This window comes from Acomys russatus, chromosome 27 (assembly GCF_903995435.1).
Source record: "Acomys russatus chromosome 27, mAcoRus1.1, whole genome shotgun sequence".
Classification (NCBI taxonomy): Eukaryota; Metazoa; Chordata; class Mammalia; order Rodentia; family Muridae; genus Acomys; species Acomys russatus.
This window is the reverse complement of record NC_067163.1, coordinates 33,381,970-33,454,058: the sequence shown is the minus strand read 5'-3', so window position 1 is coordinate 33,454,058 and position 72,089 is coordinate 33,381,970. Positions and strand designations below refer to the sequence as shown.

The 72,089-nt window shown below is 40.2% G+C and overlaps 1 pseudogene; it reads right to left on the bottom strand.

Moving 5' to 3' along the window:
* Positions 1-40,280: 40,280 nt before the first annotated feature.
* Positions 40,281-40,717, bottom strand: LOC127210269 (NADH dehydrogenase [ubiquinone] 1 alpha subcomplex subunit 12-like; annotated as a pseudogene).
* Between the last annotated feature and the right edge of the window lie 31,372 nt (positions 40,718-72,089).

Here is a 72,089-nt window from a genome sequence, read left to right as displayed (position 1 = left end):
CTAATTGGTCTGAAAAGCTTCTATTGTGTTTTAGTCTCTTTCCTGCTACTATAATAAACTAGTCCAAGGAACACAGCCTAAAATGTGAAAGGTTGATTTTAGGTCATGATTCCTGGCTAAGTCGTGGGGGGGGGAAGTCAAGATACCAGGAGCTACAAGCAGCTGGTGATATAATGTCCTTAGGAAGAAGAGAGTCATGACTCCAAGCATGCTAGAACTCAGTTCACTTCCTCCACTCTTATATAATGTAAGACACCCCCCCCCCAACTGAGGAATAGTACCACCCACCGTTAGCAGGTCTCTCCACTTCTATTAATGTACAAGACAAGCTCCCCTAGACAAGCCAGAGCTCCATCTCCCAGGTGATTCTAAATTCTGCCAAGTTGACAGTTAACACTACCATCATTTGGGGATTCTCCTGTCACCACCTTCCATCTTCCAGCAGAAGCTCTAGGATTACAGACACACTAAACCTCTATATCCAGCCTCCTGTGAGTCCTGTGGATCTTTAAGTCCTCAAACTTCTGTGGAAAGTATTTTATCCACCGAGCCATCTCTTCAGTCCGGCTTCATCTTTTTTAGTGTGATACAAGTACATTAAAAAATTGAAAAGCCATACATGTAACAGACACTGAAAAGTTTAATCCTATTTCCCAAAACTGACCCAGTTCTATTGTCAAGGGGGCATTCTTGGAATGTCATCTTACAGCTTATATACCTTTGATTGAGGAGGGCTCCTCTTGAGATTCCTAGAGGGAACTACATATTCCTAGAAAAGCACATTTAGTTTCTTATATAATGATGGGGATGAAATTTCCATGGGAGAGAAAAGGATTTTAAGAAGCAAGCTAGAAAAATCAATTACAGAGAAACAAAGCAGTATAGAAAGTAGAAATAACGTTATGTCTCAGAATACAGACAGAGGTTCAGGTTACGTGCAAACAGCAGGCTGCATAGAAAACAAGTGGTGAGTAACCACGTGACCCCCATACCTGGATATGTTATTGGTGGAAGAAGCCTGTTATATTGAAAGACTGCTAGCTCAGGGGTAGAAACCATAAACCTATAATACAGATTGAGATTGAGGGTGCATTTGTTGCGTGGGGGACTCTAATTAGAATTATTTATAAAACTCAGTGGACCTCCGGTGCTTTCGGTTGACACTGTCACCAGTGCTCTCTCTTGTCATCTGTTCATTGATGTACTTCTCTCTCTTGAAAACATTTCAGCTTGTAACCCTTGACTAATCAAATAATTTTACTTATAGGTGAGGTCCTGTGTTCAGAAACCAACATGGCCTGCTTAATGAAACACGTCCATTTCATCATTAGTCTCTCAGAGTACCTCCTCAAGTTAATTCATGACCTATTAATAATTAGCTTGCCTACTAGCCATTTCACTGCACAACATGCTCTTTTTCGTACCTTTCCCCCACTAGGATGCCTCTTCTTTCCTCTTCCCATAAAAGAACAGACATTTTAGTCTCAGCTGATTGATCTAAAGCCAGTGGGATGACTGCACAGAGCAGATTTTTCACGTTAGGTACAATGACTAAGTTCCTATAAATTTTAGTTGCTCAAGAAAGAACAACTTATTTCGAGATCGCGTGAGCCTTGATTAGAAGTATTCCAGCCAAAGTCAGGGGACTACAAATTGGAAATTCCTACATTTGAAGAGAGGTTGCTCACAATGGCTGTGCTGTTCCTTCTAATTTGGGACATATACGTCCTGCATCGTGGCCATGGAGTCTTACTGGTAGAGGCAGCTGTATTCATACCTGTATTGGAATCCATGCCTTGTTCCAGACTTATACATGTGTCTATTCAAAGTGTCACAAAATATAGACCCTTGTGTAAACGCACATCTCTAATGTTAATGCAACTGATGTGTTTTGTATAATGAGATGTGTTTTGGGTGCCACAGATAGGGTAGCCATAGTCTATAGCCATAAGGATCCATGACCAGTGTGACAGTCAAAGCTAAATGATGAAGTTGTTTTGATAACTAAAAGTAAAAGATGTGGAAGATTCGGGTTGGTATCTGTGCCTTAGTCTGTTAGTCAGTGGGGTGTCTCTCTGGAATGTTCTAGAGTTTAGAACTCTGTTCAGAATTTAGAGAAGACTTGTATTCCAGGTATTTGTCTTGATGCCAGTAAACAATGGCAGATTCCAGAAAGAGCCTGACACCTTCAACCTGAATGTAAAAGAATTTTTTCAAGAGAAATTAGATATATTTAAGTAAAGACCATAAAGAGTGAAAAAGTAAGCATTTTGTGTCTATTCTTGACCCTTTTCTTATTAAATAAAGAAACAAATCATCTTTGTTTCATTGCAAAGTTGTCAGTTAATGAAATCCTTGGTAATTCATAATCAAACACTGTCGTGATACTGATAGAGTCTTTGGAAGATCTCATTTATTTAAATAAAATAATGCACTGACACATAGTATAATTTGCAAACTTTCTGTGATTTGGAAGAAATAACTCATTTGACACTGAATTTCAGTTTGTTTCTCTGTAACTGATGTGACAGGTTGAATGGAAAAATAAGAGACAGCAGGAACCTTATAGTTTGAAGCCTCCTGTAAGTCAAAGGTTACACCATATTGTACACAATTCTGAGTGGCTCACCTGTGTCTTCTTAAGTAAGATTGTCTTTTAAAGGTAACAACAATGTCCTTTAAAGTAAAGAGCATGTTGTCTCATACGACAGCCATTGCTTTTGCTAAGTAGCTATAAGTATGAACTGTAAACGTATCTTTTGTTTTCCATCTTAGAGGCTTACTGCTGAATAAGCTCATCCTTTCTAGGTCTTTCTGAATTCCGGTTGTCTGATGCAACTCAGCTCTTGTGGCTCAAACTTCTCTCCAAGCTGACTGATTCAAACTGGCTTCTCTCAGCTTCTGACTGAATTGTTCTGCTTGGCCTCAAACTAGCATTCTTGTTTTTTTGTTTTTGTTTTTGTTTTTTTTTTCATGCTCTGGGTTGCTCTGTCTTCATCTTATGTCTAATTTGCTTTCTCTGCAATCTATCTCTGTGAAACTGTCCTAGAAACAAACAAACAAAAAAACCACCACCACCACCACCAACAACAACAAAAAACCACAACTGTCTCTGTCTGCACTCCATGAACTGTACTACCACCAACTGAACTGCCACAAAATTCAGTTCCACTGCACTGCCTTTCAGCTATCTGACTCTACTCAACTGAATTGACTTTTAACTGACTTGAACTCAACTGACTATCTCTCTCTTCCTGTTCTGCTCTTAAATCTCTTTCTTGTCTTTTCTGACTCATTCTATCAAATCTTCCTCTGATTTGTTACTTTGTCTCCTCCGCGATTACATGTCACTTTCAAACATGGGTGCTTCCTTCTTTAAACCCATCTTACCTAAATTGTTTGGCACTAAAGGTGTATACTAAGGTCCTGGCTATATTCCAGCCAGATGGATTAAAGATATGTGGCATGTCTGCATTTCAGCCAGATCACATAGACCTAGGTCTTTGGATGTGAACCCTTGCCAGAGCAACTGTGTTACTGGATTAAAATTTTACTACAATCAACAAATTCCATCCTAGCACTTTCCTATACACACACACACACACACACACACACACACACACACACACAAAACCAAAACCAAACCAAAACACAACAAAACCAAAACAAACAAAACAAAACAACCAACCAACCAACCAACCAACCAACCAAACAAACAAACAAACAAAAAACCAGGCTGTGAGAAACAGTTCTATAAAGTAGGTTTAAGTTGCTGTCACAGCCTGGACTTTGTTGCCAAATTTAAAGTCAGGAAGATCAACTCCTGTGGTTTCTAAGGGATTTATACTTTTAGTTCTTTTGTTTAGGTTTGGCCCACTTTGAGTTAATTTATTATATATATGGCATAGGGCAGGGCTCCAACTTCACTCTCTTGTACATAAATATCCGGTTGTGTTTTACTATTTACTGTGGGACACGAAAACTAAAGCTATTTGCTTCCTAAAACACTATAGGTAGGACTTTTATGTGACGATAAATCTTTGTATGCAGCAGGTTTGATTTATAAATGTTAGTGATTAAGTATACATTAGGAGGTTTGAGAGGTTAGTACAATTCAGTATGGGTACTAAGTTAATGTGTTACTTGATCATTGTTTCTTAAAATGAGATCATTGGTGAGGCAGCACTTGTTGGAGAGTGGGTTGGGGCTTGGGAATTCAAAAGCAAGTTGCTACATGTGGCTGGCTGTGTGACGATCAGGGAATACTGAGCACTCTCAACTTGGTTTTCTTATCTCTTATGTGAAGTCCGTGCCTGTCTCATATGATATGTTATGATGGTTAAATGTAGTAAGATATACAAAATTGCCTGGAGGGTCAATAAATATTGATATATATTGTAATCAACTTGGCTCCAAATGAAATTGATTTTTGTAATATACATCTCCAAATATTCTCCGTAAGAGCTGCCTCATTAAGGTGTAGTATATACTGTACACACACTACTATTAAAATGCACATCTGTATCCAGCTTGATTCATGGTGGCATACATAAAGCACCACACAAGTGTGAAGATATTCACTGCCTACAGGATGCCCTCTTGTCTTTCTCGAGTCCCTCCCTGGCAGCCCCACTTTTATTCTGTGACTCATCCTCTTCTGAGGAAGCACTGACTGCTGAACTTGAATTTGTCTTAGTTAGCATTTTAGAGAGTCTTATGTTATTAGACTGAGCAAGACTGTACTCTGTTTTGTTTAATTCCATTCACTTCATGCGGTGATTTCGGAGTTAAGACTTGCTCAGTTTAGTAGGTACATTTTGACTCTATGATTAAAATGTGATGACCAAAAGTGGCTGATGGGAGGAAGAGTTTATTTGGGTTTACAGTTCCAGAGAGTAAGTCTCTAAGGACAAGGAAGACGTGGCAACAGGAAACTGGAGCCAAGAGAGCTTCTACAGCAGAGAGAGCTAACTGGAAATGGGGTGTGGCTACACACACTCAAAGCCAGCCCCTAGGGACCTACCTCTAGCAAGCTTCCCTACTGTAAATATTCCAAAACCTCCCCAAATAACATCACCAGCTGGGGACCAAGTATTCAAATATGTGAGCCTATGGAGGACATTTCTTATTCAAACCAATGCTGAGCATATCAGTAATTTACTGTTTTATTTCTATGTTATTCTCCATTAAATGGGAATGCCACAGATTATCTATCAAACCCTGGGTGAACATATACTTACTCTCTGTTTGGAGATCTTATTGAAAACAAGAGTGTTATGAATATTTGTGTGTAAGCCTTTCTATAAACCTGTGGTTTTATTTCTTATTGAGAAATTTCTAAGGCTGAAAGATTAGATGGTTGAATGTTTTAAGAAACTGAAAAAAAAAAGTTTTTCAAAGTCATAGAAGCATTTCCATGCTCAGTGGTCACACATGAATTCCAGATCCTCTCCACCCTCACCACCAATTGCAATGGCCAATCTTTTTAGTTTTATCCATACTGATTGCCATAAAATAATCTCTCATTGTGGTTTTAATGTATAACTGCACTTTTCTAATGCTAATGGTGTTTTTATTCACATGCTTATTTGTCATGTGTGCGTCTTGATGAAGTATCTGTGGAAAGTTTTCATAACTTTTTTCCAACTGTTTATTTTCTCATTGAGCTTTTAGAATTCTTTACATAGCCTAGATATGAGCTCCCTTTGTGACATAGGCCTTGCAAACATTTATTTCATCCCCTCTTTAGGCTTATTTTTATATTTAATAAGTGATATCCTTCAAAAAGCCTACGATTTTTATTTCAGTATGATCACATTTATCAATATGTATATGTCTGTGTTTTATGATGTTTAATGTAAGAAATTTTGTCTAAAGTAAGCCAGGTGATAGTGGCACGTGTCTTTAATGCCAGCGCTATGGAGGTAGAATCAGGTGGATCTCTGAGTTTGAGTTCAGCCTGGTTTGAGGATAACTTGGTCTACAGAATGAGTTCTAGATAGCCAGAGAAACCACGCCTCAAACAACAACACCACCAACACCACCACCACCACCACCACCAACAACAACAACCCCCAAAACCAAAACCACAAAAAACAAAAAATAAGAAAGAGGAGTTTTTGTCTAAAGTTACAAAGATTTTTCTCTGATGCTTCTTCTAGAAGTTTTATAGTTTTTGGTTTTCCATGTAGGTCCATATTATTTTAAGTTATATTTTAATATGGTACAGTGTATTGATTAAACTGTTTTTTGTTGCATATGCATTACCACTTGTTCCAACACTGCTTATTGTAAGGACCTTTTCTCCACTCAGATACCTTCACATCATCCTCCAAAATTAGTTGTCCTCGGGGGCTTATGTTTTGCTTTCTACTCTGCTCCATTGGTCTAATCATGTATCTTGATCCCAATGCACCCTGATTTCACAGTGTAATGTCTGAGAAGTCTGGAGATTTCTCTCAGCTGCAGTTTGCTGTTGCAGGTGTTTATCCCGGAGTGTTTCATATTTTTTTTAATATTTTATTTATTAGATTTCAGCTTCCAGTTGTCTGTCATCATGGTATAGGACTATAGTTGGTTTTTACATACTTATCATGCTTTTTCTTAAAGCCTCCCTAAAAGCATTTATTAGTTCCAATGTGTGTGTGTGTGTGTGTGTGTGTGTGTGTAAAATTTCTGTTTTTTTTTTTTCACATAGACAATTTTATCATTCATAAGTAGAGTTTTTTTTTCTGCATCTTAGTTCGTATGTACTTTCTTTTCTGATCTTTATTATTGCACGGGCTGGCACTTCTGGCACAATGGCGAGTGCAAATGCTGAGGGCTGTTAACCTTAGTCTTGTTTCTCCTGTCTCTTGGACTTGGTATGTATTGTTCTTTGCAACCTATGGCTCTATGCTTTGTTACACTTGGAATTATTTGGCCCATTATTTGCTCATTTTTCTGTTCTTTTGTTCTTCTTTTTGCTCCCAAGAACTAAGTGAAATGTATATAATTGTCTCACAATTATTCAATACTTTCCCACTTAGTTGAAAAAATATAATTTTGAACATTTATTACAGGGTTTTGTGCTTCTTTTCAAAATTATAAGTATTGTCTTCCAAAAATCTGTATGTTATTATTTACTAGGCTTTTCACACATCACTCCTCCTCTACAACGCTCTTCTGATATTCCACCCAGTACCTTGAATTCATGATATTTTCTGGCGTGATTCATATTAACACATTTGCACTCTAGGTGAGAGTATAAAACTGCTCCTTATGATCTTCCCATAGCTTTTAGCCACCATTGTCAGCGGTCTTGGCTCTAGACTCTAGTCAGGTGAGAGCTCTCTGCAGGTCTCAACAGCTAGTTTCCTGTGTAGTGCTTACCATTTGTATCAGTAGTCACCCGGGCAGGATGACACATACTTTCCAACCTGGGTTTTCTAAGCAAACTTTCCCCACTCTTAATTTTTCCATGTAAGGGATAAATGTTTTAGGCTTTGTAGAATATGCAGTCCCTGCTGCAGCTCTTCGATTCTATCATGATATCCAGAGCTCACTGACACTATATAAGTGAATGAGCGTGGCAGTGTGTCAGCACAGCTTCTGTGTGAAACGAGGTGGTGGTCCAGATTCGTCTTACGGGCCTTCATCTAGGGATGGCAGTGGGCTGTGCTGTGTATATGAGTGTGTGCATGTGCCCACTGTTTCATGCATGTGAGCACACACACACACACGCACACACATGCACACATGCACACACACACACGCACACACACACACGCACACACACACGCACACACACGCACGCACACACACACACACGCACACACACACACGCACACACACACGCACACACACACGCACACACACACGCACACACACACACGCACACACACACACACGCACACACACACACACCTACCACTCATGGTTTGTTGCTGTGTCTCGTTTGAGATGTCTTCATTCCAAATTCAGAGCAGAAACTAGTGTCTACAGTTATGAAACTTTCATCTTTTCATACTGGTACACACTGACTCTTGCTTTCATCAATTTTTGCTTCTGCTTTTGAAATGCTAAGTAGTGAATCGTTTAATGCTGACATTTCAGCTAATTGCTCTTTAATGTACATTTGACATATGAGGCAACATATTGCAATCTAAAAATAATTAAGATAAATCATTTGCTTATGTTTTTGTGCAAGAGACAAATCATTTTTCATCTCTGTTCCTCCCTCCAAGAGTCTGAGACACGGGTGCCTTGAAGTCAAAACGGTGAGGCAGTCTCTGCTTCCCAATGGGTGGTTCACTGTCAGTGTGAGTAGTGTACCCAGTGGCAGCACCAGCTCCCCAAAATTGCTTCTCTGTCATGGACAAGCTCCGCAGATGGGCTTGCATTCCAGGATCTGTGTTTTCAAATTCCTGCAGCACACCTTGGCATGCTGCCAGCATGCTATGAAGGATTAAACTCTGCCTCTTCCTTTTACATAAAACCCCCAGAGGCCTTCCTTCTTCAACTTTTCAAAGACTGGGTCCGACCAGCAAATCCAGCAAATGGCCCCATTTGTGAGCTGGGTATCTTGGGAACTATGTTATACAAATAGGTCATAGCCGACTAAGTACTATGTGTAAATTGATTTTTTTTTCTTTTCAGGGAAAGAGCAACCCTGGGGGGTTTTTGCTAGAGGGATTATTCTGCCATCTAACAACTGTCACAAGGGCACAGTACATTTCTGAGTAGAAAGGATCATTTGTTTTTCTGGGCACTTCATTTTCAGTTATAAAGTTAGCTGATTGTATTTCAAAAAGCTGTGTAATGTATGTTCTTTAAAGGAAATATTTTCTCCACTTGTTCCAAATTAGTGGAGGTTTTAGCTTTATTCTGGATGAAGATATGCTTTGAAACTAAAGGCATCAGTTGTTCTATACAAAGATACTTTGTTAGTTCTGTGTAAATACAGATTTGGGACCAGTTTTAATAGAATGCACATACTGTTTTTCTACATTGCATACTTTCATGAAAAGAAGTGTATTTTTGGACATATGTAGTATGTTTAGTTAATTAGGTAACTATTTACTCAATATGTTATGTATATGTATATGTACACACACACACACGTATGTGTGTGTTTATTTTTACTACAAAGTAAACTGATAGTTGAAATTATGTTTCTTTCTATTTTAAAACCTTAATTACTTAATTATTCTACTGTATGATTAGTTTGCCTGATAATTTGTGTGTGTGTGTGTGTGTGTGTGTGTGTGTGTGTGTGTGTGTGTGTACACCGTGTGTATGCAGTGCCGATGGAGTTTAGAAGAGGGCATCAGACCCCTGAGACTGGACTTACAGGCGGCTGTGAGCCACCATGCTGGTGCTGGGAATCAAACCTTGATCCTCCAGAAGAGCAGCCAGGGCTCTAAAACGGCTCGGCCATCTCTCTAGTCCTCATCTTTCCTACTGTATCTTCAGTGGCAAGAGTTACTCAGTGTACAGTTCACAGCATTGAAATGTTTGTGAAGGGAACAATTGAAAGAAAATCATGGACCTTGAGGGGCGGGGCAACTGAATTACTTGAAACAAAAATGGTGACAAGTTTAGAGGAGCTGTGGTGTCAGTTTCTCTGTGAATAGGTGGGAGCCGTGAGCTTAACTGTACAGTTTAATATTTCATGTAAGTGTATTACAATAAAACAATTTGTAGAAAGCATCTGAGAAAATAGAGTTGCTTTTATTAATAACATGGGGAAAATTTTAATAGAAGGTAGAAATGAGGAAAATTGAGCAAGCTAAAAGCTCCTTTCTATTGTTTGAGAATTTCATAATTGTATACTATGTACCATGTTTTTTAATCCCCTCCTCTCTTTCTTCCAATTCTTCCCATACTCCCCCATCACTTCTTCCTCCTAGCTTCATGAGCTCTGTTTTTAACCCACTGAGTACATTTAGTACTATTAGTATGTGCTGGGGTGTAAGGCTATTTGCTGGAGCATGGGTGGTCTATCAGTGGCTACTTCCCTGAAGAAAATCAACTCATCTTCCCTGAATAGCTAACAACTGCCAACAGCTCATCAACGAAGGGTAGGACTACAGTGCCCTCTTAGCTCCCCATCCATGTTGGAAATGTGGCTGTCTTGAGACTGTGCATATCTTATGCACATATCTTATGCCATGTCTGATGTGAATTCTTTCCGGAAGTCGTGTCCAGAAAACATTGTTGAGGTTGGAGATTTAGCTCAGTTGTAGAGTGCTTGCCTAACAAGTGCAAGGCCCTGGGTTCAGTCCTCAGCTCTCGGGGGAAAAAAAAAAAAAAGCATTGTTTCATAGCAATGGTCCTCTACAACCTCCGGTTCTTACAGTCTGTCTACTCTCCTCTGGGTTGTCCCATGAGCCTCAGGAGGAGGGCATGTGATAGAGGTGTCCTATTTAAGGTTGAGCACGTCCATAGCCTCTTATTCTCTCTACTTAGACCAGATGGGAGTCATTGTATTACCTATCATCATAACATAAAGGAGCTTGTCTGATGACTGTTGAGAGCTGCACTAGCCTCCATGTGCGCAGATAACTATTCAGAGGGCAATCTGATGCTGTGTCCATGAGCAGAGTAAGGGTCTCTTCCAGGAAAACAGCCCCTTCTATCCAGTGCTGTGTGCTTTGTTCTTACTCGTTTCTAAAATCAACACCAAAGCCGTCAGCTCAAAATATTAATATACATTTTATTTTGAAAAAATATTTGTGTTAAATGTATGAATCATCAGATAAGGGGCCATCATATTATATAAAACATACAAGCATATCAGTAATTTGTTTATGCCCATAGTACATCAGTAAAATAGCCACCAATGGGTGTGTTGGAGAAGGGGGCTGGTGTAGCCAAATGGTGAGTGTCTAGCACTCATGAGGCCAGTTTGATCACCAGCATTCTCTACCAGAGAAGAAGAAATCACATGCCCAGCAGTGTGTTACATTTTTGGGGGTCTGATAGTTTATAAACTTTGTTCTCATAGAGCAGAAGCAGCCATTCAAGAAAATTTCTATCAGTTCACAATTTCCAAATTGCTGTGCATTTCGATCCTTTCTGTTGTTACTGGGTCCTATCTTTATTGAATTGTGATGAGAAAATGTAATTTGGGTCATGGCGGTTCATTGCACTTTGTCTTTATGGGCCATCTTTTGTAACTGCCTGATAGGACCAATGGCTATTCCTCAATTCCTAGGCAAAGGAATCTACAAGCCTCTATCAGATTTCTTCTATGTACTTACTGAGATTTTTGTTTTTGCTTCATTGAAATGTTAAAAATCTCTTATTTTACTGCTCAGAGGTTCTCTAGAGGAACCAAACAGAACACACACACACACACACACACACACACACACACACACACACACACACGAGCATACATGAACACACACAAGTGGGTTTGTTAGACTTGTTTGTAAAGCTGAAGATTGGATAGTGTAACAATGGCTGCTTATGGGTTTGGAGCTTCAGAGGCCCGTCCCATTCCTTCTCAGGTCAAGAAGCTAGAAGCCTCAGAACAAGGACAGGCCAGTGTGAGCTTCAGGCTTGACAGCTTCCTGGAGGGTATGCATTCATATTGGCTGAAGACCCCAGAGTCTCAGGCACTTCAGCAGTGGCTATAGTAATAGATTGACTTGCTCAGGAAGAATGGAGCGTGCTTTCTTTTTCACCTTCATTCTATCAGGCTCTAGCCTATTGGAAAGTGCCATGTGCATTCGTTTTGTGTTGCCCTTTTGGCTGTTTCTGGAAACAGCTTCGCAGACGTGCCCAGAGTGACGCCTTTCTAGTTCTTGAGTGTCTCTAATGTCAGTCAGTTGACAATGAAGAGTAACCATCGCACCCACATTGAGGTTGAGTTTGATGATTTCATGTAGCTTTTCTTGGGCTAAACTGTTAAGTGCATTGAACATTGGAACTGCTACATGTGATCTGGAGCCACTTCATGGGGCTCCTGAGAGCTCGTATCTCTTCTCACATCTGTGTTCTCACATCTGGTAGCTTAAAAACAATAGTATGTACACTATGAAAATAAGTAAATGCCACAATCAAGGTTGGTCTCTACCCCTCGAAGTTCTAATTTATCAGTGCATACACACACACACGATACAATTTTTTCTCTGATAGTACTTGGGCAGAAAAATAGATCCTTTAAGTTTCTTCTGGCTATTTACTTGAGTTGAGAGCATATTTTATTTGATTCTGCCAGATATATGGATGAAATATCAAGGAGGATTTTAGTTTGAATAAAAAATATCAGCTATTTATCAAAAGAGCTAACACAGAAGAGGTGAAAAGTACTGAGCTGTAGCCAGGATGCAGAATGATAAGAGCCCCCTTGCCTTGCTGACTGAGAGTGCATTGGCATGACCACTAACTTACAAAGCTATCTGCATTTCCCATGACTCAACAGTCCCATTCACAAGTGGAAAAGATAAGGATGAATACAGGCATCAAAGCAAGATCCATACCCAATATTAACTCAAACCAAGAGTACAATGGTAAAAAAAAAAAAAAAAAAAAATGATATTTTTACCCAGTGGACAACTACAACTCAGTAAGAGTAGGTGTGAACAACTTTGAATGAATGGAGTGAACATAATATAAAGGAAGAAGCCTGCTTCAACAGAGTAACTACTGTACACTTTCATTGATATCACATTTAAATAGTAGCTGTGTCTTGTGACCGCAACAGGACTATTGTGCTAATGAACTGATAGCATCTATCATATCATATCATATCAATAACATCTGCTATTTCAAACTAGTTAATACCCCACCATAGACTGTGGAGGGGATCCTCATGTCCCAAGCCTGAGGGGCCTTTGGATGGTAAGGGCTAAACAGGGAGGGGAGACTCAGTTATCCTTACTGGTGTGGTCTATGGCAGTTTGCCTATGCTCCAAAGCACAGCCATGCAAATATAGACCCATATACATGTGGATAGTACTAAATGATTTCTAGTGGGTTAAAAAAGAAGAAGGAAGAAAAAGGAAGATGAAGAGGAGGAGGGAAATGAGGAGGCAGAGAAGAGACGATGATGACTATGATGATGACGTGGTGGTATATGGGGGTCTGGGAGGAGATGGAAGGGGTAGATATGATATGCCAAAGAATATACAATGCAAATATTAAAACACAATATTTTTCTTTTACAGTTAGATACTGGCAACCACTTGGGGAGAATAGTGGTTTGGAGTTGCCTCCTAAAGGCTTCAGCTTACGCTATTGCTCTGTTTTCGTTTTGTTCAATATGTGAAAATCATCTACCAGTTCCCTAGTGTTTGGTGTTCTTTCATTCCTTGTGTGTATTATTTAATCAAAAATGAAATTGACTTGTGATCTTCAAGAATGCAAAATCAATGATACTTCAGCCTCCAAGTTCACATATGTTCTCTGAGTGGCTTGGTTTTTCTGGCCCTCAGCTCTCAGGATTGTGTTCACTCCTCCTCCATGGAAAACTAAAGTGGAGAATACATTTGTCTGCATCCATATAGTGTCTTTCCACCCATCTCATATTTAACCTGCTGCTGGTGTTAGAATAACCATGGTTGTTTGCAAGTACCTCAGGCCCTGTTTAGACCTAAAGCCAAAGTTTAAGGTCTCTTGCAACTAGTGGGCATGCCAGTTCAACGACTGCTTTCGTTACCTTCTTACCTCCCAGAGCTCTCAATTTTAAGTTTGTTTTTACCATGAAGAATCTTCTTTATTTTCTCTTCACAGCGCATGTGCTTATTCATAAGAGGGATGCTGATATTTACTCTAGCATAGGAGTGTTCCATAACGGCGTGCACCCACCCTTTGGCTGCAACTCTGACACACAGAAATGCCTCTCTCCTGTGTCTGTAGAGCACAGAGAGAAAATGGGTCCTAACTACCCAATTGGGGTTGTTACTACTTACTCAGCTGGAACACGTTTGGATGTTGGAAATTGTTAATGCAGGGAGCTAGAAGATAAGACTTCACAAGAAAGGATACAGTGCAATCCCGTTGCCTTTGTCTAATGGCAAGTGAGGCTCTCTTTGCAAAGATGAGAACGACGCTAGGTGGGCAGTTTTCTAGTTTATTCTTCAATTTTAAAAGTAGTGGTGCTCATTCAAAAATAAGTACACAATTCCCTTAAATTTTACCCTCTTTGCTCATTATTAAATTTAATTTAATTTGTGTTACAGTTGTTTCTGTCTCACGGATGTGACGTGACAGCATCTGTTATAACAATTTAGCATTATACTTAAAATGGTAACAAACAAACAAACAACCAGCCAGTAACTTTGCAGGGTCGTTAAAGAGGTTCCATTTTTACCTTCTGGAAGCAGTGGTGATGTATTGTTTTGAGTTGGAACTCAGCCATTATCACTGTAGCCCAGGCTGTGCTGGTAGTACACCTCGTGTGTATAACTATATTTATGCTCCTCATTTACAAATTTTATACACCTTCCTTGTGTATGTACCTACTTTCCAAGTTGATACCCGAATTACAATAAACAAAAACCACAGTAGTGCAATCAACAAGCAATGGTGTATCTCAGGCATTGAAATAAAGCTAACCTTTAGTTTACTGCTTTTTACTACGAAAGGCACAAATCGCACATACAAGAAGACCAACATAAAAAGAACTAATAAGCTCAATTTTCAAGCAACTCAGTCACTATCTTTCTCTCACACAATGCAAACGTTCTCTTCACAGTCCTAGGGGCCCAAATCCCATTATGAAGGTGCTATTTCTGTGAGAGTGCAAGTGGTAAAATTTGCTGCTTCCATCCTACTTGAACTCAGAATTTTGGCTGCTTTATGAAGCCTATATAATGCTATGATATTTTTGTTTTACATCCTTTGCTGTTACTGCTTACCTTCTGGGCACAGAAGGCCTAACTCACAGCTCTATAATCCAGTACAGTTTGAAGTTCATTTGAAGACACGCTTTCCAGCAATATTATTTTAAGTGCTTTATGGCACTCATCTAATTCTCATTTTTATTGTAGCATTAAAAAAAAAATCACATTTTCTAAGAATCCAAGCATAGAGATGTGAGAGGAAGAAACTTGGAACCGGGTTCTAGCTCTCACTTACTAACTGGGAAATTCCAGGTTAACGATTGTTGGCTCCCGTCAAGTACAGTTTTGTATGACACTGCCTATGCAAGGCTAGGTAGTTTTCTTAACTTCATTCATGTTGGTTTGTCTGCTATAAAACGTGAAGATTTGCCTACTCAGAGAATGACAGACAGCTCTAAGCATGATGCTAGACATGAGTGCAAGCCACACGGCATTGTAGAGATCTGTTGTAATCATGCACTTGTTAGAGTGTTGTGGATCTAATTTGTGTTTTCCTTTTAATTGCTAGGAATTAGGTTATATCAATTTGGAGACAACAGACATGGTAGACTGGACGAGCAGAATTTAGGGTCATGGAATACAAACACAACAACTAGGCCATGATAGCTACTTCTTAGGAAAGACATTAATAGCATGTGTAAGATTTTACAGTAAGTTTTAAATTAAGCCAGTCATTTTGACAATCGACCCATCACACAGTTCAGCTTCCCATTCTCCACAGTCAAAAAAAGACAGAGTAAACTCCTTTCTGCATCCTCCACTCGGTGGGTTAACCAAATTGCTAATGTGTACCCAAGGGTGACCAGGGTCATGAATCTTATAGAGAGAAATGGTACAGAGGCCCCACATTCCTCTGGATGCTGGGAGAGGCCTCTCTGCATCACATGTCTGTAGTTCATGATGAAACTGGTTTAACCATGGCCTTCTGGATGCTTTTAGATGAGGTGTAAACTATTTTTTTTAATTAAAATTTAATTTTAAAAATTTGTAGAGATAGCTCAGAGCCTGCTCTTCCAGAGTTTGTGAGCTCAACTTCCAAAAATTATATGGTAGCTCACAACCACCATATGTGTGATATAATGCCCTCTTCTGTCATGCAGGCATACATGCAGACAGAGCACTGTATACACAATAAGTAATTAAATCTTTAAAAAAGATTTAAAAAGATTTAAAGAAAATATTTAAAAAATTTTCAATCACTTTACATCCCAATCGTAACCTCATTTCCTTCCAGTCCCTTCCTCCTTCTCCCTTTCCCCCTCCCCCATTCCTCTCCCTTAGTCCTCAGAGAAGGGGAGCCCTTCTCCCCCTACCAACTGACCCCAGCCTATAAAGTCCCATTAGGACTGCCTGCATCCTCTTCCTTGGTGGCATTCTTAAGATTGTTGTAAAAAAAAAAAAAAAAAACTCAGGCCATCATGTAAGTTCATCAAAATGCAGGTATGTTAGTAGCTGAAAACACACACACACACACACACACACATACACACACACACACACACGCACACACGCACAATGAAGTAGTCAACATTCTGTCTGGCAAATGTATTGGGCTCCATATGTTTTCTATGCATTAACGAGACTTAAACAGTACCTCTGTGTTCAGCTGAATGGCATATGTCATGCAAACATCTGCCCCTGAGATGGGTAGGGCTAGAGCACACGAGTATAGAAGCAGGCTGGTGGGATTTAAAAAAAATCTTAGGCTGGCAGACATTGCCACAGAAGTAGAAAAAGACCAGAGAGTGTGGGGGGTGGCAGCCGACCATGAAGGAGGGTGCCGCCTTCATGATGAAAGCCAGCTGGTGCTCGCAGAGAGGAATCAGTTAGGGCTGCCCACACTCAGAAGGTTTGAAATTGTGATGTCACAGCTGGCATGGGCTTTGCAAACCCCCAGTTCCAATTTTGTGCTTTTTATGAATAATGACTCAGTAGTTAATGCCCATCCCTAGGAAATCAAGACAAACCATTTTTCTGCCCTTGACACTTTTTAGGACCACAGAAAGCAAAATTTTATGTATCTGGTGCCAAATTCATGGCCTGCTATTATGCCTGATGCAGGTTGCTGTGAGAACACGAAATGGCTGGTGTAGTGCAGGCCTGGAAGCCTTGACTGTGTCATTTCGACATTTCCCCTTGCTTGCCAAAATATACTCTATAATATCAGCGCACAACATACTTCTAGGGTAGAGGTGATAGTTGGGTATTTCAGCTTGTTCATCTGTGACATTAGTCCATTACTGGTTTCATACACAGAATTTCAGTGAGCCACTTTAGTATTTGTCAATAATATCTTGAACTGGTTTTGCCCTACAAACAGCGAGTTTGTTTTAAGAAGAGATGAACAGAAGGGTCACAGTGTGAATGAAATATTTTCTTTAAATTTATTTTTCTCTCATATATTATAACCCGATTGTAGTTTTCCCTCCCTTTTCTCCCCCTGGTTCTTCCCACCCACATACCCTCTCCTCCAGATCCACTCCTCTTCCTTCAGAAAGTGGCAGGGCTTACAGGGTTCTTTACCAGACATGGTATATCAATTTGCAATAAGACTAAGCACCTCCCTTCATATTAAGGCTGGAGGAGGCAATCCAGTGGGAGGAAAAGGGTCCAAAAAAGCTGTCAGAAGAGTTGGAGACTGCTGCCACTCCCACTGTTAGAAGTCCCACAAGAAGAACAAGCTATGCAACCATAACATGCATGCAGAAGGCCTAGGGCAGACCCATGCAGGCCCTCTGGGGGTCCGTTCAGTCTTGGTGGGGACCATGAGCCCTGATTAGTTGGGTCTGTGAGTTTTCTCGTGGCGTCCTTGACCCCTCTGGTTCCTCCAATCCTTCCTCCCTTTTTTCCCTGTAGGATTTGCCCCAGCTCGGCCTAATGTTTGGCTTTGGTTCTCTGCATCTGCTCTCATCAGTTGCTGGATGAAGTCTTTCTGATGACACTTATGCTAGGCTCTAAGAAAATATCAGTGTCTCTTTAGGGATCACCTCAGTGTCATTTTTTGGTTTTTTGTTTTTGTTTTTCCTGGTACTGTTTGGTTCTTCTCTAGGTTTCTAGACTATCTAGCCGCTGGTTTCTGGCCCTCCAGGCAGTGTCAGGGGTGGGCTCCCTCTCATGGCATGGGTCTTAAGCTGGGTCAGTCATTGGTTGACCACTCCCACAATTCTTTGCCACTTTTACCCCAACACATCTTACAGGCAGGATAAATTGTAGGTCAAAGGTTTTGTGGCTGGTTGAGGTTCTATCTGTTTTTATCCTTCAGCTAACTGTTGCATGGAAGAGAAGCCTGGCATTTGGAGTTCGCAAGGACTGGGTTTAAATTCTAGCACTGCTATTTTACTGCAAAAGTTGAGAGCAGCTGTTAACCTTTGCTGAGTGTTTACTGCAGGTAACGCACTGTTATCTATCCTTGTCATCTACTATCTGACGCTACAGTCTGTTTTCTTTCTTTTTTAAAAAATTTTTAAATTTTATTTTATTAATTTATCTATATTACATCTCAATGGTTATCCCATCCCTGTATCCTCCCGTTCCTCCCTCCCTCCCATTTTCCCCTTACTTCCCTCCCCTAAGACTGTGACTGAGGGGGACCTCCTCCCCCTTTATATGCTCATAGGATATCCAGTCTCTTCTTGGTAGCCTGCTGTCTTTCCTCTGAGTGCCACCAACAGTCTGTTTTCTAATGTCAGTTCTATCTAGTTCTAATGACAGTTCTATCCAGTATACAGTTAAAAAACGCATTCATTCTTCTTTCACAATTTCAGTTTCTAATGTCTCAGAACTGTCCCAGTTTGCATGTCTGAGTTACCTAGACTCTTTCAGTATCTCAGCTCACATCTCTGCTTTCCTGACAGATACCTCGTCATTCTACCAAATGCAGCATTAAATATAGACATGACAGCCACACCCAATGCATTTTCCTCCTTCAGGACCCTCGTTTCTAAAAGTACCTTATTCTTCTGAAATATCATTAGTGTCCCAGCTTAGATTTCTTTCTTCCCCACACTAGCATTATTCCTTCTATCACTAAGTGCTCAACACTCCTCCGCACTGCTACCACCCCTCCTGCTCTGTTCTGGCTGCAAATAGACTTATAGCTTCCATGCTAACTGGTCTTTACTGAAATTCTTGCGATTGAACATCAAATAAGCTCTTCATCCTGCCTGGATATGATACTACATTTAACTTACTTACTTCCTGTTGTGACTTAGAAGATAAATATTCCCTACAGGCTTATGTATATGAGCCTTTGGTCCCCATGAGGATGTTCTGTGGAACCCTTTGGGACACCAGCCTAGACAGAGAATGCAGGCCAATAGTGGGCCCTGAGCGTATAGCTCACCACCACCTCCTGCTTAATTCTCTTTGCTTGTTGTTTGGCATTGGTGATGTAGTCAGAAGCAAATTCCCACTGTCCTAGTTGCCACACCTGCCCTGAGATGACCCAGACTACTCCAGCTGTGATCCAGAACATGCCCCTTCTCCCTTACATTGTCTTTGTTAGGCTTTGGCCAGGATGATAAGAAGGCTAATTAATACAAACCCACTTCTTCTACATCTTCTCCCCTCCCACACCTCCCCTAGCCCTTCTCCAGGCTTTACACACAACAAACGGCTTTGTTTCTCATTTGCTTTTGTGAGAGTTTGTGACATAAACACCCATCCATTAAAACCTGATAGCCAATGCAATAATATTATAAAGTGAAGTCTTTCAGCACTGTTAGGGTCCGAGAGAAGCACCTCAGGAACTGATAGATTAGTGCATTTATGAATGAGACCCAGGGAACTTTTTTTTATCCCTTCTAACATGTGGGGATGCAGAGGCAGGCGTCATCTATGAAGTTGTGTTAATTGCTTTTCTTGTTGCTATGATAAAATACCTGGAAAAGCAAATTAAGGGAAGAAAAGTTTATTTGATTCTGGTTTAGGGGTTGGTGCATATTTTGATGGGAGTCATGGTAGTCAGAGTGGCTTGCAGTTGTGATGGCAGAAACACGAGGAGGCTGGTCAATTGGGTAGACAAAAATCAGAGGGCTGGCAGCAGGCCTAGGCTATAATAAACTTAGTGCTTCATCCCTGGTGACCACTCCCTCTGTCCAGGTCCCACCTTCTAAAGGTTCCATATCCTTTCAAAAAAGAATCACCAGTTGGCAACCAGATGCCCAAGCACATAAGCCTGTGGGGGACGTTTCCGTCTCAAAGCTCTCACAAGGTAATGTGTTGGGGGCTCTGTCCTTTCAGACTTCTCAGATTCTAGTACTGTGAGACATAAACTTCCAGTGTATAAACCACTTATTATGGTGTTGTGTTTTGATGACCAGGATGGACTAAGACACCACCGAGAAAAATAGTAGCACCCCATGTTGTTCCATTTACCACATCAACAGGGCACCTTTTTATTCCATTATCAAAAACCCAACATTGTTGCTTCAGATAGTTCAATCCAAAATAGTTGTTTCTGTAGTAGGCAGAGAGACTCATCTTAAGACGCCATGCCCAGTACCATTGAATCTTTGCATATGCTACCTGACAAACGAGGTTTACATGTATAACTAAGGTTGCAGACATGAAAATAGACAGTGTCTTTGATTATGAAGGTGGGTTTAAACTCATAATTTTAATCCTTCAGTTAGAGAACTCTCTTCATTGGAAAGGAGAGATTACACAGCACAAGCAAGGTTCAGTGAAGAGAGCGAAGTGCTGCCCCTGGTTTAATGTGAAGGGAAGCATGCTGAGGAGCGGAGGAAGCCTCCTGGATGTCTATCAGCATAGACGTAAGGGCCCGTGAGAATTACAGCCACCAACAGCCTGAGTGAGAGTGGAAGTGGGTTATTCACTTGAGAGTCCAGAGTGAGCAATACCTTGATTTTGGCATTCTGACACCTTAAACAGGAATCAGCCAAACCTCTTGAAATATAGATTTACAGAAAACTTTAGATCATCAGCTTGTGGGTTTTGGGCTAGTGAGCATATAGTAATTGCATGGGGGAGGCTGTGAAGACCTGATGCTCATAGCATTGCCCTGCAATCACCGCCTGTCTCTGCATCATGAAGTTTTCTTCTCCACTCATTCTCGCTGGCATAGGAAAAAATACCATTTTTTTTTAATTTACATTTTTAAGCTGTTAGCTTCCCACTTCTGTAACAAGCAAGATAATTAACTTATAAAGTGAAAAGGCTTAATACCTATCACTTTGTTAGAGGGTCTGTAATCAGATGGTCTTTATGGTTCAGAAGTTTAGCAAGACAGTTGATCATGGTGGGAGCATATGTTAAAAGTGACACAAGGGATGGGCTAACAATTGAGATGTAATATGAATAAATTAATTAAAATAAAAAACAAGTGTCTTAACTTCCGAGCAGTTATTATGTTACTTGAAGATAGACTAGCTTCAAATGTAAAACCATTTTATTATGATCATATGCTCTGTAATAGTCTTGAATTTACTGAAATGTATTAAAACAAGCATGAGTCAGAAAAAAAAAGTGACTAGGTGTGGGGAAATGACTGTATTGTGAAAAACTAGGAAAGAACGGCAAAGACTAAGTTCTCACAGTCTTGTCAGGGGCATGCCCTCTCTGGTGCCAATAGATATCTCATTGGGCCCCACTTCTATAAAGCTACCCCCTCGCTGTGGTACCTGAGAACCAAGATTTGAACACAACGAGTTTGATTGGACATTCAGGATTCAAAGTGTAGCACAGACTAAGAAATCTCTGTAGACTTTGCCCTCCTTCTGTTATTATATTTTTCCCCTTGACTTCCTTGACTACTGCCTTGAAAAAAAACTGAGAGTGCGTATGTGTCAACTTCTTTTTAGCTCCTTCCCCAGTCTGACCTTTGTTCTCCACAAGAGCACAGGAACGAAGCCTGTGACTTCCATGCAGCTGAGTACCAGCGGTCAGTGTTTATCCCTCATCTTGCTTGACCACAGCCAGCATTTGACATAACTGATTCTCCTTCTTCCTTGACCATTTAATTTGAAATATTGAATGTGCTTAATTTGAAAAGCTTGAATTACCTCAATGAATTCATCAGCTTACCCAATGTTTCTTAGTATCATGCTTATGAAATCCTATTAGTTGATTGAGTTCTTGACTTCAAAGATGACATGGCGAAGGAAATAACCACATGACACACATGACAACTCTTATCTGCGAATCTTGCCATTTTAGGTCTTTAGTATCCAAGGCCAGAAGCATTTTGATCTTCAGATCTGTCTTATGCAGTTACTTTTAGACTGAGCCTAAGCATTGTGATGTCAAAGGAGAAAGCTTGTTATCTGCTGTTGGGACTCAGAAAACAATTCCCTAAACCATGTGGCTTTTGTGTTCTGATTACTTCAAACGAAAAGTATGAGAAAAACAGTGGAGTAAGGGAGAGAATTCTTTTCTCTGTACCTGGAGGCCAGGTCCTTCAGGAATGACTCAATCTCCAGCTGTCTTGTCCATGGGGAAAGAGTGCCTCATATCATTGGAATGAGCACTGGAAAGCGCAATGCTCCTAGAAAACACGTAGACCAGAGGATCTCCATCTTCCTAATGTTGTGACCATTAATACAGTTCCTAATGTTGGGGTGACCCCCCCAACAAAAATTTTGTTTTTTGTTGGTAGTTTGCAACTGTCATTTTGCTACAGTTATGAATCATAGTGTAAGCATCCATGCTTTCTGTGAAAGGGTCGTTCTTCCTCAGAGGAGTTGTGTGACTCATAGATTGAGAACTGCTGACTTAGACTCTGAAGCACATTAGCACCTCTTTTTTGGTCCAATACATGTCCCTGAAGCATCGCTTCCATTGTCTCAGAATTATATGTATCAGTCTAGTTCCTTGTCTTCTAGGAAGAGTGTACAAGCTTCCGACTCTCTTTGAATTATTAGATACTCATACTTTCATCATATTCTCCCTCCTTCAAGGATATCATAACTTTGTCTGCCTCTCCTGGTAATATATTTGTTATGGGACTACTTTAGCAGAATCCATTATAGAACCTTTGAAAAGGGTCACAGGGCATTCATTCTCTTTGCCTTTACACCTAGTGGTGGAAAGAGCGACAGCCAAAGCTTGCTTCAGCTCATAATGTAGTCATGTATTAAGTATTAGATCTCGGGGGTAATCATTCAGCTTTCAAATCTCACTTTGTTCTTCTGTAACCCAGATCGAATAAGAAGATTCATTGCATGAAACTATACTAGTAAATGAGCAAAGCAGGAGATGCGCTCAGTGGTGTGGCTGAGACACGGCCACTACCTGTTCTGACGAGTTAAAAATATTATTACATTTGCACATGCCAGATATAAGCTCTAGAAGAACAAGTCTCACAGAATTTCTAAATAAATGTTCACTGAAATATAACTTACTAAACTAAGTAAATACCAGACTTCGAACATATGCGAACAGAGACTAAATTAAAATATTTAGATTGTATCTCTATAAAGATAAACACTTACAGTCTTAACCATAATTGTTTCTGTACTTATGTGTTTTTTTTTTATTTAACGTGGTCATCTATTTAGCTTATATGCATATTTGAGAGCGCTTTAAAAATTAGGAAAAAGAAGATTTGCATAGCAACACTAGTATCCTTAGAAGAAGAAGCATTTGTATCTTAAAATCCAATGTGCAGAAAATTCCATGAAAATGCTTTTTTATGCCTTAAATATTCTTGTCTGAGTGTATAATTAATTTACTGTTATTTATAAGAAACTGTAGTTTTCCATTTTTTCATTGTTTTTTCATATGCATGATAAGAGATAGTTGTTGATAATTCTTTGAGGCACATGTTTGAAACTGGCAACTGAAAGAAAATGTAGAAATTTTTGCATGTAAATTATTTACCAAAATTATAGATCTTAGTGGACTGAATTTCTAAGCTTTACAAATGAACAAACAGGGCAAGGACAGTCCTAATGAAGGAAAATACACCAGAAAAGTATCATTGCTGAGCTGCAGATAATATATGAGGTAGTGTGTATTTGATTGTCTAATTCTAAGCATAAACCACATTAAATTATCCTAATCGTTTATCTTCCTTGAACTTTGTAGGCATTTTTTTTACATTGAATTATTTACATATACTCTCTAATGCATAAATAAATCAGTGGCTGGCCTTGGGAAGCTAATTTTGTTGTGAAGTGAAGATTCTTATAAATAATAGTTTGTAAGCGTATCAGTTGAATTATCAGTCTGTAATTTATTAAGGAGTACTTTTAATTTAAAGGAAGTCAAGAAAGTCATGCTTGTATATGGTAGAGTTTTCTGAAAGTCACTTAGAATCAATAATGAAAGTAGTTTCCAATTATATTATTAAAATATGACGTCCTTGAAGTGTGGATTGAGTCTTTATAATAGCATCACGATTTGCTTGCTACCTTTTGTTTACTTTTTCTTTCCTATCTTCCTTTTAACTCTAAGAAAATAATCTCAAGGAGATCACCTGTGTACTAAATGCTCTTGGGAAAAAAAATAAACCTTTGCTATCTTTTTTTATGAAGTTTTTCCTATTTATTACAAGGACTGGAAAGAGTTTGAATTTAGCAGACAGTGATCTCACTAGTGAGAAAAGCAGTCGAAATAGTCATTGAGATGGATCCATTGGAACTATTACTACGGTTGCTTTCAGTGAAATCACTCAGCTCCTTTCTGGAAGAACAAAGCAAAGAAAGAGCAATGTGCTTGGATGACACGAGCGTGGACAAAGAGTCCACTGGAGATACGGAAAGAGAAGCCCGAGCCGCAGAGCCCTTCTTAGCTGTAATGGTCTTTACCTCTGTGACCTTGGCCAAGTCGCCTACCCTCTCTGGGGTCCATCTTTCATCACGTGTTAAATATGGCTGTAGAAATTTGGGTTACCTAAGGATGTTTCTAGCTGTGAGGATACCAGATAAAGCAGTCTTTCATTTCAATAAATGAAGCTTTGTGTACCCACTGAGCTACCTGCTTTTTATGAGTTAAGTTCCAATAGGACTGTTAATACAGAGTCCAAGAGAGTCTCTGAGTTCTATCTCTACTGCTGTTCTTTGAGTCTCATATCTCCATGTGTTAATGAGCAGGTACAAGGCTAAAGGAAGAGGTGCAGGGAAGCATAAAATGAGAAAGTGGTAGAACAAGGAATATTGCTAATCCATAAAATGAATAACTTGCCGTTAGACGATTGAAAACAGCCATGCACCGCAGCTAATTGCATTCTAATTGGTTGTAGTTACAAGTACTTTGTTTTCAAAAAACTTTTTCCAAGAAGACTTGTAAGGACTGTTTCTGAGGATAAGGAATAGAATTACCATGCGCTTGTGTAATTTTGTGCTAAGATCCATAATGTGCAAAGGCCATGTGGGGGTTATTTTTTTTTCCTTCCTTATTTGTATTGTGTATAGTCATTAGATTCAGATTAAATCTCAGAGGACGCATAAAACATTTCTTCTGCTTGATAAAATACATTTGGATATAGTTGCACATAAATAAATGAAAAAAATTAGCAAGAGTCAAAAGTAGGAAAATGTTTACTTAAAATATTTTGGAGTGCTCTTACAAATGGAAAAATATGTTTTGTATTGGATGAGTATGAAAGCATGTAAGTGTCCCTTAGTTTTAGAACAACATTGGATTTCCATTAACGGCATAGACGTCTATTACAATAAAGATTATATGGTGCTGGCATTCATGTGTGTGACCATTTTGTCACAGCACTCTTCTTGGGGGATGAGCACTCAAAAGTCACTTATTGACCAAGTTTGAGCCTCTGCATTAAATACTCCCCACTGGAAAAAGAAGCTTTCCTGATCAAGCCTGAGAGCAGCACTAATCTGTGGGTGAAAGTATAAATATTTAGGAGGCAATTTGACCACATGAATACTTACCAAAATAACAGTCATAGATGCGAGGCATGGCCTATGACCTTCCCAGCCATGAGCTTTTGACCGTGTTGTATGGTATCAGACATGAATCCCCGCAAACCTAATTCACAAACAGTTGGTTACTCCCTAACCACTCTTGTCATGCCGCTGTTGCCACCTAACAAGGTGGTATTACAGCAGGCAGGCTCTAGCGCTGGACAGGATCACTAATGTCTTTACACCCCAGCAGCCTGCATAGTACTTCTCAGCACTCTGAAAACTATTCAGTAGGGAGGAAGTCTTATCATCTCGCTCTGCTGAGCAACCGAACACATTGGTAACAGTCCATACTGCTTTGGGATCTCTATGGTCTCTCTGCTTAATAACTCACAGGGAGGTAACCTATGCCAGACATTGAAATGCTCACTTAATACTCAGGCGTTCTGGGAGCAGCAGTGCTCCAGCATGCAGGGTACTTGAGCATTCTTGATAAACTATTCCGTACCTCAGTTTTCTCACACTGCACAAGAGATAATTGATGTATTGTGTTTGTAAATTAAAAATGAATCCTTAAAAGTATAACTAGAACAGTTCCTGGGATATAATATACACTCAAGAAACATTCCTTACTCTGTACTACATGACTTGAGTGCTTATGTAGATTATTCTGGCATTCTGGGAGCATGAGTGTGCCCAACTTACAGATGAGAAATCTGAGGCTGTTAAGAATTCAAGTCTAGCTAGGCTGGTGGTACACACCTCTAATCCTAGCACTCAGGAGGCAGAGGCAGGCGGATCTCTGTGAGTCTGGCTTGGCCTACGGAGCTAATTCCAGGACCGCCATGACTACACAGAGAAACTCTGTCTCAAGTCTCTCTTTCTGCCTCCTCTCTTTTTTTATCAGTGAAAACCCCTGAGCTAACCAGTGATGTCATATTGCATGAATACAACATGAGGTAGAACCAAAGGTGCTGAGAATTACAATCTGCCTGTGTAGTTTTGCTGGAAGCGAACCCCAAATTTCCATGCAAACTCCGAGAGAGAGAGATAAAATGCCTTACAGAGTGCCAACACTCAAATTAGGAGTCACCACTATGAATGGTTATGCAGGAGGAACCCTTCAGGTTGCGGTTTCTAATTTTTAACATCTCAACGTTAAGGAAATCACTAAATATCACCATGTATCTATCATATTAGAAAGGTGGGGAGTGTATTTATCTTTTAATGGTTACTTCTTAATGTCATGCCTTTCTAAGTTACAGAAAAACAGGTTTTTAAAAGTCTACCTGCCTTGTGGCCCCAAGATGAGCAGTGTAGGTAAATGATGTCTCATTTTGTATGACACCCCCGCCCCAGCCACACCCCACCCCAAGCATTTGTTCTTCCTCCCTGTGCCAGGAGGAAGAGTCCTAACACCAACACTGAAGTTTGTGATCTTTTTTTTTTCCCCCCCTTCCATTTCTGGCTGCTGCTGTTGTAATCTGGCTGGAGAGGCTCCAGGGCCACACACAGAGTGCGCATCTATGACATTATCTTTTATGGAGTCAGGAAAGGAACTTGCTCTCTCAGGAAAGGAGGGGAGCCAGAAGCCCTGCAGAGCTAAGAACCAACCCCTTTAGGCTCAGAGGCCGGCAATGGAGAGACGTGTTTAACATGTGACATTAAGGCCAAACCATGGATAAACACTGTGAAACTAAACTGTGGTGACTTAAGGAGTACAAAGACTACTTTGAAAAAGAGCAGAGACACTTAAACGTATCTCTGAGGCCAAGGAGCATGGACCTCTGAGCCTTCATGAAGCCATCCCCACCACAGAGCACTACTGGGCTTAAGAAAGACGCTCTTTCCTTCCTTCCCCAGTCCTTCCTCTGTGCCCTAAATTCTAACTCCTGCTGCCCACCCCCCCCCCCCCCCCCCATTGCTGTGCATATGCTGAGGCATCTTCAGTGCATCATTCTCTTTCCATGTTCCCTGCGTCTTATCTGCCCTCTTTCGTTCAGTCTTCCCTACGCCTCTATGTTGTTGGCTGTATCCTCTGTTTTGCCCCTATCATTTTCAAGAGCCTTCGTGTCCTCCTTGGGAGTTTCTCTTCATCCAGTGAGATAACATGGAGGATTCCTGGACTTCAAGCTTCCTTCTCGGGGGCAATGCTCTTGCCCTTGGGTGCGATAATCTTGCAGGTGATCTTCACTAGAGCTGGAACCAGACACACTGGCCTCTCACGCCACCCCTCAGCCTTCTGTATCTGAATTATCTAGCTTAAGGTGCACAGGTCACAAGTTAATCTACACCAGAATTGTCAGTGCTTCTCCTTTCCCAAGGAGAATCCAGTGTCCCCAAGAGTCGTCTACCATAATCTGAGTAAAGGAGGAAGTGAACCTTTCTAGGGGGCAATGGCGTGAGAGAGTGGAAGGAGAGTTCAGGTATTGTCACACCTTGGGCATTCTGTTGAGGGCTGTTTCTGCCATGTGGGGTGTGGTGGGTGGGGAGGGGAGTGTATAACCTTGGATTTGAATATCAGTTGCCTTAGCTAAATATCATGAATTTGGCTGCCACTTCCTCTAACAGTTCTGCTGCTGCTATTTTGGGGGCTATAAAAAGAATGAGTATTCTGATTTTTTTCCATAGTGCCTTAAACTCTTTAGAGTAAATACACTACATGCTGCCATGAAATCAATCAAAATGGCAGCACAACTTTACTGGGATTTTTTTTTTTTTTTTTTTTTTTTGCAGATATACAGTTCAGATTTTTCCACATTTCATAATGAGTTATGAGGTGAATCTGTAAAACTTTTTCCTCCAAAGCATCTGTAAATGAATTTCCTTTTTTAATCTAAGGATGTTCGTGATAAACTCAAACAAGGAGACAAAAACAAACCAAAACCAAAAACCAAACCAAAACAAACAAACAAAAAAAAAAAAAACAAAAAAACCCCCAAGTACTGCAGAGGAAGAGAGAAGGAAAATAACAGCAGCCCGCAGCCTCAGCACTCAGAGCCAGGGGTCTCCAAAGGGCGTGCTTTTGCCTCTGAAGGGCCATTAGACAATATCTAGAGGGGTTTTGTTTATCATTTTCACAGGTAGGGCCTGGGAGAACATGGAAACTGTTGCTACTGGTACCTGGGGGAACAGTTCAGATCCCTGCAAAGCATCCTACAATGTACAGGAACACGTTACACCAGCTCAACATGATGTGTGTATCTCTACTGGGGGCTCCTGCACAGTGAGCATGATGTTTGGCAAGTGCACGTACACACACACACACGTACACACACACACACACGCACACACATGCACACACGCACACACACACACGCACACACACGCACACACACACACGCACACACACACACACACACGCATACACACGCACACACGCACACACACGCACACACACGCATGCACACGCACACACACGCACACACACGCACACACACGCATGCACACGCACACACACGCACACACACGCACACACGCACGCACACATAGCGCAACATAATATTCTGCACACAAATGACCTCTATTCTCATTAATTTGAACTTAGCTCTTTTCCCTTAATGATAGGTTGCGTGGTTATTTTTCATGTTGACATGTAGAACTTACGCAACTATTTTTTTATCGCTGTGTCATTTTCACTTGGCTTATACTATAACACATCTAGCAACCTCTCCGTGCTATTTAACTTTTTCGTTTTGTAGCCCAACCTCAATGGAACGGGTTACTGAACAAGACATGACACAGGAGGCTGGAAGCTCCCTCTGCTCAGTGCTTGTCACTTGCTTTACCTTTGCTCAAAGCCTGGCTTTAGGACGGTGTTCACAATGAGACTGGATTAGCTTCTCTCTTACAAATCCAGTCCCCTAACACCTGTGTCACCCAGGAGCCTGGGACAAGGAAAAAACTCCGTTCTCTCCCGTTCTGTAGACATTTCTAATGTCTGACTCGCCATCCAGCAAATCTTGTCAGCTGTGGAAATGTTAAGCTTAGGGGGCTTGCCATGGCTGAACCACATCCAAACCTTAAGAACCAGGATTAGTTAAAATATGCTGCAGATCCAGGCTGTCCCTTAGGTTAATAATGAAACAAGAACTTCAAAGCTGTCCTTCATTGTCTTAAGTTTCCCTCCCGCCCCCACCTTTGAGTTCAGTCCAGAAGTTCAGCCAGTTCACATCTTCTACTGATTTCATAGGCTTACTTTTTGATTGGAAAAGCTAGGAACTCTCTTATCACATAGCACAGCAGTTTTCAACCTCAACGCCGTGACCCTTTAGTACAGTGCTCCACATGTTGTGGTGACCCCCTACTGTAAAATTATTTTTGTTGCTACTTCATAGCTGTCATTTGTTTTGCTACTGTTATGAATCGTAATGAAAATATCAGATACACAGGGTATCTGATGTGCAACCCCTTTGAAAGGGTCGGTTGGGGGTCGCGACCCACAAGTTGAGAACTGCTAATAAATAGCCACTGTAAGGTATCCATCAATCTCAAGGCACAAAGTCTTGCTCTCAATTGAACAGTGAGACTCACCCAGGGTGTTTAAGGTAAGTGCTCTTTTCGTGACATTGCAGAGCAGGCTATTGCAAGGAGAACATTTCATCACCATTTCCACTTGCTAGAGCACAGCTGACCTCCCAGAATCATAGATTTTAATGTGGACATATAGTGTTTGGGAGTGTGGGAATGCTAGAAGTCAAGCCTGGGGCTACACTCAAGCGCCACTGAACTACACTCCCAGCCACGGACTTAGTTATTTTTATGTCACTGCAGGCAGCATGCAATTTAGTTTTCTTTCAAATTAGTCTCTCTCACTTTATGAGAACAGGTCAAAGTTCATAGCCTGAGTAATCTGTCTGTCTCTGCCTCTCTGTCTCTGGCTCTCTGTCCCTCTCTCTCTCTCTCTTTACAGCCCTCACTCAGACAGCCTCTTATTTCTCCCAATAGGAGCTTCAGAATTTCTTTATTAAAACCTGAAATAAAAATGAGAAAGCTACAAACTGCCTTCTACTGTTCCTTCTTTAAAGGTCGTCAGGTCTTTCGGAGCAGCGACACCTTTTACCCTTCTCTGCATCTTCTCCTTGGCAACAGAAGCAGCTGCCACACCATCCACTTCCTGCTTCTCCCACAGATACAGAAAATAAACGCTTTCTTGTAAGCCTTTGTATCTAAACAGGGTTCTTGCTAAGATGTCTGCGGGGCTCCCGTAAGAAGCTGTAGTTTGGGACAAGCTGGTCCTGCAGTGGCTGGAGCCCTGGAAAGTGGTTTGGCTGTGGGTTCTATGTTAGCTCTCTCATGAATGTGAAATGAAAGGCCACACAAGAAGGGCATGTAGGGTCCAAAGGTCTTTTACTGCTTCCTCTGCCAATGATTTACTAAGTGCCTTTGAGGAATCCACTTGCTTCTTTCATGTGATAAAGTTATTTGGTAGGAAGGAGAAGCGATAATGTTTTCTTATCTTCTCAGAAGCCAGGAGGTATAAAACCAAGGCCATGGCCAAATCTGCTTTCAACTGTTCATCCTGGAAGCCTTTGTGAGGGAGCTGGGGAAGGCTCTGCTGGGGGCAAAGATGCCTGAAAGGGAAAGTGAGTGCTGGTCTGTAGGTCTGGAAAGAGCCTTGAAGGGAAAGAGCAGAGCATTGGATCCTGGGTAGGAAAACACAGACAAACTTCATTCTTAGGGGCACCACTTCCTCAAAAGCTTCCTGCTATTTACCTCGTGGCAGAAGCCTAAGTCGAGAAGAGGTTTTCAAACAGAGAAATAAACAAATAAAGAAAACCCCAAAACATTTCTTTAGGAGTTAAAAGTCTAGAAGATGTATCAACCAGGGACACATACACAGCCTTTCCACCACAGATCCTGGAAATCCCTCTCCTTTCATGCTGGTTTTTTTTTCCCCTTAGTGTTATAGTTGTACAGAATTGTAGTGATATTTTCAAAGGTCCATATAAATTTAATTTGCTCTTTTTAGCCCCCTCCATCCTCTCTCAACACATCCTTCACACTCCCCCAGTTCTTCTACAAAATTCTACTTTCATGTCTCTTTTTAAATATAAGTCTGGATTCTCAATACGAGAGAAAATGAATTATGTTTGTCTTCCTGAGTCTAATTTATCACATTTAACGTGAGGAGCTCTAACTTTACCCACTTATCCACACGTGACAAAAGTTGTTTCCTTTGTGGCTGAATAATGCTTCATTTTCTTCTTGCATTGAACCACTGATGGACCCCTGGCCTGATGCCTGAACTTGGCTACTTGAAAACATGATGATAGGTATGCGTGGGCAGTCACTGTCATTTGCTCACTAGAAGTGGTGTAGTTAGGTCACAGGAGAATTCTATTTTGAGTTCTTTGGGGGGAATCTTCATACTGATTTCCATAGTGGATGAAGTGGTTTCTGTTCCTACCAGCAGTGAAGAAAGGTCCCCTTTCATTCCTGCATCTTTGCCAAGTTTGACTGTCTTTGTTTTCTTGATAACAATACTGATTGGAGAAGAAATCATAAGAGGGGTGTGTATGTATGTGTGTGTGTGTGTGTGTGTGTGTGTGTGTGTGTGTGTGTGTGTGTTTGCATTTCTCTTAGGCCTTAAGATGTTGAATGGACATTTTTTAATGTAGTGTGTGTGTTATTCATACATGGGTATATGTTTATGGGGCCACACGTATGTGTGCATATTGTGGATACTTGGGTGTGTGTATGAATAATGAAAGGCAGAGGTCAATCTCCTCAGAAGCCATTTGTCCTGGCTTTTGTTTTTTGTTTTTGTTTTTTTTTTCTTGAGAGGAGTCTTTTTTGCCTAGAAGGCTAGTCTGGGTGCCCAGCAGGGCCAAGGGATCCATTGGTTTCATGTCCTCATGCTGGAACACAAGCACATGACAAGAGGCTTGGGCATTTTACACTGGTTCTACATAGTGATGTGAGGTGCTCATGTTTGTGCCCCAAAATCTTATGAATCTGGTGATCTCCTTTCTCCTTAGGCTTTAATCTTTCTTTCTTCATTCCTTCTTTTTTTTTAATTTTATTGATTCTTTGTGAATTTTATATCATACACTCCAATCCTATTCGTCTCCATGTCCCTTCGTATCTGCCCTCTGCCCTTGCAACCTCCAAATAAAACAAAAAGCAAAAGCAAAACAAAACAACAAAATTCTTGTCGTAGAAGCTGCACTGTGTCATGGTGTGTCACACAGTGTTCCCTTTTGTCCAAACATCTTTACTTGTAAATGTTCACCGCCGTGAGTCATCAGTCTAGCTTGAGGCCTCTGGCTTCTGCTGTGCTATCAATACTGGATCCTCACTGGGACTCCTCTCAGACACCCTGTAGCCCTGTGTCATAGAGATCCTGCTGGCCCTTTCAGGTGTTCCCGCAGTTCATAGATGGGGTAGATGTTGGAGTAGGCCAATTCAAATCCCTGGATCTGGGCCTCGGTGGTAGCTGAGTTGGTCAGCTTGCCATCTCTCCTGTACCCACCACCACCAGGATTATCTCTCCAGCACTGCCAGCGCTAGTTTATCCAATACCACAGCCAGCAAGGGGCAGGGCCAGCTCTCCCACTCTTAAGACCTCCAGTGGTTCTACTGTACTGCCCAGGCCAGGTTCTGAGTCCCTAATTGTAAACGAACCTATGGCCATTTGTACTCTCTTGGTTAGTGCCTGTTCAGTTAGCTTTTGCGCATTTATTGATTGTTCTTTTGATGGTTAAGTTTCTTAGGTATTTATTTAGGGTGTTTTTTGTTTTTTTTTTTTTTAATACTCTTTCAGAGGGGTAGCAGGCTATTTTATATTTCAATTCTGTAGGGATTATCTTCAGTCTGTTAATTTTTTCCCTTGGTATGTATAGAAGGCTTTTAATTTGATTCTATCCCAGCCATCTCACTTGGTGTGTAGAAGCCGCTAATTCGGCATCGTGTCAGTCATTAGCTCCTTGGTGTTGTTTCTTGAACTATTCAGAAAGCCACTGGCTATGACTGTATCTTTTTAAAAGTTGTTTGAACATCTTATTTATTTACCACTTTTATGTGTTTAGGTGTTTTGTCTGCATTTATGTATGTCTGTGCACTATGTTCATGAAGTGCTCTTAGAGGTCAGAAGAGGGCATAGATCACCTAAGACTGGAGTTATAGAGAGTTGTCAGCCACTCTCTGTGAGCTGGGAATCAAACCCAGAGCATCCGGAAGAGCAACCGTGTACTCTTGACCACTGAGCCATCTCTCCAGCTCGTGACTGTCTCCTTAAAAAAAAAAAAAAAAAAAAAAAAAAATTTCCCTGTGTTCTTCTCTAGTGCATCTTACATTAAGATCTCTCATACATTCATTGTTCTGTTTCTACAAGTGTGTTTTAGGTGAGTTCTCACACAGCGTATTGTGGAGGAATGTCTTGAGTGGATGTAACAACTATCAATAAAGCGCTGTTTAGCCAATTAGCTAGGCAGAAGGATAGGAAGTGGAAGGCGGGACTTCCTGGAGTTAGGGAGGAGCGAAGAATTGACAGTTGTCGGGGAGAGAGGACAGTTGACAGTTGATTGGAGAAGAAGGAAGAAGCATCCCAGGATCAGACTGTCAAGTGCTTGGGATATTATGTATGTTATGAGATTTAGAGTAGTTTATTTTAGTTTACAGGTAGATTAGAATCAGTTTAGATTTTTCCATGCGTAACGCTGGCAGCTTTAAAGTATGTTACTGGCTTCCTAGGCCGAACTGATAAAATTTATTGTAACAGAGTCTTTTGAAAGATGCAAATTTTATAGCAGCAACATTTTTACAAAACCATTCATGTTTATTTTATAATCCCTAGTCAGCTGGGATGATGGGGAGTGCCAAGCTGAATCTGAAATCTTCCCTTCAGGCCTCCATGATCTGAACTGCACTGTGTTGTCTTCTGTGCTGTGGAGACTCTGAGCCCTTGCAACTGTGAGGCAAGGCAAGCTTTCCTTTCTTTATGCTGCTTCCATAAGGCATTCCTTCTCAGGGACACAAAAGTTGTCAACAGAAATGTCATCTTAAAATTCTCCAGTATAGTTTAAAATGCTGCCTTACTTATGAGTCAGACTAAATAATCTCTGAAAATGATAAGGAGAAAGGGCAGAAAGTGTAACTGGGGATCCTGCCATCCCCGAAGAGGGAGCCATGTGTGGAGGGTCCTTTTCTACTTGAGTGTGAAGCAAACTGAGCTCTCAACAGAACAGAATGAAACTCATTTCTTTGTGCAATTCAGTTTACATGCCTAGAGAGCAGCATAAAAATAGTACAGTACAGAACCTTTCTAGGGAAGTTACGGTTTTTGCTCTAACAAAACAATCTCTGAAAATTGATGCTGAAATTATAGTTTGCACAGTGTAATGTCTTAAATTTCCCTTCTACTTCATTCTAAATAGCATTGTACTGTATCCAATTGCAGGGATGGAGCAAAATTACTGCAGGAGCCCTCTTAAACCCAAATGCTGCCTGTGAAACATGGAAGCTTTCAATGAGGAAGGGCAAAAAGTGAGGGTGGGAACTGACTCAATGTTTCGCTGACTGTGACCATTACTATGGAAATGAAAAACACACTGTCTACTTTGAATATACATGCAGACTTTCACTTATTTAATTTTTAAAATTGGAAATAGATGTTTTTCATACAATATATTTTGATCACTGTTTCTCCTCCCTACTCCCCACCAACCTAGCCCCATACCATCTTTCCTTATCTCTTTAGAAAACAAATGGACAAAAAATTCTCTCTCCTCTCTCTCTCTCTCTCTCTCTCTCTCTCTCTCTCTCTCTCTCTCTCTCTCTCAAAACTGATCATATACAAGTTGAAGACCAGGAAGACAAAAGTGCCTAAAGTGAGATGAGTCAAGAAGTCTGTATGTGTAGACTCTTAATGTATGCATACTTAGACTGTTAAACACGTATGCATATGTAAATGTACTCCCAATATTTTCATCAATTTACCAGCATGTGCTCAAAACTTTTTGGGTTCTTCTTTTTCACTTTTAAAGTGTATCGATTTGTGTGTGTGTGTATGTGTGTTTTGGGATTTGTATACATGCTATACTATGCCTGTAGAGGTCATAGGACAACTTATTAGAATTGGGTCTCTCCTTCCAGTGTGCTTCTGGGAATCAACTCAAGTTGCCAGTGGCGATCACTGAACACACTGAGCCATCTCACTGATGCTGCCTACATGTATTTTGCTTTTGTTTGTAGGGACTATGGCATAAGCACACAGTCTTAAACCCTTTTCAATTGAAAACCTGTTGATCTAAAAGAGACCAGCACAGAAATTCTTTTTCTATTTTGCCAGAAACAGATCAAACAGATCCTGAACAGTTGTGATTTATTAACATAATTATCAGTGGTGTCCTGAAAGAGAATGTAGGATAATTATAATTTATTACTTGAATTTATTATTTGATCCCTGAAACCACTAGTCACTTTTTTTTTCTCAGCGTGCACATGTCCTAAATTTCCCAAGCTCTCTGTAGCAGTTTCTCTCATTCTATTTTTAATGTGGCACATATTTTTTTTGCTATGTTAAAGGGCCTGGTATGAGTGTATCAATTAGTTTTCCTCTTGAAATGATAAAATTCCAAGACCAAAGCAACTTAAGAGAGAAAGGGTCTGTCTTGGCTCACACATTGAGGGTACAGTTTGACATAGCAGGGAGGCCCTGCCAGTGGTAGATGGAGGCACCTGGTCAGGGAGTGGGAGGTAGTGACTCTTTATACTCTGCCTTATATGTATATGTATATACTTATATGTACTTTATATTCAGCCCAGACTCCAGACCGTAGCTATGGTGCTGTGCACTTAGGGTGGCTCTTTCTATTGTATTTAACCGATATATTCCTATCTATTTAAACCTTCTTAGGAATAGTCAGAGGCTAATCCAATGAACAGTCCTTTGGAGATGTCTAGAGAATTGGGTGATTCTAGACATTGTCTAGTTAGCTATGAATATTGCTATCACATGTTAGCATTTGCTGTCTATGTTCTTTATGTTATGAGCTTCTCAGATTCAGCTCACGTTTTGTAAGCTTTTATGAATACCCACTTACATATTCATTGCTTGATTTTTTGATATGATTAAAATATGCATCTCTACCTGTTAATGGTTCAAATTGATACTGCCTATGTCCTGGGCTAATATATATCCCTTTGGGACACATCTGCCCTTCAGCATATCCTTAATCTATTTATGAAGACAGAAAAACTAAATGTAAGGGATATTTATAAATTAACTGGCTTTAACGAAAAACAATCAAGCAAGCAAGCAAGCAAACAAACAAAAACCCCAAAACAACAAACAAAAGCAAAATGGTGAACCTCAAAGAAAGGTCAAATACCTATTTCTAATGGAACAAGGATAATGAGCCATTGTCATCATATCATCACGTGCAATATTTCCTCTTGTCTTAGTTAGTCCCTGAACTTGAGAGAATGCTGCAAGGAACATTATTGGGGCAATTGGTAAATTTTAAGTATAGATAATCTATGATACTAGATCAACATTACACTTCCAGTTTTTAATAACCGCATTGTAATTATACAAAAGAATATCCTGTTCTGAGGAGACAGAGGCTGTAAGTATTTAAAAGCGAGAAGGTATGATAACGGTGATTTCATCTCAGATGATTTAGATAACCTTCTGCAGGGGACGATCAAACATGAAGCACATGTAAGCATACAACGTATGTGAGTAGTGTCGTCTGTATACATTACGTTTCATGGTGGTTTTTGCAGCATTTTCGAAGATTGCAATTATTTCAAACTGAAGAAATGAGAAAAGTCATAAAATAGATATTTATTTGGTTTCACTGCTTGCCTTTATTAGAGTGTCACATAGAGTTCATGTGGTATAATAGAATAATCACAGAGGCATTTATTTGTTTTCTAACTGTTCTTGGAATCAAAATCACATATCAGAACAACACTGGCTTTCCTTACATTCTCCTACAATTTATCTTGGATGCGGGTTGGGGGAAACTGTGAATTGATTGACAGCACCAGCTGACCGGAACATTAACATGCTGTGAATCCAAGACATCCAGCTGCGAAAGTCTGAGAAGCCTGAGAAGCCACCGGGGAGCTAAGGTCGAAAGGCAGAAGCTTCATACAGTCTATACAGCTGCCTGAAGAAGGGGCGGTGAGTGACCATTCCTAAGTCACTCTGCAAGCAAAAAGGAGCTGGAGTGAAATTATTGAGAGTGAGCTAGGAATACAAGTTTGATGAATGTGAGTGTTAAAGCGTAGTTCCCTTGACTGTGGGCTAGTCTTCAACCTTCATAACTTTCACTCCGTGGTAAATACATTCTCATCGTGTTTCATGTATAACAAACAACTAAGTTCCAAGCTCTGTATCGGTTTCCTTCTAATAATCACTGTGTGCAGGGGGCAGGGCACATGCATGTGTACAAGAGAGAGGGGAGGTGAATGAATGAGTGAGCAATCTAGAGGAGGGAGGGAGAGAGATTTTAAAATTATGTTGAGTGACTCTTCCTGCAGTGATGGGAACAAATGTCTGTTGACCCTAGCCCGAGGAAGCCGTTCCACCCAAGTGCAGCTTAGTGAACCTGTGTTTTTCTTGGAGTTACTTATAGAAGCTTGGAAAAGGGGTAACCTACAGGTAACTCCAACCTAAGTAATGGCTCACAAAAGCTGCATCCGTTGAGCACTGCCCCTCCACCTTGCACAACTTGCAGGCAGCTCCACCGAAGAGTCTACCCCACCCCAGCCACTGCTCACCACTTACGGGGACTTGGTGTATCTTTCTGGGCTTCCTGAATCTTCTTTCACTGGCTTCCTCTTGCCTCTAGAAGAGACTATTGCATTTGGAGGAATGCACCAAGATCAAACCAGTAAACCTTCCACTGTGGGCTGGCAGGGAGGTGCAGCAGGCCCCACTCCTATCTGAGGAGCTACTGGCACATGATGGCTGCCAGAAGGACAGTTTGTCTTCTTCTGGGGTGTGGCCCACGGTGAATTGCTCCTGCTAGAGTGGACAGCCATATCCATGCAAATACAGGCAGCACTAGACTTAGTTATTTAAAACAAATGCAGAAAGAGAAGACATGAAATTTGGAGGGGAAGAGGGGGTCTGGGAGGAGTGGAAGGGGCCGAGGGGTAGATATGATCAAGATGCACTGCATGCAAGTATGAAATGCACAGTGAGTGAGTGCATGAGCGAGTGAGTGAGTGAATGAGTGACTGAGTGAATGAGTGAGTGAGTGAGCAAGTGAGTGCATGAGAGAGTGAGTGAGTGAGTGAGTGAATGAGTGAAAGAGTGAGTGAGTGACTGAGTGAGTGAGTGAGTGAGTGAATGAGTGAATGAATGAGTGAGTGAGTGACTGAGTGAATGAGTGAGTGAATGAGTGAGTGAGTGCATGAGAGAGTGAGTGAGTGAATGAGTGAGTGAGTGAGTGAGTGAATGAGTGAATGAATGAGTGAGTGAGTGACTGAGTGAATGAGTGAGTGAATGAGTGAGTGAGTGCATGAGAGAGTGAGTGAGTGAATGAGTGAGTGAGTGAGTGCATGAGTGAGTGAGTGAGTGAATGAGTGAGTGAGTGAGTGGATGAATGAGTGAGTGAGTGAGTGGATGAGTGAGTGAATAAGTGAGTGAGTGAGTGGATGAGTGAGTGAGTGAGTGGATGAGTGAGTGAGTGAGTGAACAAATGAGATTATGGATTCCTCTACCTGGAATCTGAGTTTCAAGCCCTGATGTGTAAACTTTCAGACACTCAATTTCATCAGGAGGATTAGCCGACTTCCTCCCGGGTTCTGTGGCTCACCTATATGGCATAGGCTAAATCTATAAAGTCACTAGACTAGACTTAAACTTTTCTCCCTTGGGGCACTTACACCTGTAATCCTTGTCATTCTTGGGGAGTTCTCTGAAACCAGTGCTGCCTTCCAATGAGGGACTCGCCTTTCCCAGTTTCCAAGGAGAGTGACCTTCATCATGGGCAGTGCTTCCTGAAGAACCCACAAACTAAGATGTCCCCATCCAATCCACACATGGCTCTGGCTACTTAGAACATTCTCTCCCATTATTGCATTTAATTCTTTGTGCAACTTGAAACTCTTCTTCATACTTTTGCCTTTTGTTCCATTGACTGAATTCGGGGCTATTCCATTAGATCTGTGTTCTAGTTAGCTCATCAGTTTCTTTTCAGGTATGTCTGTGCTATTTAATCCACTTACTGAGTTTGCAGTCTCTTTTAAAAAGAAGTAACTATGTGTGGGAATGCATGTCACACGTGTGCAGATGGCCACACAGGCCAAAAGACAGTGTTGGAGTCCTTGGTGTTAGGATTTTAAAAGGTTGTAAATTTCTGACATGAGAGCTGGGAACCAAATTAGAGTCTTGTGGAACAACAGGAAGTGAGCTTAGCCAACGGGCCAGCTCTCCAGCCCTGAGCTTGTAATTTTAAAAATAATTTTATTAAAAAAACTCTCTCCTTGATTTCTAAAAAACATATTCTCATGCTCTTGACTCCTATTTTCTTTTTCTCTCCCCCAAACCCCCCACCCCTGTCAAGGTACTTTAATTAATTTCACGGTCAGCTGTACAGGTGTGATTCCAAGGAAAGTCCTGCACCATCCTGCAAGTGCGGGACTTGGTCTCCACTGCTGTCACTTGTAAGGTGTGGAAGGCGGGACCCATTCCTGAATCTTCTTTCTAGTGGTGGAATAAGGGACGTATTGCTTTGGAGTGCCGGTCACGTTGAATTTATGGTTTGCCCAGATGAATTTCCAAGCAGTCGGAGGGTTTGTTGTTAGAGGGTCGTCAGTCACGCAGTGAAGCCAGCGGTGCCATTCAGGAGATACCATGCGTTCATCCATATTCCAGAATGTGTTTTTGCCGTTCTACATGACCCACCGGTGACGGCCAAAAAATTGCTTGTGCCCTCATAGTATTTGTTCCCATATTTGGCTTCTCCCACCAATGTACCAACCTTTATATCATTTGCCCTGAAAAAAAAAAAAAACCCACAGAAAGTCGCGCAGGCCGCCATGGCCGGAGATCTGCTGCAGCAAGCGCGCCAGGTCCTCTGCTAGCTCCTCCATGTTTCCCTGCGTGGCCCAGCTCTTGACTCCTGTTTCCAAGTCTCATGTTTTGTTAAGCTGAGCTACAGCTCCGTTTTAGTCTGTATTTAAAATCTAATATCTGGAGTCTCTGTTATTCTTTTCTGTTGTCTTTGTTGACTCTCTCTTATGTTTTACTTTCCCCACTTTTCTGTGTAGCTGATGTGAATTCAGGTTCCTTTCGATGGAAATGCAGTAACTTCTAGATGAAGGAGTATGTTTGTTTGGCTTCTTTTAGCCATCTTAGGAAAACAAGCTCTGTAGCCGGACAACCAGAAACAAAATTCTCTGCTTTAAAATGTATGAATTACACAGGTGGGTAGATTTGGACTGCCACGATATAATTTCTAATTTTTCCTCTTTTAAACTTAAAAAGGACTCTTTTTTGTGTGCTATTTCTGTAAGATTTCACTTTTCTTTAGGCTAAAGGTTTGTAGGTCTTCGATGTCCCAACATCCTGCAAGAAATCCTATTTTCTTTCGTCCCTTAGTCATGGATTTATGTCCTTTCTCCTATATCCATGGTAGCTGTACTGGTGCTCTTTGGTGCTTTGGGAGGGGGAGCTGGTATTACATCACTTCCTCGTTTCTGTTTTCTCTTTACTTTCGGCCTTTATGGACTTATTTCTTTCATGTCAGCTCAGAAATGCAATTAAAGATCTACCTTTCCTTCTCAATTCAACACTTTGGTTATTTTTTATTGCCAGAGATTTTTCAGGATATCGGCTCTATGAGAGTGAGAGTGCCAGAAACATAAGTGGGCACTAGCCTTCCTAACGGCCAATGAGAAGAGGGAAATCTAATCAATTACATGGTCGCAGGGGCCAGAAGAAAAACGACTCTTGGTAGCTTTGGAGAAATGCAACAATTTTTGGCTCTGAAGCCAGACTGGAATTTTTCTTAGCAGCTATTTCAGCAGACAAGACTGTGTCTTCTCTTCCTCGGATGGTCCCGCAGTTCTGGGCAGTAGCTCCATTACTGTTCACAACCAATGTCCTTTAGATTGCCAGGCTGCCTGGTGTTTGAGGGTAAAGATTCAGAAAGATAGATTACTCTTTCCACGTTGTATTCTAATAGTAATATGGGCTTCAATAGGAGGTGGTTTCCCTAAGAGTCCTGGGAATCCTCATGGCCAGATTTTACTTTTTTTTTTCACAAGTGCCTAGACGAAGTGGAGTCTCTTCTAGCTCAAACATGGAAGGTGATTGGTTGGTGGAACTGGTCTACAACCCTGTAGTAAAACCAAGTCACAGCACCTTTTACACCCATTTTATTATTTAATTCTGGGAGTACACCTCCACTTAAGTTGAAATCAAAGATCAGGATGCTTTGATGTGAACTCCTTGTTGAATCGCTATTAATGCTTTATATCCTGCTAAGTTTAATTAGTTTGTTTTGCTAGCACCTAAGGGTATAAGGAATTCTTACTTGGTTAGAAGCGGTCACTAGAAGTAAAGAAGTTAACTAATATTAACTAAAAATGAGAAGATATTTTCCAATATTGAATAGACTTAGTGGTGAATGGAATCTTTATTAGTTAGTTTTTGTCAGGGTGACATAGCTAGAGTCACCCTGTAAGAAGAGAACCTCAAATGAAGAACTGCCTCTGCTGGGTTGGCCTGCAGATATATCCAGGGGTTGTTTCCTTAATTGCTAATTGATATAAGAAAGACCATCCCACTGTGGGTGCTGCCATATGCAAGTACTCCTGGGCTATGTAAGAGCAGCAGCAGAGCAAGCCAGTAATTAGAGTTCCTCCATGTGTCCTGCCTCTGCTCCTGTTTGAGTCCCTGGCCAGGCTTTCCTCAATCTGTGATCGGGACATGCAAGCCAAATACACCCTGCCCTCTGCAAGTGTCTTTAAGTCGTGGTGTTTATTACAGCAACAGAAATCGAGCCAGGACAGTCCCTTTTCTTGTTCCCCTGACGGACTGCCTGGAACAAAAGGAGGGATAGCTTACTCTACCCATGGTTTCCGAGGCTGCAGGCTGTAGTCTTTGCCCCACTGAATGCAGCTCTCTGGTGAAGCTGAACAGCAATGGAACCGATGTAGGACTTCTTATGTCATGGGAGAGATAAGGTGGGGTCGGGAGGGAGAGGGAGAGGAGGAAGAGACAGACAAGGGATCATGTATGCATGACCTTCAAAAAATACTCCAGAGACCTACTTGCTCCGGTAGATCCTTACTTCCTAAGGCTCCCACAGTTTCCCAAAATAGCATCAGATCAAGCATTGAACATCTGATCCTATAGGGGCACATTTCATATTCCAACCAAAACACATGCTGTATATCTGTCTCTGCTTACATAAAAAATGTGACACGGTTCATTAAAATCTTGTTTGCAAGGCAATGTCGGGTAACTCGTAATTTTAAAGCAGTGCTAAAACCACAGTTATTTAAAGTTTTTATGCCTGGGAGAGTGAAGGAGAAGGAAAAACTTATATTGCAAAGCAGCATTGGTGAATTGATAATACTAGATACCAAGAAGAGATTTATGGGTGGGAGATAAAGCTTCAATCTAAAGAGAAATGACTGCCCTATAATTTCAGCTGGGGTTTAGGGCAGAAACAGGGCTTGAAAGCAGCTGTGTGGATCCCTTTATCCTGTGTAGTGAAGACAGAGTGAACATTCTAAGAGAGAGAGAGTTTCTGTTATTTTTTAGAAATAATAGAAAGTGCTGTGAAGACCTCATGATGTGGATTTGAAAGACTGAAGCAAATCCCGTCGTATTGGCCAGGACTCTCAGTGAAGAAATGACTTTCATAGTGATTGGTGATGTTGGCCATGTTCTGAATTTACCAAAAAAAAAAAAAAAAAAAAAAAAAAAAAATCTAGCCCATTTCCGAGACTTCCACATTCTGTGAAATTTACTGTTATAGTCTCTATCCTAATTTTTAACCCATGCCGTCTCTCTTATGTAGCATGTGTGATAATGGTAACTTTACGTTTATAATCAAATATTGTGTTTTGTTTTCAGCGGTTTCTATAGTTATTTTTAAGTCTCTAATTCATCTTTCCCTTCTGGATAACCTCTCCACAATGGCACGAAGGCCACACAGTGGGCACAATACAGATTCCAACCTTTGTTTGGCAGAAAGAATGACTATTTTTAGGTGCCGGATTTTCTCTCCCTGCCCCCACCTCCACCTTGTCAAAAATAAGTTGTTCTGTTTTGTCAGTCAAGAAAGCTTTGTTTAGTGTGAATATTCAGGCCCATGAGTAAATTCTGAATCTGTAATTTTGTTAAAATTTGTAGAAAGAGCTTCAAGAATAGCCCCTTCCTTTCTTATTTCTAGTTGGTTGGAACTGACTTAGTTCCAATAATATCACAGTGCTTTCCCACAGGCTATTTCTGCATGAAGTTGGAAAACATGTGTCAAGAAATACTTCTGTGTCCAAAGAAGATTTAAATATTAATAGAACAATCGCTTCGGCATGGTGATGTCTGCTTGTAACTCCAGCACATCGGCGAATGAGGCAGAATACTCATGACCTTAGGACAGGCTTGGTCACATACTGAAACCTTGTTTCAAATACCACCACAGAAAATAATCAACCACTTACAAAGACAGGGATGGTCCTAGTTACAAGTCTAAGTGTGCTAAGTGTGTGGGTTTATTGAAGATGAACACAGATAGTAATGCAGATAGTGAAAAAACTTCAAAAAAAAAGTTCCATTCTTAAATGGAAAAACTATTTTTAAGTTGTTTCAGTAAAATAGCAATGAGATCCTTAGTCAAAATGTACATGGTGGTGACCAAATCTCCTGGCAGGGGAGTTTTTGTTTCACGTTGCCAAATTAAGTGGCTTCCCGCCCCGCCCCCCAAGCTTGGACTAGGAAGATTCACCTAACTTAATCTTCTACTTCAGCAATATAATCTCCAAATTCATGCATTTATTGTTTGATTTTAGCACTTTCAGAAGAAGTCAGAAGTTATCAGTTCCCATGGGAAGCATGGCATAAAATCCCTATCCATGCTTTTCTGCAGTGAGTGACCTTACAGTGATGACTGATGTGTTTCAAACGTCTACAAATAAACACTTCCTAGGAGCCTAAAGACCCCATCTTCTTTGCTCTGATGATCTTTACTTTAGGGTTTATGTTTCATAGAGAGTGTACAAAGTGGTCCATAGTGATTAGTTGGGCTATAGTTTATTTCTGTGTACTGTCATTTCCCATCCTCCTCCTTCTACCTTGTCATCTCAGTGGTCCAGATGAATGTCCAGAGATGTCAGTCAAAGGGACCTATCCAAGACTCATGGGGAGGATGAAATATCAGTGTGTGTGTGTGTGTGTTAGAAATTGAACAGCCAGGGCCCTCACATGCTAGACAAGTGCTGTATAACTGATTGAGCTATGCTCCCAGCCCTCGTGGGTGAACATGTAACCAAGCTCAGCTGTGACACTGCCAAGGATCGATTCAGGGACGTGCATATGAATCAAGACTGCGAGATCATTGCCTTTCCACAGAGATTGATTCTGACTTCTATGGGATGGGAATATAAAATTCCATTGTGATTGGTAATCAGAGAAAATGAGGATAACTGAGGTCATTTTGTGTGACAACAAACACACAAGCCGAGCTTGTCTGTCATATGACAAGTGGGGATAAGCATTGTTGAAAGAAAAAGAAGAAAAGTTGAACTCTGAGAAGACTATGTACCCCTGGATTTATGCACGCTTAAGGCTGTATCCATCTCTGCACTTCCCAATTGCACAGTTGTGACATTCAATCTACTTTCAAGCCAGGTTGAGTTCATTTCCTCTTACGCAAAACAAAAAAAAGCATCTTAAATTAGGGCCTTCCCCACTGCAGATTTTCCTAATGAGACTGGATTTTTATTCTGTTTGCTTGCTTTCCATCATTTCCTTTAGTCTGACCAATAGCCAAATAAGACAGTTGAAACTTTTTGCACTAGTATGACAAACTCATCAGAACACAAAGAGTAATTTCACGTTGCAGTTCAAATGTAAGTTCTCCGATGGAGGTGTCTCTGGTTCCCTGGGCCTCATGTAATCATGTTGCAGATAATGCTTTCATCCCCCATTACTGTTGTGGGGTTGAGGACACCCTGGGAGTTAACCTGAGGAACAATGCAAAGAGGAGCGTACATTCTTTCAAGGCACTTGTAGCTGTCATTTCATTCTCTGAGAGTTATGAATGGAGGCATTGTTGCAAACAACTGTACCGTAAAGGCATTTAAGCCAGTTATTACTGCCTGTGGTGCTTGCACTCAAAGTGCTGCAAAACCAAAATTATGATTTACAGAGGTGAAAAAAATGTAAGTTTTATAAGGTTGAGTTTTGTGTCTGTCTCTGTCTCTTCATTTTCTTGAATATACTCTTTTATTGATGGTTCTAAGTCTGGGTGCTTGCAATTCTAATGACTTCAAAGGAATTTATCAGAATATATCAGAATTTATCAGACTATATACCTGTATGGAAGCATGATTATTATTTTTAATACACTGAGTAATTTTACAATAACATAGATTAAATCTATTCAACATGGTGTATAATCTGAAAAATCAGAATGTACCAATTTGTAATTATTTCTGAATGTTACGTACTTTTGCTAAAAGATGTATTTTATTTGTAATTATATGTACGCACATCTTTGTGGATATGTGCATGTGAGTGAGGCTGAGGACATCAGATTCCCCTGGAGCTAGAGTTATAGGAAATGGTGAGCTGTCTGACATGGGCGCTGGGATGTGAATTCCACTCTTGTAAAAGCAGTATGTGCTCCTAAGAACTGAGCCATCTCTCCAGCCCCTCCTGAACATGTCTTCAGAGACATTGAATTTATATTAGTTGAACCAACTAGATATATATTAAAATTGGAAAAAAATGTATACTTTTTGGAAGATCTCTTTGATACTTTTCCCCCTTACAGTAAAGAGACCATCCTTCACATTAAGATTTGTGTGGCACACAGCTCAGATGTCTTCTTGTCTTTTCCAGGTCGTGATCAGATTCTCCCCTTGGTTAAGGCTGATAACAGAATTCAGGAAGCATGTTGTCCTTTGTGCATCATGGCACATGGTAGTCACTCAGTCATTATTTCATCTCTTGTAACTCTCATGAAAATTAAAAGCTACTCCAAAGACATTTGCCAGAGTTGCCAGTGATTAATTTCTCAATTAGTTAACAGAAAATATAGCTCTCTACTGAATTTGTGTCCACATCATTTTCCAGATGTTTTGGTGTCATTTAAATCAATCTAATTATTTTACTTTAAAAAATGTTACAGATCATAACTTTTTTTTTAAAGGAAGGCATCCAAGCATAAAACTTTTATGAAATATTCTTAGTTCTCAGCTGTGTCAGCTAAAGTGCTTTGGGTTGGACATAAAGAAAACAGACTCAAGGAAGTAAGAACAGGAATGTGGAGCTTGTAATAATGACATTCTTAGTAAAACAAGAGATCCCCCCCCCCAGGGTTTATGTTCTTTCATGAGGCCCAGAGCCCTGTCTTCTCAGCCTTATTTCCCTAACATGGGTTAGAGTCTTACACAGAGGTCTCCTCATGGGGACACGCAAATCCTCCTCCAGGAAAAAGGGCCATTCTCCCTGATATCGCAAACAAAATTTCAGAAGTGAGTTCTCCTGGCTTTTTTATTGGTCTGACTCAGGGGAAGCATCACCATCCCTTCTGGATTAGTCTGTGATCAGTGGACAAGCTTTGCTGACTGCATTAAGACAATAGACTTCCATTCCTGAAGCTGGAAGCATGACGCATCCCCCAGCAACTGTTGACACATAGGGAGGTAGGTGGCTACGTGTGGAAACAGATCGTAGGGGAGCAACCAACAAACAGTAAGATGATGAAGTCTGAAGAGGCCTTAAGTCAGTGGTTCTCAGCCTTCCTAATGCTGCGGCCCTTTAATACAGTTCCTCATGTTCTGGTGACCATAAAGTCATTTCTTTACTTCAAGACTGTAATTTTGCTACTGTAATGAATCATAATGTCAATACTGGTGTTTCCCAATGGTCTTAGGTGACTCCTGTGAAAGGGTCATTTGACACTGCCCCCTCCCCAAAGGGGTTGCGACCCACAGGTTGAGAACTGATCATGTAAGTGTTTGGAATACAGAATGGGCAGCAAGGCCTGTGCTAGATTCCAACTCCCAAAGCATTGTCAACAGGTCCACAAATAGCAAACATGTCCATGCTGGCAACACTGTGAGTATAATATGTGGAAATGGAGCACAACCTTTACAATGTTTTTCAAAGTGTGGTCAGAGATACACTTTGTTATAGATATCTGGGTGTCTGACAGAATACAGATTCCTAGGTCCAATAAAAATTTTCACTATGCAGATTCTAAGATTGGGGTTCAGGCATTTGCTATCTTTTCTATGCAAATGTACTTAAAGCTTGTTTATTTAGCAGTCCCAGATATTGGACATACTAGGTACCAAATCCAACAATGAGCATTACCCATAGCCTTTTGACTATGACTTGAGAACCATTGCTGTTTGATTTATATTCTACAACTTCTTACTGTATCTGTTTCCGGGTCTATACTTGAAAATACTTTTATGTAGGTTTCTAGGGCTCTCTGGATCCTTCTATTTCCCCATTCTCCTATATTTCTCTTACCTAGAATCCCAATAGGATGTCCTCACATCTATCCCAATCTCCTGCTAAGTGAAGACTTTCATGGGACATACCTTTTCGGCTAGTGTCCAATTATAAGTGAGTATATACCATGTGAGTCTGCTTCTGGGTTAACTCACTCAGTATGATCATTTCTAGTTCCATCCATTTGTCCACAAATTTTGAGATTTCCTTGTTTTTAATAGCTGAGTAGTATTTCTTGGTGCAAATGTATCACATTTTCTTTATCCATTCTTCAACTGAGTGACATTTAGGCTGTTTCCAGGTTCTGGCTATTATGAATAAGGCTGCTATGAACATGGTTGACCATATGTCCTTGTTGTGTGGTGGAGCATCTTCTGGGTATATTCCAAGGAGTGGAATAGCTGGGTCTTGAGGAAGCCCTATTCCCAGTTTTCTGAGAAAGTGCCAGACAGATTTCCAAAGTGGTTGTACAAGTTTGTATTCCCACCAGCAATGAAGGAGTGTTCCTCTTTCTCCACATCCTCACCAGCATGTGGTGTAACTTGAGTTTTTGATCTTAGCCATTCTGATTGATGGGTGTAAGATGGAATCTCAGAGTTGTTTTGATTTACTTTTCTCTGATGACTACAGATGTTGAGCATTTCTTTAAGTGTTTCTCAGCCATTCAATATTCCTCTGTTGAGACTTCTCTGTTTAGTTCTGAGGCCCATTTCTTAATTGGGTTATTTGGTTTGGTGGTATTTAATTTGTTGATTTCTTTATATATTTTGGATATTAGACATCATGATGGGTGGATCTGGGCCCTAGGGGGTCTGCTCAAACCATTGTACCAACCAAGCACAATACAAGCAGTAAACATCGAACCTCTACTCTGATCTAGCCAATGGACAGGACATTCTCCACAGCTGTGTGGAAAGCGGGGACCGACTCTGACATGAACTCTGGTGCTCCATATTTGACCACTTCCCCTTGGTGGGGAGGCCTGGTGGTACTCAGAGAAAGAATAAGCAGGCTACCAAGATGAGACTTTATAACCTATGACCATATAGTTGTGGAGGAGATCCCCCTCAGTCATAGACCTAGGGGAGGGGAATAGGGGGAAAATGGAAGGGAGGGAGGAACGGCGGATACAAGTGATGGGATAACAATTGAGATGTAACCTGAATAAATTAATTAAAAAGTACAAAAAGAAAGAAAGAACATACCTTTACAGAACTCTTTGGACTAACATTCCAAAGGAAACAAAATGCTTACCTAATCTGATTGTTCATCATGCTAGGAGGGTGCAGAGGCCTTTCAGACATTATCATGTGAGTATGCCAGCAGGAAAACCCACGGAAGCTGGGTGTCGTGGTACACGTCTGTCATCCCAGCCCTCGGCATGCTGAGGCAGGAGGACTACAAGTTTGGGGTCAGCTAAACTACACAGCATGTCCCTGTTTCAACACACACACACACACACACACACACACACACACCAAACACTTTCTCCCTGTCTCTCTCTCTTTCTCTGTCTTTCTCACACACACATACACTTTCTCCCTCTCTCTGTCTCTGTCTCTGTCTCTGTCTCTGTCTCTGTCTCTCTCTCTCTCTCCCTCTATTAAAACACCACACACCACACGCACGCGCGTGTGATGCACACGCGCGCAATCTGTTGAAGACTCATGAACACAATTGAAAAACATTTTTATTTTATACTCTTCAGGAGTATTAGTAAGTGTAAAAGGGGAGGTTAGGATAGGCAAGAAAAATATAAACATGTTTACTATGACAAATGGCATCAAATAAAGCATGCTATTACCCACTTATCTGTATTATTTACCTGTCACGACTTCTCACTTGTCTTTGGACTATGATTGATATATTAAGAGTCTGTCAATTTACAAGACTTGGGTAGTAAAAGTAGGTGTTGACAACAGCTATAGGAGAAAAAAAAATCACACTAAAGCTGACTGCTGCTTATAATAGGAAATGTAACATATTTTGTGTTATTTTGTGACATCTTTATTTTTGTCAGACAAGCATGAATCCCAAGACAACTTTTCTTCTTGCATCCTAATGGTGACCCAGAGAGGATCTCCTGTCTTTCAAGAAGCACCCTGAAAGCCTAAGATGGCTTCTGCTATCTAATTGGCAGCATTTCTTAGAGTTCGTATTGCTTTGAAATACTAAATAGCATTGTGAGAGAATGGGGAATTAATGTTATTGGAGCAAATCTGATGTTTTCCCATTGAGTTTCTTGTAATGCTGTGGAATTTGTGAGATGTAATGTTGAACCATCATTGTCTGCTTAAGAAGTTGAATTAATTTTTAATGTGATGCCTGAGGAAAAACTAATGTACACAGAGTAGTGTGGTAAAATTCTATATGCCATGGTGATTGGAGAAAAATCAGTGAGCCACAGCGGAATGTAATAATAGATTACGGAATATTTGCAAACACGATGGAGGACTTTGTGTCATAGGGCACATTAAGCCACACTTTGCACAGTGTACATGCTGTAATTTATTTAATCTTTACAATACGTATAAAAGATGTTTTGCTAGCCTATCTATTATAAAAAGGAGGAAACAGACATATAGATGTTTATACATTCTCCAAAGTTCATATACTTGGTAAGTAAATGTTGGAATTTGATCATAGCTTGTCTAAACTCAGATAGGCACTTTTAATCATTAAACAATAGGGTGGTATAGAGTTTAATATGTGACAGCAAATGAATTACATTACAGTCTTTTATGTCTTCTTACAGTGAGCTCTGTAGAACAAACATGTGACACAAATATGGTGCAGCACTCTTCCTGTAGCTTAGTTTTCTCTTTCCAAAGTATTGTTGTCCATGGTCAACTGCAGTGTGAAATTTTTGAATGGAATATTTTATAAATAAGTCATTATTTTAAAATAGCTCATTGTCTTAGTTTGGGGTTACTATTGCTGTGAAGAGACAGCACGGCCAAGGCAATTTTTTAAAAAAAAGCGTTTAATTAGGAGCTTGCTTACAGTTTCTGAGGGCTAGCCCATGGCCATCATGGCAAGGAGCATGGTAGCAGGCCAGCCCACATAGTATTGATTCAGTAGGTGAGAGTTCGCATACTGATCCACAGATAGGAGGCAGGGAGGGAGCTAGCCTGAGCCTGGCATGGACTTTTAAAACCTCCAGTGACATACCTTCTTCAACAAGACCACACCTCCTAATCTTTCCTAAACAGTTCACCAACTGAGAAACAAACATTCAAGTCTATGAGTCTATGTGGGCCACTGTGATCAGACTAGCACACTCATCATAGACTGAGTTGCGGCAACCTGTTTTCATCTCACTCGGAATGTAAAGGCTCCATCTGCTCAGTGTATTCACACTTCATTATTAATCACCTGTTGGCCACTGAAGTGGTTAATACTGTCAACTTGATTTGGATCAGGAATTACCTGGTAGACATAAGCCTGGTCAGGGCTGTGATGTCCCTTCCAGAAAGGATTAGATGGGGGTGAATCATTCTCCCCTAGAGTGGACAACACGTTCTAACCACAGCCTAAATAGATATAAAAACATCTGGGGGAAAACATGGGTCATGCTTGCTTGCCTTGACTTCCTTCTAGGGAGTCTGTCTTTGTTTATCCTGTTGCTATTGCTGCTAGCCTTTGCTACTACATCAGAACCCAGCTTCTTTGGCCTTCCAACTTGAATGGAAGACCAGTAGATGTTCAAGACCCCTCTATGTCTTTAAGGCCAGATTGGAGCTGTGAACGTAGATTAAGCAGTAACCAGGGTTCTCAGCCTCTACAGCACGCACATGGCCATTGTTTGACTGTGCCATGTGATCTGTCTAGGAGCTGCTCTTTGTAGTATTATTCATTCTATTGGTTATGTTCCTCTAGAGAACTCTGACTACAACAGCCATTTAATATCTATCTGGGTGAATGAGTCAACTGTTGCTCTCTTTCATTGGTAGTTATTTTTGTGAATTACTGTGTCTAATTCATAAATTAAACCATATCACACTCCCTGCTGGCTTTGGTACTACTTTGGTTTCAGGGGATGTGTCTCCTTAGTATGAAAGAGTTATTGTATTAAGTAGTATATGGTAGCATAAATATTTATGAATATGATTTTATGAATAGGCACCGTTCGTGATCAATATCAATTTTGTTTTAAAAAGGCTTCTAACTAGGACTTAATGCATTCTCTCTGAACAACGTTTCTTTGTGATGACAAGGTTAATTTTGCCATTAATTTCATAGACCTTTGAGTTACTTTGATGGTAGTCCATATTGACTTCTTTAAATCATGCAAATATTTTTTCATCTTCTTATCTCTGGCCAGTATAGCCAATTTGCATTGCAAGATGATGGATAAAGGTTAGTGGCTCCCCAGTGGTATGAAACTACACGTGTTCACCCTAGAACTGTGGAAGTTCCTGGCTCTCCTTCCTGCCTCATTTCCCTTACACTTCTTCTAACCAAATCAGATGTTGTATGAGCACAAAAAAACAGTGCACTCGTGAGCACTAAACGCTGTGCTGCACGCAAGTCAATGTGAGTAGCGAAGAAAACAAGAAGTGCAAATTATTTCCCATTATGGCCAAAATGTTATTTTACATTTCTTGTATATTTCCTTTTCGTTTTCTCTTCTGCAGGAATGGAGCTTTTTATATATTTATAATCTCATTTTGTACATAAAATTTAGATACAGTCTTTATAATTCCCACCTTACTGTCATTTTCATAATTCTTCCAGTCTTGATCTTAACAAGTTATTACAGTGATTATCACAATTTATGAAACTACTTTTCCCCCTGATTTTGAGTTTTTTTATTTTCCTCTCTTTATTTATTTGTCACTAGTAAATAACCCTGCATAGTGGGTTTAACTTATTCAGCAAGTCCCATAGTTTTGCAAATAAAAATTCATTGGGTTGAACATGGTAGCTCATCCTATAATAAGAAAGGTGGGGTAAGGTTGTGAATTTGAGGGCAGCTGGGTTACCTAGTGAGACCCTATGTCCACCAAGGAGACATTCAGTGGTACACAATTATACATACTCATTTTTGCATCATTTAGTGTTTTTACACCGTAGTCGAGTAGATGTGACAGAGCTTAAAATATTTATTATCTGGCCCTTTCAAGAGAATCTCTGCCAACTCTAAATTAGTGTCTTAGTACCCTAATTGATTTCAGCTAATTATATTAAGACACATTCCCATGGTTGGCATTACTTGGCCCAGATAGGAATATCACATCATCTTGAAGTATATTTCCTAATTGTTTTCTAAAGCGATTACATTGATTTATAATGTTGCCAAAAACATATAAATATGCACTTTCATTCAACTTTATCATAATTGGGCTCCGGTCATTGTAAGTTTTCTTAAACTTAATGATCATAAATAGCCCATGTTGTGGGTCTTTTAGCTTTCTCTAATATTAAAAAAAGCCATTTTCTGTTATATTTATTAGTTGTTTATCTCTTGTGTAAGATAAGATGTCTCTTGGCATTCTTTCTTTGCTAGTCTATTAGAGACTCATTGCTTGCCTCAGTAATTTGTGTGAGCTTGAGGATGATTTCTTGACTTACACTAAGAGAACCAGCCGTAAGGTACGTGAATCCCTGCCTTACTGTGCACAGACGCACATAAATCATGCAAGTATTATGCGATTCATTAAAGCAGATAGGGAAGTCAGGCTTCTAATAATTATGAATGCCACCTTTTAAAGCGGGAATATCTGCGTTAGTGATGTAAATAATACCAGTGGCTCTTTTATGACTCTCTAAATCTGTTAGCCGAACTCCTGCAAGGAAAATATGTCTTCTCCACGTAATGAAAATATTTGCTTATGTAGTCTTAAATTTCTCATTTCTGTGTGACTTGTGAAAGTAGACAAACCATTCAGCTTTCCTCCTAAATAAAAGAACCCCATTACAATAATCTTTTTTCCCCAAGATGAAAAATGCTGACAAGCTCAAGTCTCTCCTCCTCTGTTTGCAAAAATTAAAAACAAAAAAGGAGGGGGAGGAGGCTGCGATAAAATAATAGAAAGAAAAATCTGTGACCAAGCACAGGCTGGGATGTCAGGCTGCAAGAAATAACAGCTTAAGGAGACAGGAGCCACGAGAGCTTTCTTGACTTGTTTATGATCCCAGTGGGAGTTTCAGGTACATCTAAAGGCGATATTTAGAAGACACTAAGTCAGTGCAATTTCCTCTCTGCTATCAGATTCTCCTCCAGCCTCCCACCTATGGCCGAGCCCGGAGTCCTCTTGCTCCGTGGATGAGAGGCCAAGTTAACCTAGAACAAAAATTGTCGTCTATTTGACTCACAAAGCTGACTTCTTCGCACAGGAAGCAGCAACATAGCGCTTTCGAAGCCCGGCTTTGGTGGGAAGGAAATGAAGCTTCTAAATATCTTGGGTTTTTTTTTTTTTTTTTTCCTTTTTTTGCTTGTTTTGTTTTGCTTTTGAAACAGCATCTTACTTTGCTGCCTCGGGGACTTATTCTGTGGCCCAGGCTGACCTCAAAGTTACAGCAATCTTCCCGCGGCAGCCTTCCAGGTACTGGGATCGCCCAGGTGCTGGGATTCTAGGTCTGAGTTACTACTCTTGGCTTCGAAATTTCTTCCGTTTCCAAATATATAAGATTTTGAACTAATTACTACATGCAATGTGTAGTTGGGACTCAGAGTTTGGAGACAGACAGGAAGGAAGGGAGGGAGGGAAGGAGAGAAGGAGGGATGGAGGGAGGAAAAAAGTCTGTTGGGCCCGAGGCACGGAGAAGTAAACCGAGCAGGAGATGAAGGAAGATAGCAGAGGAGCGTAGAGCTGAAGGCTGTGTGTAGAATGCTGTGGAAGAAACAGCGCCATGGCAACTGAAAAACTGCTGGCGGGGCATCTTGTCCCAAGCCTGCAGAGGAGCGTGAAAGGTCTCCATAGGTACCCGAAACCCTCTAGAGAGACCTAAAGGGGCTTTGAGAGAACTTACGGAGCGGAGCACGGGCTACCTTGTGGGGAGATTTTGTTTTCCCAACATTGTGTTTAGAAGGATAGAATCCGATAATGTAAGCAACAGTTCTCGGAGTCAGGTGACTAGGTAGGCCTCCTCCTCTCGGTATCTGCAGCCTAGAAGTAGATGGAACCAGCGGAGCACAACGAGAAGACTCCCTTTTGTCTGGCAGCTTCTACACTGTTTAGAGCACAGGCCACTTGATTTGCATCCTGGATCTGCCCCTCACTGGCTGCCAGACCTGGGTCAAGTTATTCATTTTCCCCATGTGTAAAGTAACAATTAGGGTTATCATAACAGTTTAAGATATTTTTATAAAGCGCTCGAAAAGGTACCTGCACACAGGAACCCGCCCCCCCCCCCCATTGTCTCATTAATGTGAGTCGTCACTGGGGAGGAACAGGGCACCCACTTAAAAGGGAACCTCACCAAAAGTGACAATTTAAACTGGAAGAAAAGGAAAGTATCTACTTTAGTTAAGTCTACCCCCACTGCCTAGTGGCAGAGTGGCTTTTCAGGAAAATGAACCAGTCTTGTTCGCCTTGCACACATGAGCACAGATCTTGTAAATGTGTGACCTCTGTACAGAAACAGGAGCAAGGAACCTCTCCCTCATCTTCGAAACAGTTCTCCTGGGAGTCTCTGTCTGCTCTCCTTCTCCACTCCTCATCCTTTGTCCCTCCATTTCTCAATAGCGCCTTGATACCTGTCCCCCAGAATTCCTCATGTCTAGTTAACAAGCCAAGAGGACAGACCTCTAAACAATTTTGTTTTCCTGCTTTGCCCATTCTTTAGTTCCTAGATCTTGTGATATGGCTCCTTGTTTTTCTCTGTATCTGGTCCTTGAAGCATTGCTATTCTCATGGCCCTGTGCTTGCCTCTTTGGTTTCTTCTTTGCTCTGATTTATGATGTCATCTGCTACCTGCAAGAGCAAATATATCCGAGTCTTGAATTCAGATGATTTTGAGTCTGTTTCATTGTGTACACTATTATGTGTTTCATGGTCTGACATGTCATTTCTTACTGGGGTGTTCTTCATAGTCCGTGTATCCCAAGAGGAGATCTCCTTCTTCATTTTTCATTCCCATGCCTAAAATGTTCCAATTGTTTTGCAAAGAGCCTCAATTCAGAGCTTGGTAAGTTACCCAAGATATCTATGGCTCTATTCCTAGAAACCTTACCAGCCATCAAGAGCAGTGTGAGTCTACCTTTCTCAGTATCACTCCTATCCATCTTCTTTAGTTCCATCCTGAATCTCTCTTCTAAGCCCTCATTGGTCCCTACCGAGATCACTGAGAAATTTCTCACACTCGTCATGAGGCAGGCTATTCTTCGTTCTTCGCCAGAGAGAGCTCTCCACAGTGTAAATCTGAGACTTAAAGCTTGCTGTTGTGTTGGCTTTGATGGGGCATGACTCCTTACAGGAAAGTGTTATACTACATTAGAGGAGGAGCCTATCTCACAAAGCTCTTGGGGCTCATATCTACCACTCTAATTCCCACTTCATTCCTCAAGAATCTACTGTGGCAGCTCTATCTTGCTGCTGCTGTTATGTGACAAGATTTTTTTTTCGGGGGGTGAGGTGCAACACACACTTGTATTCAGTTCAAATAGAGAGCCTGCAACAGACGATAGTATGGCTATCACCAAAGTCTAACTTGGTGAACCAATGAGTTTTATTGGGGTTACTTATAGGAATATGGGTGGCAGGTTACTTGCAGGAGGAGAAATAACGTAAAGACAGCCGTACCACCAAAGCCCACCCCAGCATGAGTGACAGCTCAAAAAAGCTGGGAATCTGGAGCACACAGCTTAGTGGGTTGGAAAATGTCTTTTCTAGGCTGCTCAGTTGGTGGGGAGCCTCTTCCAAGCAGCTCAACTGGTTGCAGCTTGTCTTGTCGGACAGGAACTCTAAGTAGACTTTATTGTTTACTCTTGGGAGGGAGGGGCCTAGTGAATCCTGTCAGTTTCAGGATTCAGTATGTGTATGCGTGTGTATACACATATACACACGCACACACATATATATGTGTGTATATAGTCACAATGTTATAGGATACTTGCTACAGAAATTATATATATATGCGTGTGTGTGTGTGTGACAGTGCGTGTGTGTGTGTATGTGTGTATGTGTAATGACCTTTTCTGTTTTAAGAAAATCTTTAACATTTGATCTTAGCCAAAAGACCAAGAAGCAATGTCAATAAATTATTTTATGTTTATTTTTCTGTTATTTACTTAAACTTTATTTTAGAATTTTAATGACACCTCTATTTTTAGTATTTACAAATTTGCATGCCATTAGATGCATGATTTGTTTTCCAGGTGATCTAACTGCCACATTAAATTTATTTAGATTTGTTTCTATTATGAACATTTTTGGCCTTGTTTCTAATCTCCTGTAGGCTTTCAAACTCTCCTTTGTCTTTTATAATTCTTGCTTATTTAGCTAACATTAATTGAGTTTTGTTTGATAATTAAAATCTTTATTTCTGTTAGTCTAGTGATTATCATTTAATCAAATTAATTAATTTATTATGTGTAATAAATTAATCTTTTTGTAAGACAATACTAGAATTAGAGAAAATTTTAATTTAGATCACCACATGATTAATTTTGTGCCATTTTATTAACACTTTATCTAATTTTAAAAGCTTACTAATTTGGAGCAATTTTATAGGAACAATATTTATTTACACAGATTGCAATCTTTGCTTCCAATTATGTCTTTATTCAGTGAATCTTTGATTCTTTCTTTTAATGTTTTTAGTTTTTAAGAATTATTCTTGTATTTTTCACATAAATCTGTCATAGTTTCTCCTTAGATATCTGAAACTATTTCCTTTCTTTTGGTTGCATTCCAAAACTTAGGGATAAGAGTCACTGCTGAAAACATGAAATACTTCTGTCCCAGGGCTTGGAGAAGTCAAGCTATTACTGATCTGGAAGCCGTCCCTGAGGGCTATCTCTCACTGTGTCAGAGGTGCTCTGTCAGCTGCCAGAGAAGGAAAGGGACTCAGCCTAACCATCTGTAAACTGTGTGCAATACGGTAATGAATGAGCTGGCAAGAGCTGCTCAGTGCTCAGCGATTAACATCTGAGGTGTAACCAATAGCTTGCTGTCTGATGGACTTAAGGCTCAGTCAATTAAAGGAAATGTATCTGGTACTACAAACCTAACCAAGAAGCCATGGGTTGAGAGGTCATAGACTCTACAGGAGAACCCATTGCTACCATTTTGCTAAATTTATACAGAATTTGACTTCCTTCTAAATACTTATCCTTGCCCATAGATAGAGGCAGCTCTCATCTCTTATCAGATAAACTTTTGCCCTAGATGAAGACAATTAGAGAGATTCACAACTGGTCAAAGTATATAGACTAAGTGGCTGTGTGTGCTCAGCCCCAAATAGCACAACTGTAGCATCATCTGTATACTGAAGACTCAACGAACATTGTGGAAGAAAGTGCAGAAAATTATAAGAGCCAGAGTGCGAAAGGATTGCTTTGTGATAGCATCTTCTCAAAGTGACAGGAGTTATACACTCTTGAACTCTCAATAATATGGTTTCCTGCATAAGGTTTGCACAAGACCACAGCAGTCTACCTTCTGTCATGGCCAGAGGAAAGGTTCACAAGGTCCCAACCCTAATAAGAGCTAGATTCAATAAATGGCTACTGTGGGGAGAGTCCGTTTTCTTGAGGGACAAGGCCATTTTATTGGTCACTCAAACCTAAGTAGTCAGCCCTGAGACCAGATACATAGAGGCAACACTAATTGGACTCATTAGGTTGTATGTGAGTGTGTGTGTGTGTGTTTGTGTATGTATGATTATAAAAGAAGATATGAATCTTGGAGGATTTTGTAGTGAGAGTGGTAGTGGGGCCACAGGAGGAATTGGAGCAGAGTAAATCGTATAAATACAGAGTGAGTATTCATGTATGAAATTCTAAAAAATGATTTGTGAATAGGGAAAATGACAATATTTTAATCTATGTTGTTTCAAACAATATAGTTATTATTATAAAACTCACATATACTAAAGTACACATCTTAAATATTCAGCTAATAAACTTTATGTATATAAATACATATAAATAAGAAACACACACTCCTCTAATCACCACATACATCAAAGTATAAAAATGTCAAACACCTTTCGGATTTCTTTCTTCTTCATGCTAATTCCTCCCCAAAGTACTGTTTTGACTTCTCTCTATGTGGATTAGTTTAACCTCTTCATAGTAATACAATCAGGACCTCTAAGCAGCATTTTTTTTTGTACAGTAGTGTTTCACTTTCTGTGGCTTCAGTTAACGTTAGTCAACTACATTTTAAAACATAAAACAGTAAAATACAACATTCTGAGAGAGAGGGAGAGAGGAACTATGGGAGAGACACATCATATTCACATCGTTTTTACTGCAACATATAGTTGTGGTTCTGTTTTTATTAGTTATTATTGTAAATCTTTTATGCTCCTAATTTATAATGTTGATTTTATCACAGTTATATATACACGGAAGAAAACTGAGTGGCTTTGTGTTATTCCTGTTTCTGGCATCTGTGGAATGTCCTAGAACTTACCCCTGAGGATATGGCAGGACTATTGTACACTCCCTTTTGTTCAGCTTCTGTAAGGCTCATAGTGGCATGTAGCTGTAGCTCAGTCTGTCTCCATTGTTCTACAGTGCTGCATTGTATGACTCTTCCATAATTCAGTTCTATGTGGTCTATTGATTCGGGATTGCTCATTGTTTTGGGGTTTTATGGATAAAGCTGCTAAGAACTTCTTTGTGTATTTCTTTTAGAGAACACAAGCTCTGTATTCTGTTGGGTATATTGGTAGGCGTGAAATTACCGCTTCACAGGAGACATATATACATGTTAAGTTAGATTTAGCCAAACAGCATTACAAATTTGTTATGGGAATTTACATTTTTAGGTGCAATGAACAAGAGTTTAAATTGTGTTCTCACTCTTGCCAACACTTGGTATTGTCTGCTTTGTTATACTTGGCCAGTCTGGTAGGGATGCTATAGAACTCCATGCCACATTCATTTATATTCTGCTGCCTAAGCTCTTGAACATCTTCATGTATTCTTGTCAATTATTTGTATATTCCCTTATGTAAAATTCCCATCCATAGACTTTTCTCATTTTAACTTGGCTACTTTTGTTACTGATTCATAGACTCACAGAGAATTAATTTGTTAATGAAAAGTATCTGAGAGGTAGATAATACAATTCTAGATTGAAATGTTTTTCTCTGTGACAATACAATTCTAGATTAAAATATTTTTCTCTGTGAATACTGATTATCTGAAAGAATTGAATTTGGTCTTTCATTTATTTCTTGTTGAGAAGTTAGTTGTAGGCTTTATCATCATTGTTTTTCTTATGCTGTTGGCCAGTATTCACTCTTCTCTTCTCTTCTCTTCTCTTCTCTTCTCTTCTCTTCTCTTCTCTTCTCTTCTCTTCTCTTCTCTCCCCCCCTCCCCACCTCTCTCTCTAAATCAGATGCAGGAATTCTTGCATTATAGGCAGGTACTCTATTCATGGGCTACATCTTCAGCCTTCTCATTCTGTCTTTAAAGTAATCTTATTTTCATTATTATTGATATTTCACAGGTTCTAAAGGCCAACTTCTCTCTAGTTTATTTTGGTAGGAACACACTATTTCTTTTGAATCAAAGATTTCTTTGCTAATTTCCTTAAGCTATACTGTTGTTTATTTTTTGGGTCCAGTTTATCTAATTATGTTTGTTTAGACATTTTGATTTTATCCTTCCTTTGTTTAAACATCTTTTCTGATCTTCTATCTCTATAAAAAAATTTCTGTATTCCTACTAATTCATAAGCCTTTTCCATCTCCAATTTACTGGCCTCAATACATTTAGGACTGTGCGTTCTTCAGTCTGTCTTTGCGCACATCTAGTGTCCGAACTTTTACAATTTTTCTTATGCTTTTAACATTTTATTTACTTTATTTTTTTATCTCCAAAACATACCTCCAGAAATTTCAGTCTTTCTTTTTCTCTCCTACCTCCTCACTTCTCCTTGCCTTTCTCCCTCTCCCTTCCCATTTCCTCTCCTCCCCACCCCCTTTTCTTTTGAGACAGGATCTTAACTATGTTGATTCTCCTGTCATGCCTCCAGAGTATCTGGGACAACAGGCACACTCCAGTTTGCCAAGCTCATGTCTCAAAACAATTTTTAAGAACTTTGCTTCCAATAGGCCAATACACAAAGTGTTGCAAGGTCTAAATTTGCAGTGTCTGTTGATTTCAAGGTAATTTTCTATGTGTGCTTGTTGACATTAATTTGAACTCATACAAGTTGATCTCGAATCAAGGCACTTACTCGCTTCTCAGCTGAAAGTCACAGGCACTTTACATTCTGCTTCTTCTTGGAAATATATCCCCAGAAATTTCGGAGCTGTTTTATTCTCTTTTTGTTAAATATTATCTAGAAACATGTTACCTTTCATGGTTTTATCAGTCTGGAGTTCAACTTTCATGTTGTAAGTCTGAGGCTCAGCCTTCCCCCACGCCCTCATGCCCCTATCCCGAGACAAAATTGGCTCTGCCTTTAGCATTTCTTCCCTCTGACTCTGCACACCACCCGGTGCTCCTGCTTCCTTTGTGGTTTCTCTGATTTTATGTGAGCCCTCCAATGCATTATCTTCATTCTGCCACAACAAAAGATAGTCTTGCTTCTTCTCCCAGAGAGATTATAAAGAGATCATTTTGCCTTCCCAGGATGCTTTGTGACAGTGCTCTCTGAGCTGGGTTGGTGCTAATGGTGGTTGTATTGATGATGAAAGAGATGAATGAAGTACAAACAGATAAGACTTAGGGCTTTTAAGTGTACCATAGTAAGCACGGGCATAAACGGATATAGTGGCTAAGGAAACATGGCATATGGTTTTGAAAAGTCAGTGAACCCCTGCTATTTTTGCATATCATTTCTATTTATCCTGTAGTTTTCAGTCCTTTAATTGGTATAAAACATTGCTGTTTTAGTGAGAGACATCAACACTGGGTGCCATATTTATGTTCTTTTTAGTACAGCGCATGTTGATTGCCTTAGGTGGATGGAGCATGTGAAGGCAACAAAATCTCTCTGCCTTTGTTATAATGATAAAATAATTTTTGAAATGACAACTACAAATTAAGTACTCATATAAGCTGAATATCAAAATTAAATATAAAGTAAAATAAGCACACCATTAGAAAAAATATGCATTAAGGCCATGAAATGTTTAATGAACAGCTGAGAATGTATGAAGAAAATGAGGTGAGCAGAGCAGTTAATTGACTGACAGGACCGAGTGCCGAGGTTCAGCTGTTTCAGGCGGTTAGGATGTCTCATCTACGCAGAGCATCCAGAGGGAAACAGCAGCATCGAAGCTTTTTTGCTGTTGAACTACATCAACTGATGCTCTAGGGAGAAATAAGCAACAGCAAAAGTGGTTTGCTTAGAGGGGGCAGGGGTGGGATGGCGGACGGAGGGAAGGAGGGAGGGAGGGAGGGAGGAGAGAGAGAGAGAGAGAGAGAGAGAGAGAGAGAGAGAGAGAGAGAGAGAGAGAGAGAGAGTGATAGTAGTGGGTCTGAGCTTGGCCTTTATAATTCCTTTTTACTGTGCTGTGCTGTCCCCTGAGGTGCTTTTACAGAGGGTTTTTGGTTTGGTTTGGTTTGGTACTTGTAAGATCACAATCATAAAATAATTATTTAGGGGACTTCTAGAATCCAGCTCCAACTATTATTTTGTGATATCTTGATTAAAGAAGCTACTTCAATACTTGTGTAGAGTTCGCTGAAATATTTCATCCAGAGACTGGGCATTTTGATTTCTCAAGTTTATTAGAGTTTTTTTGTTGTTGTTGTTGTATTCAAATATAAATCAAAGAACACATCAAAGAACTTCATTTTCCCCCATAGGAAATAAGTTTAAACTTATGATAGAAAGGCTGGAAAAGCAAAAAAGTGTTTTATGAGTATAAGTTAGGCCAAGGATCATTGTAATAGTCACTTATATAGTCAATTATATAGCTATATGACTTAAGGAAGGGGCTGTGGGAAAAGAAGATGTCCTGCTGAGAAACCAAAGATAAATGCACTTCCCAGGAAGAGACAAAGGACTGCTAATGAGCACACAGGGAAAGCGATTTGTTAAGAGTCAGAATTAATATGCCAAGGGAGCGAAACCACAAAAATCATGCTATAAAACCCTGTCAGGCAAGCTGGCTTGTCAGCTCACTGTAAGGGGTTCTGTGGTGAACATCTGCTTTCAACAAAAAAGGCAAATATCAAGGCTCCAGCAATTCCAGGCATGCTCCCAAGAAGTAACTCTGCTCAAGCTAATTCATGTTAGATGCACATTTCCAGTTGCTGCCGGAATTCCAGGCAGTGAAGTGTGCTGATTTGGTCAACAAAAGGATAGCATGACAGATCAGATATAGTCAGACTAATTTTCATCTTCCCCTGTATGCTCAGGAAGGTAAATTACTCTGAAGGCCTGAAGGGATGGATGCTCTTGGATGCATTTCAAAACTACACACGGTGGAAAGAGAATGTCTGCAAGACAGTACAGATCTTGTGGGTCTTAACTTCACTGCTGTTTCCAGTAGTTTAAAGACGAGTATTTTCTGGAATAGTGACCAAGGTCTGAAATACTCAGAAATGGAGAGTAAATCTGTACTTCCTCCAGGGAATCAAGGCAGGATTCATAGGCATGGGGCGAATAGAAAAAGAATTGTGTTTCAGGGCAATCAGGACTGTAAGTGGCTTAGCAGGTTTTGAAGTGCCTAGTGAGTGCTTGATAGATATCAGCTGCTAGGTTGAATATGATCAACTCTCACTCAAAGTCTTCTGACATCTTGAGAGTCTTCTATGGTGTGCTATGGAAAATTGAAAGATTAACAACTGCATTTTCTAAGGTATCTGACGCCTATGGTTCTGAATACAAATCAGGCTTGTGTGACTCAGCAACACTCATGCAGTATTTAGAAGGGTAGACTCATGCAGAATTAAGTAAAAACGCACATTCTCAGTGTGTGTGGCCACTTCCTGCTGGCCCATGGGTTTACGGAGAGTTGAGTTCTTTACTGGAGTAGAATTCAGTGTGTGGTGGCCTGCCCATTGGATGGTTCTAATAGATAGATCCTCTTTTCCAGTGAGATTTTCCAGCTGTTCTTCTCAGGGGTAGGGGTCTGTTTTCCACTCTTCAGCTGTGGCCTGTCTGTGGGACTTGCTAGTTCTCTGAATAGTGTGGAAGGATGATGTGTCTGTTCCATGCCTAGACCTCAAAACATCTTGCACATTTTAAAAATTTGTTTTTGCTTTTGGAACCCCGCCTGCACTGACCACAAGAAACACATACACATCATCCCAACTGTCGTAGATCAGCCATGAACACAAAGCAGACGCATAGAGTGAGCAAGAGAAAACGATTAGATTATTATTGGGTGCCATGTGCTTTGCTGCTGGTTGTGCACCATTACTCTGGAAACAGAAAATAGAAACAATGCTTGGTTTTGAAATCTGTGGGTGTCAAGAGTCACTTACATCACTGGTGACTAAACTTGACAGGTTTAGTGTTCTAGTTTGGCCAAAAAGCAGATCAGGGGAGAAAGGGTCTATGTGGCTTACACTTCCTGGTGACAGGCCATCGGTGAGGAACTGAGGCACGAGTTTGAAGCAGTCATCACGGAGGAGAACTGTTTGCTGGTTCTCCCTCAGGCTCATGGTTTGCTAGCTTTGTTATATAACTCAGGGCTGGGTGCCCGTGAAATGATGTTACCTACAGTGGTCGGGACCTCCTGCATTGGTTTACAATCAAGACAATCCCCTACAGACACAGTCACAGATGTACCTAATAAGGACACTCAATTGAGACTTGTTTTGCGTGACTTAAGGTTTCGTCAGTAATGGGCAAGCTTTTGCTGCCTTCCTGATTCCTGGATTGTAGCTATGGTGCATTCATGAGCCCACAGATGGTACTGTCAGTGTCCTAATAGCTGCCTTCCTAGACACTGATAAAAATAATGGTTCTTCTAAAATGTTCAGTCAGTAATACACTACATCCATTGCCAGAAGCTTAGTATAGAGCACATTCCTCTAGTCATTTTGATGAAATTGAGGCAATGATTATCTGGGCTTCAAAGGTCTCTTTGCTTACTTTGTCTATGATGATTCCTGTTTCACTGAACTTTAATCCAGCTATTATTGTATCCATTGCACACTTCACAAATCCATACTGACTTTCTGAGGTCTTCCTGAGGTCTCTGGTTAGAATATGAAGGATGCTGCATCAGTGGTACAGTTGGTCCTCATCGTATGCACTACTCTATGTTAAATGATGCTCTTTCTAAAATTACGTTTGTGAATTATCACACAAAGTTTCAGCCTTTCATTTACTAATTTATTCACAGTAAATTATTATTTTATTACATAAATCATTAATTTATGCACATGTGTTTAGAGCTTCTAATGGTTTTGGATACCTTCATAGAAAAGGCTAAGACAATTCCTAATGTTTTAACAGTTCTTAGCAAACAAAGATTAACAAATAAGAAACATACATCAGATACTTTCTTGTAGCAGTGCATATTACAAAGGAGGCAAGGAGCCCTTTAATGAGTTATTTTAGCAGCAAATAGTTCACTGCAGCAGCAACATTGTGTTGAACCATGAATGTCAGAAGCTATCCACTTGAAACATTATACAGACATAGTGTAGGTAGAGGGAATAGGAAGTACAAGGACCCTAATTGGGAAAAGAGTTTGATGTATTCGAGGAAGTTAAGGAAGGCAGATTGGAGATAGGGGACAGAGGGGCGTTGGGGAGGAGGGAGGGAGAAGAGGGTAGAATGAGCACCAGGGATGCTGCTTTGATGAGAGGCCTTTTGATGGCTTTCAGGTACTTACTGTGACTGCAAAAGGTTACCTTGTAGCCCCCTCCCCACTTTATAATTCTTGCTCCTGATGATGACCCCAAATATAAACCATGACACCAGTCACCTGATAGTCATAGGCTCATTGTCTCCAGATTCTGGCTTGATTTCCCTTATTTGTTTTCTGAATCAAAAATGATCTTATTCAGTATTTGACATCTTGTGTGTACTCTGTTACACTAGCTTTACTCTCTCTGTTCCCTGTAGTTCCAAATCTTCCTTCTCTTTTATATTCTCATTTCTTCCGGAAAAACAGATCCTGTTTCAGTTGGAAGGAAACATCCAAACAGAAGCTTTAAAATTAAAATAAATATGTTCTTGATCGTGTGTGGCTGAAATACCAAATATATGCAAACAGCCCTTAAGAGGCTAGCCCTTCCCTGGCACACTGGCTTGCTCTTTGAATAACCACCTCCTGCTTAGTGTTTTCTCCCATGGACGATTTGATGTTACTTCCTCTCAGCCTGCCTCATTATTATGCAGCTGCTTGGTTCTTCCGCTACTGTTCTTTTGCATCTCAAATCTATACTCATGGATGATGCATGGGGATGCACTTAATTTGCTGCCTGAGTGTCAGCCCAGTGCTCCAAAGTTGCTTAGAAAATGGTCTTTTCATCTGTTTTCTTACCTCCAAGAACCCAGGTAATTGAACCACAAGAATCTAATCTCAGTACCGATGACTGGAATGTGGCCTCAGACTTAGCAACTCATCACTGGTTATCTTGTCTTCCTACTTTATAATGAGAGCTGTTGGTAATGTTAATGAAGTGCATTCCAAGTCGGCCGACTTTGCTTCCGTGAGGCGGCCTCTCATTGTTAGTTCTGGGTGGCATGTGTCTGGCTTGTCTTGGAGGCTTAGTTGCTAGTTGACTGTATTGATCTTGAGTAACTGTGAGAATCCTGCCAGATACACTGAGTATTATTAATATTGTTGCAATTGTTTTTTGTTTGTTTGTTTTTTTTTTTTAGCAGAAAATGCTTGTTGTTAAGCAGAATAATTTAGAGAGGCAGTTAGTGATAAAACTCAAACGTCCTTCTCCTAAGCTTTCCACGCCTCTGTATCGTGTTGACTTTGTGAAAAGGCACGGATTCTACAAAATCATTTTCTAAACTTATTCGTGTAGTTAAATGTGGCCTGCGCTGCTGTCTGAATGACTCTGCTGAGAATGACTGAGACGGTTCTTATGTGACAAGAGCTGCTTTTAGGAGGAGCAGAATCTGGCCAGCTACCAGCTTTCTAATTGCATCCTTGCCTGGTGTAGACTGTGCATAATGAGCAGAGAGAAATGACTTCAAGAGATTCTTTTGAAGTTTTTTTTAAAGTTTTTTTTTTTTTTAAATGGGGAATGAGTAAGACAAGACATCTTTGACTCAAAATACTGTAGCCTTTAGGTCGATGCAATTTCCCCCCATCAATCTATTTGGGAGCAGCCAGAATCCAGGTAACCCAAAGAATCATTTGTAAAAAGCAGATAAAAGTAAAGTTAAAGAATTCTTAAAATACCAAATTCACGGCTTTCAAGATTTGAAAAGTTCTGTAGGTATTTTAGATCACCTATAGTGAAAACATAATTCTTTATGTTGACTCACTGATGTGGCAAGCTTGCTTCCTCTCTCTCTCTCTCTCTCTCTCTTTTTTTTTCCTTCTTAAATTCCTGACCCCTAAGAAGTTGATTATAGCCATGCGTTCTGGAACACGCTTGTAACTACAGTACTCAGGGGTCTGGGGCTAGAAGATTGTGGGTCCATGGCTAACAGAGTCTATACAGAAGCATCTGTCTTAAAAAAACAATAACAAAAGTTTTGCCCCATTTAGCATGTGATAATTTTTTAACTTAAAGTGTCAGAGCTGACAGCAATGGAGTCATGTTCTTGTGTGCCCTTCCTAGTCTACCTTCTGGCCGAGCTGCAAGGAGGCTGATGTTGATCACTTCAGTGCACTCAGCTTGTACTGCGTGTACATGGGGTGTAAACAGCACGTCGTATTATTTTGCACGCTCTTTTAAGTTTTGTGTCTTTACATTATCACACTACATATACCCGCATGTGTTTACCCCTTAAAAATATTTTTAGATATAGCCATGCTCAAATTAATATATGTGTATGCAGTTCTAGTTTATTTTGTTATTAATGTATATTCCATTTGAAAACATTATTATTGATTGATTTTCATTTGTTCAGCATATGGTTTTTCAAATTTGACTCTTAAAAAGGTTGCTGTAATGGTCACTTTTCTTCTTTTTTCCTAGTGTATGTCCAGAAAAGTTTCTTTAGATAATATATTTGAAGAAGATGCCTTAAGTGGTAGAGTTTTGGCATCTTCTATTTTATTAGACATTATCAGATTATTTCTGTCAATTTGCTCTACTAGTTCAGTCAGATGAGAGAAATGTAGTATTTTTTTATATTAAATTTCATTTCCTTGTTTTCCAAAGACACTAACAATGCATGCCTCTACATAACTCAGTGTTGTTTGTATTTTGTAAATCTTCCCTCAATAGTATCTTCGATATTTTTTGAAACTATTGAATTTTTATTTTCTTGGAATTGTAAATGAGAGCTTAATTTTATGTTATTACCATGTAAATCATTTTGTGGATATGGTCCCAAATATACTGGCATGGATAGCATATCGTACTCCTTTCATTGATCTTAAATTTTCCTCAGGGTTTTAGCGGTCTGCATAATTCTGATTTTGGGCTTTTAGCTATTTTATTTATTTTTTGTTCATCTTTTACCCACTATGGCAGATCTTAATAACATGTAATAAATATCATCATCTCATGGCATATCTCCTCTCCATCACTTTTCAAAATTTGCATTGATATTTCTGTGTTTCTGCTCGTCACCAAAGAGAAACCATGAACTAAAATAAACATATATGTAGTTACTTGACTTCCTTGCTAATCAGGAAATAAAAATATGCTTTGCATAGTTGTTAAATAATACTCATGCATGATCACTAGTGTCAGATTTTTTTATTGTAATTTCACTTCATTAACAGACAAACTCACTGAATTGAGCCATATACAAATTTGAATCTTTACACCCATGAGAGTGGTCTACTTTACCATGTTTTGTTTTCTTTTATACCATTTACATTTTTTTAATAAATATCTTGTACACATTTTTGTATACTTTTTAAAACTAAATTTTACTAAAATTTAGTAATAATATGACACGCTCTCATTGTTACATAAGACTCCTATTCACTTTTAACAATTCTGATCTCATCTCTAGTAACTTTCCTGATTTTCATTATTTTTTTTAAAGATTTTTATTTATTACATATACAAACCAGAAGAGGTTACCAGATCTCATTATAGGTGGTTTTGAGCCACCATGTGGTTGCTGGGAATTGAACTCAGGACCTCTGGAAGAGCGGAGAGTGCTCTTAACCTCCGAGCCATTGCTCCAGCCCCGATTTTCATTATTTTGATAACAGTTTATTTGAGGGTTTTATGCATAATGGGGAATACTTCCTTCTTTTATTTATAATTATTATAACTTTATTTAATTTATTTTTCAGAGACCTGTTAATGGTCATTTTACCAAAAACAATCTATAGACTAAATGCAATTCTCATCAAAATGCCAACATAATTCTTTATAGGCCTTGAAAAAACAATTCTTAACTTAATACAGAAAAAGAAAAACCCAGGATGGCTAAACCATCCTGTACAATAAAAAAGATTCTGAAGGTATCATCATCCCTGATGGTATACATCAAGCTGCACTGTAGAGCAATAGTAGTAAAAATCTATGGTATTGGCATAAAAACAGACAGTTTGATAGATGGAATTGAATAAAAAACCCAGAAATAAACCCACACACCCATGGATACTTGATTTTTGACAAAGAAGTCAAAACCATACAAGGAAAAAAAGAAAGCATCGTCAATAAATGGTTCTGGTGTGACTGGATGTCTGCATGTAGAAGAGTGCAAATAGAATCATATTTATCACCCTGCACAAAACTCAAATCCAAGTGGACCAAAGACCTAAACATAAAACAAGATACACTAAATCTACTAGAAAAGAAAGTGAGGAATACCCTTGAACTCATTGTTACAGAAGACAGCTTCCTGAACAGAACTCCCACGGCTCAGGCTCTAAGATCAACAATTCATAAATGGGACCTTTGAAACTGAAAAGGTTCTGTAAAGTGAAGGACAAAACAGCAGCTTACAGACTGGGAAAAGATCTTCACCAACCCTACATCAGACAGAGAGCTGATATCCAAAATATATAAAGAACTCAAGAAATTAAACACCAACAAACCAAATAATCCAATTTAAAAATGGAGTACACAGCTAAACAGAGAATTCTCAACAGAAGAATCTTAATAGACGAATCTCTAATGGCTGAGAAGCACTTAAAGAAATGTTCTGTGTCACTAGTCATTAGGGAAATCAAAATCAAAATGACTCTGGAATTCCATTTTACACCTGTCAGAATAGCTAAGATAAAAACTCAAGTGACAGCACTTGCTAGTGAGGATATGGAAAAAGGAGAACACTCCTCCATTGCTAGTGGGAGTGCAAACTTGTACACCCACTTTGAAAATCAATCTGGCAGTTGTCCAGAAAATTAGAAATAGTTCTACCTCAAGACCCAGCTATTCCACTCCTGGGGATATACCCAAAAGATGGTCCAAACATACAACAAGGACACTTGCTCAATTATGCTAATAGCAGATTTATTCATAAATTAGAAAATATCATCCTGTATGAGGTAGTCCAGACCCAGAGAGACACAACACACACATGATATGTATTCATTTATAAGTGGATATTGGCCATAAAGTACAAGATAGCCATCCTATAATCCACATACCCAAAGGCAGATGCTTGAATCTCACCCAGAAGGGAAAATAAAATAGTCATCTGAAATAGATGGAGGGAGGGAACGGAGTTACGGGGGGGTGGGGAGAGCTGGGAAAGAGAACTGAAATCAGTGGGGGCCCGAGAGGTGTGGTCATCTGTGGCCTGGGGAAGGCTCCCAGGAGTCTATAGTGATGACCCTAACTGAGACTCCAAGCAGAATGGGGGTGGGTGGGTGGGAGGGAGCTATGGAGCCTGAAGTCCCGCTTGGCTACCTCTTCTAGCCAGTGAAGGGAGGGGGACACCAACCCACATAGAAAACCTTGCATCCAGCTAACAAATGACTGGTCCAACTTAAGTCTCATGCCGAGAGAGAGGGCGGTGCGGGGGGGGGGCAGAGAGACAGAGAGACAGAGAGAGAGAGAGAGAGAACGACCACCATTGACACTAGTAATAATATTCTGCAGACTAGCCTAAAAGTCATGTGAGTGGCTTCACACCACAGCTGATGAAAACTCATGCAGAGACACACAGACAAACATTAGGGGAAGCTTTGGGAATCTTAAGAAAGATGGGGAGGAAGGACTGGAGGAGCCGGAGAGGTCAAGGACACCACAAGAAAACCTACAAAATTAACTAGCCTGGACCTATTGGGGCTCACAGAGACTGAACCACCATTCAGAGAGAATTCATGGGATGGTTCTAAGCCCCTCCCACACATATGGAACAAATTTACAGCTTGGTCCTCTTGTGGGAACTCTAGTAACAGGTGCAGGGGCTGCCAAGGTGGGTGTATTGATACCCGTGGGAGGTCTCCCCTTCTCTGAGAAGAAAGGGGGGGCACGGGGAAGGAGCCGGGAGGCGGAAGGAGGGGAACTTCCTATCTAAAGTAAATAAATAAAACAAATTAAATGTCAATTCATAGTATAGCCAGTTGGTTGTTTTTGCTGATTTTTTTTTTTTTTATGACAAAGGAAGAAAAAATCCACAA